At 41.1% G+C, this 65840-nt stretch overlaps 1 protein-coding gene across 1 annotated transcript; it reads left to right on the forward strand.

Moving 5' to 3' along the window:
• The first annotated feature begins 24524 nt into the window (after positions 1 to 24524).
• LOC134623303 (NLR family CARD domain-containing protein 3-like) lies at positions 24525 to 54980 on the forward strand. The gene is made up of 12 exons (XM_065469833.1): positions 24525 to 25233; positions 42364 to 42369; positions 42549 to 42672; positions 43253 to 43266; positions 44124 to 44200; positions 44330 to 44540; positions 44697 to 46491; positions 50121 to 50294; positions 50480 to 50653; positions 51830 to 52003; positions 54203 to 54249; positions 54424 to 54980. The coding sequence occupies exons 1-12, from the start codon at positions 24525 to 24527 to the stop codon at positions 54978 to 54980; spliced, it is 4062 nt and encodes a 1353-aa protein (XP_065325905.1).
• The last annotated feature ends 10860 nt before the right edge of the window (positions 54981 to 65840 follow it).

The following is a 65840-nucleotide window of genomic DNA, read 5'->3' on the forward strand; positions in this document are numbered from 1 at the left end:
GCCAGTAAAGTGAACGCAGCAACACTGAAGGAAACCTAAGCGGTGTTAACGGAATTTTGTGACTTGTTGTGTAAACGTAGCCTGGGTTTTGTTTTTTGTTTTTTGTTTTTTTTGGGGGGTAAGACGTTGCCCACCGCAAACTTGAGAGAATTGTCATAATGGGAAATAAAATGTGTAAGTCTGCCTTAGAAGGGGATGCAAAATTTATGGAGAAATTTTCACCAGGCAGCACGCAGTATATAGGTTGTTGGCGTAAGAAATATGGATTTGAAGGGACATTAGTGGAAGTTCAGTGTAAAATGCTTGTAGAGAGAATAGCTGTAAGTGTAGCAGGTAAAACAGGGAAAGCGAAGCGGAGGAAGGAATTGCAGTTAGCAGTTGCTAAGTTGTGGCTGGAGCAGGCTCAGAAGAGGAGAGAAGCACAGAATGTTAAAAGAGCAATATTGCAAGCAGTAGTTGTGAAACCTGAGGATGAAACTACAGCTCAATCCACTGCAACTACTCTAGAACAACACCGTAGGAAAGCATTAGAAAGAGCAAGAATGTTGGCAGAAAGGCGAGCCAGAGAAGAGCGTGAGAGAGCAGAGGCAGAGGTGGAGGACAGACTAAAGGCTGAATATGGAGAGGCATTAGGAGCAGCGTTGAGTCCAATACAGACTAGGAAAGAGAGGAAAGAGAAAGCAAAGAAAGTGAACATAAATGTTACAACCACATATCCATCCCTGACACAACACAAAAAAACATATGGTATTCCAGCCCCAGAGTGTGAAGATAATGAAAGTTTTCCTTCTGACCCATTCCATGAGGTGAACACTTACCCTATGGTAGAGGTTGCTAACCCGCATTTTGGAGTGGATGCAGATAATAACCGCACTATTCATGTTTACCGGCCATGGACCGAGTCTGAATGTGCTGATGCTTGTAAGAGCCTTGGAGACCCATTGACTAATGTTGATGAGTTTATAGCTCGACATAGACAGCTTTGTTCCTCATACCGTTTAAATGGACAGGAAACTGAGACTACCTTTAGGAGATGTCTCACTTATAACTGGACCCGTGTCAGAGGACAGTACACGGGCAGAGGGCCAGGTGATAACACCCTGCCCTATGGAGATGCAGGTCTCGCTGTCCAAATTAATGGAGTGTACGATCGTCTCAGAAATACTTTTAGAACAACTGCAAACTACACAAAAATTTCACAATGCACACAGAAGGAAGGAGAAGACGTTCATGAGTATAGAGGTAGATTAGAGGAAGTGTTTAAGAGGCATAGTGGACTTGAAGAAGATGCAGACGTAGCAGGCCCCTATCAACAGCAGCTGAAACATGCCTTAATGAGTGGGTTCCATCCATCCATTGCAGATTTTATTAGAAAGCAAAATGTAAATCACACCACAGATGGAGTTACTCAATGTATGAATTGGGCAAAGCATGCACAGGATGTGATTAAAAGTAAAAAGAAAAAATTGCAGAATACAGTGAATGCTGCCACATTTTATGTTGATGAAGAGTCTCAGGTACTTTTTCAGGGGCAGACTAGACAAAGTAAAGGTAGAGGAGATAGAGGTAATTGGAGGGCTAGAGGAGAACGAAGGAGAAGGGATGAAAGGTGTTACAACTGTGGGAAAATAGGTCATTTCATTAGAGACTGCCTTGAGGACCTACGTGAGGAGTATAGACGACCAGGTCCACGTAACCCCTCATATAATAAATGACTAGTATCTGCTGCCACTGTCAATACACATGCATGTTTAAACATCCCATCAGACTGCCACAAACAACAATCAGTGCCCCAAACCATAGATTTGACTGAGGTTTTGTTGAATTTATCAGGGAAAGAAATAAAACCCTTTCGCACATTAACAGTGCAGGGAAAAACTATACAGTTTTTATGTGACTCAGGAGCAGATAAAACCGTCCTGAGGGACCATGTGTCAGGAATAGACCCCTCAAACGGTGTCATTTATGTAAAATCTGCAAACGGACAGTTAAATCAACATAGGATCTCTAAGCCAGTATGGATCAGAGATCCATCCACTGGAGAGACAGCTCAGGGTTCAGTAGTAATGTGTCCAACATGCCCTGTGAACCTTTTGGGTAGAGATATGATGGTAAAACTTGGAATCTCAATCATTCCCACGGCTGTTGGAATGATAACTGCAGGAAAAGGAGAAACTGCAGAAGCAATGGTTCACCAGGGCAGTAGCGATGTACATTACTATTGGATGCTTGACCTGTCAATTTCCAGGCCAGATCAGATAAACTGTAAAATGTTGACCACAGCTGAGGAGAGATTAGCTGAGGGCTATGATAGACAGGAGCCAGATGAGATGCACATCACACTTAGGTTTAAAACAACACCAGGACCTGATGATGCCTACACTGACAAAGTAATAAAACTGGGTCCTCAAAGAATTACTGTAAAAGCTGTATATACTGATGGTAAACAAATGGCAGGATGCAGTGTGATAATTTCTGAAGCAGCTCGACAACTCTTCAAAGGGAAGGTGCCACATGTTTCACTAACTAAGTGTAGCACAGCTGAGTGGGAAGATTTAGCATTTCTAGTGGAGCAGGGAGAGCACACAAATGTATGGCAGCCATGTGGAGGGGGATGGGAAACAAACATGCATAGCAGTATCTTCCGTAAGAAGCTGGGGTGGGTGACACATGCAACACCTCAGATACACTTAAAGGGAAATGAGAGTGAAACAGCAGAATGACATATGGTAGATCTAAATGATCACCCTGAGCTTAAACAGATTCCAGACATTTTGTGGTCAAAAGGAAAGACTGATGTAGGGTTAATGAAAACAGCAAACCCAGTAGAAATAAAGCCTAAAACCTCACATAGACCTAGAGTGAAACAGTATCCACTTAAATCAGATGCAGAAGTAGGGATTAAGCCTGTAATAGAAGATATGATTAAAGCAGGAATACTGGTAGAAGCCCCAAATGCAGCATGTAACACGCCCATTTTTCCAGTGAAAAAAGCAGATTCTCAATCGTGGCGCATGGTTCAAGACTTGAGGGCTGTAAATCAAGCTGTAGAAAGTATTGCACCATGTGTCCCAGACCCTCATACCTTGTTAAATCAGATAAGACCAGGTATGACATATTTCACAGTTGTGGATCTGAGTAATGCTTTCTTTTCCATACCAGTGCATGAGAATTCACAAGGTTGGTTTGGATTTACATACCAAGGTAAAAAATTATACCTACACTAGATTACCACAAGGTTTTTGTGACAGTCCAACCCTTTTCATGCAAGCAATAACTAATTGTTTGTCTGATTTCATAATACCATCCCATTCACAGATCCTAGTTTATGTGGATGATATTTTGATAGCGTCTGACTCAGAACAAAATTGTAAAACTACGTCTATAGCACTGTTGACACATTTGGCAAAAACAGGGAATAAAGCATCGCTTTCAAAGTTACAGTGGGTACAGGAAGAGGTGAAATTCCTAGGTCACCAGCTTAGTTCAGCAGGAAAAAGCATACACCCAGAAAGGAAGACAGCTATTTTAGCAGCTCCTAGGCCAGTGACAAAGAAACATATGATGCAATTTCTAGGACTGACTAATTATTGTCGTTCATGGGTACCAAATTTTGCTGAAGTAAGTCAACCACTGTTGGACATGATGTATGGTGAGTCCTTAGCTATGTCAGATAGTCTAACTTGGACTCCAGAGGGAGAGCAGGCATTCTGCACGTTGAAACAACTGTTGACGAGCGCGACTGTGTTAGGATTGCCTGATTATAATAAGCCATTTGTCCAAACAGTTGACTGCAAAGGCCATTTTATGACTTCAATGTTAGCACAAGACAGCGGGGGAAAAATGAAGCCAGTAGCTTACTATTCTAAAAGGTTAGATCCAGTTGCTTGTGCTTTGCCTCCATGTGTGAGATCAGTGTGTGCAGCGGCTCAAGCCGTTCAATGTTCTGGAGAAATAGTTTTATTTCACCCTTTGACACTGTTAGTTCCACATGAGGTGGATGTGTTACTACTGCAAACTAAAATGACATTTTTGTCACCTGCAAGACATTTGTCTTTGATGTCACTCTTACTATCACAACCACACATTACCATCAAGCGGTGCACAATTCTAAATCCGTCAACCCCTTTTGCCAACAGAGGAAGAGGGCACCCCTCATGAGTGTAGAGAACACGTTGAGAAGGAGTGTAAGCCGAGGGATGACTTAACGGATGTGCCACTTAGTGAGGGAAAGGTTTGGTTTGTTGATGGTTCAAGTTTTAAAACAGCAGAGGGACAGGCTAAAACAGGTTTTGCTGTAGTAGATAGTAAGAAAATTATCTGTGCAGGACAACTAACATGTTCTATGTCTGCTCAAGCAGCAGAGATAGTAGCTTTAACGGAAGCGTGTAAAGCTGCAGAGAAACAAGATGTGACAATATACACTGATAGTCAGTATGCATTCGCTACATTACATTTCTTTGCAGCACAGTGGGCAAGACGAGGTATGACAACCTCAACAGGGAAACCTGTAGAACACGCCAAACTCTTGCAAAATCTGCTGGACGCAGTGTTGTTACCCAGTAGAATTGCTGTTTGTAAATGTGCAGCACATACCCGAGGGAAAGATCCAGTTGCATTAGGGAATGCTTTCGCAGATAAGATCGCAAAAGAGGCAGCTTTAGGAGAACATGGTGTTCATATTTTAGCGGTGCAACACCAGCAGACGTTGCCTATTACACCAGATGTATTAGCAGACATGCAGGCACACTCACCTGCTGCAGAAAAACAGTTGTGGCTCACTAAAGGAGCGAGCTTGCAGGATGGTGTTTATTATCTGTGTGATAAACCAATACTGCCTAAGAATTTGTATAAGACTGCTGCTATTTTGAGTCATGGGCTTTGCCATGTCTCCACAGGGGGGATGATGGCAGCAGTAGAGCAACATTTTTATACTCTAGGATTTAATACCTTTTCAAAAAATTTTTGCAGGTCATGTATGATATGTTGCAAGCACAATTCTCAGGGTAATTTGAGACCTAAGAGAGGGAAATTCCCTAGACCCAGTCACCCATTTCAAGTTATTCACATGGACTTTATAGAACTGTCCAACTGTAACAGCTATAAATACTGTTTAGTGATAGTGTGCCCTTTTTCAAAGTGGGTAGAAATTGCACCAACTAGAAAAGCAGATGCCATTTCGGTTGCCAAAGTAATATGTAAGAATATTATCCCAGAACATGGGATTCCAGAGACCATTTATAGTGATAATGGTCCACATTTTGTAAATGAAGTGATTGGATTAATGGCACAACATTTAGGGATAACATTAAAACATCATTGTTCATATCACCCACAAAGTGCAGGGTTGGTAGAGAGAACTAATGGAACAGTAAAGCTAAGACTTAGGAAGTCAATGGAAGAGACAGGCAGGACATGGTTAGACTGTGTAGAATTAGTTAAAATGTACATGAGGATTACTCCAACAGAGAATGGTCTGACACCCTTTGAGATTATATATGGCAGACCATTTAGAGTTCCAGTTTTCTGTAGTGATGACAGAAAAGCAGAAGAGGAGAACACATTAGCAGATTGGATGCTTAAAATGTTTAAAAGTAAAGAAGTCATGAGAGCAAATGATCTGCCAGATGTTTCTGTTTCTCCGCAGGAACAGAGCCTGAAGCCTGGAGATTGGGTGCTGATAAAGGCCATAAAGAGGAAGTGCTGGTCCAGTCCACGGTGGGAAGGTCCTTATCAGGTGCTGCTGACGACGCCCACAGCAGTGAAGATCGCTGAAAGGAACACTTGGATACATCAAGCGCACTGCAAGAAGGTAACCCACTTCCTGGCCGACTCTGGGTGATGGTGAAAAGGCCAGCGGTACAAAGGGGGGAGTATATCTCTAGGACCTCTCGTCTCAATCCTGGTGAAGAAACCAACGGATCCTGAACCCAACTTAGAATGGCTGGGAATGTGCTGTTCGCCTTCTTGTGCCTGTGGACCCTGAGTGGGATGACAGGAGCGCATTGGGACAGAGCAAATCACACCCAGTACCCGCATGGGTTTTCAACCAACTACTGGTGGCAGTTTATGAACACAACCGCTCACATAAACAACAAGACCAATTGTTATGCTTGTGCACACATGCCACTGTCTACACATTCTTCTGGACTGTGGCCATATAGCATCACTGAGAGCGAGACAGTTTGTTTGCTTGCTTTAGCAACACATCCAGGAGTAAAACGTACTTGGAACACTGCCAACTTTTCAATTCCCCTGAACCTGAATGGGAAGATTGATTCACCAGTGGCTGGGAAGGTGAACTGCTCTGGTAAGACAGATCTGCTGACTTGGCCCCAAGTTCCTGATCCACTGCCGGACATCATACTGCTAAACAAACTGGAAGCAGGCCAGTTACCTATGTGTTTCAAGGGCAATGGGTCAGAACAAGTTGGGGATTTACCATGGCATCTATGCAACGTCACCTATTCTTTTTGCCCTCGTTTGAAAAGAATTAGCTGTCTGACGTGTTTGATGAATGCCAGGTGTGCAAATGATGAAATTCAACGAGCAGCAGACTGTGTATTTGACTCTTCGTACCAAATGACACTTACTGAAGGAAGACAGGGTGTGACCAAATGCTCAACAATCGCACCGACACCTAAAGGTACGAGGGTGTTAGCAGACTGGTATTTCTTATGTGGACATAAGGCTTACCCATCTTTACCAGCAAAATGGGGAGGTCTATGTGCACTCGTGAAATTGTCTGATCATGTTTTCTACATGGAGAGGATAGAACATTATCCAGGATCAAAGACAAAGAGAGACGTACAGAGTGCAAGCACAAGGCTCACAGATTTAAGTGAGGTCCCCTGGGAGTTTCGAATCTGGGGACCTGGAGCCAAGTTCTTACAAGGATTGTTCCCATGGACTGGGGTCGGGAAAGTTGGAACTCATGTAGAAATTAACAGATATGCACTACTGAGACACATAAATTGGACCCAGACCCTTGGAACAGCCTTAGCAGAGGAGCAAAAGGCCATAAGGACAATGGTTTTGCAAAACAGACTGACTTTGGACTTGATAACTGCATCGCAAGGAGGAGTATGCAAATTAATAGGAGAAACATGTTGTACGTTCATACCAGATGGATATACAAGTGGAGGAGACATTTATGAAGCACTGCAGAATTTAACCATATTGCAGAAATACATGATGAATCGCACACCAGGAGTAGATGCACCACAAGGCTGGATGGCGTGGTTACTGTCTGGTCCTTGGTGGCATCTCCTTTTAAAAGTACTAACTCCCGTTTTTGGACTATTGATACTGATTTGCTTATGTATAGGATGCATTTTACCGTGTATAAGATCATTGCTAACCAAAATGATTTCTGATACATTTGTTAATTATGTACTCTTACAACAATTTGACATGACTGAAATGACTGAAGTGACAGAAGCCTGTGTATGAATGACGCCTGCACTGAAAATGTTAAGCAAGAGGTGCATGGCTGAGAATATGCTACATAGGAATAATTTGAAACATAAAAATAACAAAACAGGAGGGAAATGTTAGCGTGAATAGTTAAACATTTGTCATTTTTATGTTTACTATTTGTCTATTGTTTTAACTCTGTGAAAGGAATTCTTTCTTTCCTCCCATCCCCAGATTCTCGAGGTTCTGGGTGCGAGGTTGAAGGGTTTTATCACAGGAACATCCTTTTGAAGGTCTGTTTGATGTTTGGTAGAGCTTCCTGCCCCTTGTATGGTTTCACTGTGTTACCTATGGTAAACCATACATTGGGTGTGGGGGAGACTACCCTCTTTATGACCAAGGATGTTCCCCCTGCTTTTAGGTTTTATGACCCTTTGATCAGCAGGAACACACACACACACACACACACACACACACACACACACACACACACACACTCTTGTATATACATTTACATTGAGGTGCCTTGTCTTTGTAACCAAAGGGGGTTGCAAGGGGAGGTGTTTTGTAAACTATTGTTTGAAGTTTGTCAATAAAAGCCAGCGAGAGGAGGCTATCATCGAGCGTCATTGTCGTGCTGGACACAGATGAGGCCTCCCTTGCGCAAGCGATCGATCGAACACTGTTTGCCTTGCTTTTCTTTCATGGGAATAAGTCCTGGAGACAGCGGGGTCTGAGTTAGACCCAACATACTCACTGAAAATTACTGGTAAAGGTCTGTTTTGATTTTGGTGAAAATCTCATGAGAATTGAAGTTGAAGTAATGATAATGTAAGGTTAAGTGACAGTACTGATTAAAGGAAAAGCAGTTGGACTGCTACGAGGATTTAAATGCAGTTGGACTGCTAACGAAAGAGAATTTAAAGTAGTTGGACTACTGAATTTAGGATTATAGGTAATTTGGAAACTGTGTATGGTAATACAGTCATAATTGAATATAAAGCTGGGCTTGGACATCAATGCAGTCGGTTTTGTGGTTTCATAGGATGTCTTTAAAATATAATGAAATTTCTGTAGAACGGAACTGTGGGATGTTCTAAGAAGTGCATTTGTCGGAAGGTGACGCTTCCAATCTGTCGGGGACGCTCGGCATTTTCCTCTGGGAGGGATAGTTCACTTGGCAAGTGTGGAGAACAACGACGCTCCTAAATAGCCAGTGGTTGGACCACTTTACCGTTTGGAACGGTTTATGCACTTTTTTGGGTAGCAAAGGTTGGACCTTGGGCGTTGGACGCTTTTAAATTGACTTAGGAACTTTAGCAATTAGACCAGACACAGGTTGGACCTGATACTGGGTTATTGACAATAAAAAACTTGGAGTTTATCCCTTGGAGGGTTAATTAAAATTTTGTCTAAATTCTGTAGGATATTTAGGGATTAGAGCAGATACAGTTTGGAACTGAGACTGTCATTGACGATCAAAAACTTGGAGTTTATCCCTTGGAGGGTTAACTTAAAAATTTGTCTAAATTCTGTAGGTTATGCACTTTAAGGCCTTGTAAATATTATTTCTTTTATCAGACGTCTCTGTGTTATAATTTCTACTTATAATTTCTATGTTTGTATATAGGCTCTGTCTGCCACGGGCACTGCAGCAGGCTGGTTATTTTGAGATTGTGTGTCTGTGTCTATGTAAATGAGATGCCTGTGACTTATTTAGAGTGACATTTCCTGTTTACTAATGAGTGGCTAATGACTGACTGCAGAGCCTGGGTTAAGGACGACTTATATTGGTGTTTTAAGGGAAGAATTGCTTTTATTTCTACTTTGTTGGCATTACGGTTGTTAAATACGATGACTACTTTATGATACATGTAGAATTGGAGTATGGGTTTTGCTTTACACGTCCTTGAACGACGTAATACTTGTTGAAAGTAATAGGACTTGTGTTTTATTGACTCTTTGTACTGACACCGTGTTTTTTGACTAACATTTTATAACAGTTTGTGTAAATACATATGTTGGATTAAGGGTATTGTGTAGTTGAATATACATGGACAGGGGATGTTTATGACGTAACCTGTCGATGTCACGCTGTGGTTTCAGATATTCATTACGGCTTTTTAGTAACTTCAGTAATAAGGTGATCAGAAGAAGCAGTATTAGATTTTGCATGTAGTAGTATTGTTATATTTCGGGCCCTGGAATTATACTGTAGGCAGGATAGAAATCTAAATCCCACTGACGCCGAACGGGACTTTCCGGACTTCTGTGCAAGTGCATTCAGGGATTTTGAAATTCAGTTCCAGTGGACGGGATAAATTGCTGTCTCATTTTGCATGTGTGTGATTGGCTTTCAAATGTAGTTTTGTAATGTAACCCGTACACTCCATGGAGGAAACAGACCATGGAGTTTTGGAAGAAGATAGCAGAGATATGACTGGCTTTACGTTTAGTCTTGTGTTGACTCCAATAACGGATGGTAAGACAGGGCTGGTTGAAACAGAGGTGCGTGTTTGCTGTGAAATAGGGGCCACTGACCATGACTCAAAACACAAAGGCTGTGAGATTAAAAATTACTGTGAGTAACGGTTTGACTTTTGACTAGGGAAATAATATGCTTACTTTTGGGTCTATGAAGATATTTGACTTTGAGTGATGTTATGAGAGGTTGAGTTTATTTTTCTGTTTAAAAACACATAAGTATATGGACTTAGTACACCCACTCAAGAAATTATTGTGTGACTGATGCTACAAAACTGACATAAAGAATGGTGATGTGTGTGGAGAAGTGTTAGTTGTCCTGATTTGTGAAAGAGCGCTATTAAAATGTGTGTGAGTGAAATGAAGGCATATTGTTTTTAGATAAAGATTTAGTAGAATTACTGATTATTTGTAGACTGTGAAATTAAAAGGAAGTCTCTGCAGAAGCTGTAGAAACAGGAAATACTGTGCTGCTGTGTGTGTGAGAGGAAGGTGTGTGAGTGACTGATGAGGTGAGGGGAGCACCCAGAGAAATAGACAGACCTTAAATTCTAAGAAGATTAAGCGAATGCATGTTTTAAGAAAAGTAATAAAGTAATAAAATTATATTAATTACAGGTTTTAGAAAAGAGACAGAGTGAGAGAAATAAATACATGAACTAACAATTACATTAATGAAGTGAAAACGCACGTACACAAACTGTTACAGGTGAAATTATTGTTGGAAAGTTTAATACACACATGAAATAAAGAAAGCAGTTTACACTCCTTTAATTTCCAGAACCAGTGTGTCCCGCAGAACTGATAACACCCTTGCCCAGTTGGCCCCCGTATCAGGCGAGCATGGAAGGCTGGACAGCCCATGACGGGTAAGATCCCACCTCGAAACCCTGGGACAACCTAAGGCAAGGCGCAGTCACGATTGCTTGTACCTAAGTCCCGGAGTGACCTTGGAGTCACTGGAGGAGACGGGACTTCAATGGGTAAAGCTGCTGGGTACAGGCGAAGGGGAAATGCCACTAACAATGACCAGTGATGAGCCAGAGAGAGAAAACGCACCCTGTCAAAAGGAGTCTGAAACACTGCAAAAGAAACATTTACGAGATCACAAAGATCACGAATAAACATTTATAAAAATCACACATACAAACAGAAAATGCACTAACCCTACAGAGATAAGCTCATGAAGAGTAATGCATAGATAGTGATTAAAACCTGCCTAAGAACACAAACATATGTAATTAAATGAGCTTGCTAATTTCATGAGTGTTAAACTAGTGTGAATGTTGAAGAAAATACACTTAAAACACACTTGGATAAAATAGAGTTGTGGAATAACTCAAACGAAGCTGTATGACAAGGGAGTGAGTTATGGAAAAAACAAAAACAAAAGAGAAGTGATTAAAGTAGTTTAAGAAGGGTGACTTAGGAGCGCTGTTGCACTGATTGATTAAAGCAAGGGATTAGTATAGAAAGAAAATGAAAATAATTGAATAATGTAATAAGGTTTAAACATGTATTTATCTTGTGACTGAGTATGAAAATTAGTTGGAGAGCTAATGTGAGTGATGACAGAGGAGCTTGCTGTGTGTGTGTGATTGAGGCCTTGAGGAAAGGAAGCAATGTAGACAGTTGAGAGGTGTAAAGTTGATTAAGAGGTTTATAAATTAGTGTTGACACATTGTTATAACGTGTTTATATGTTAGGTTGAATGTGAGTTTGGTAAAGTGCTTAAAGGGGGATATTGTGTACGAAACGGTGTAGCTTTTTACGTTTTGGGGGTGTTCTATGGGTGAAATTTAAGATTGTTGAAGATTTTTTGAGGTTGTTGTTTTATTTTAAAGAGGGAGTTTTAATAAACATGGACATGTTTAAGGGGTTTTGTAACAGTGCACTTATAAAGAAAAAACCTGTCAGGTGATTTTGTTTTGTACTTTGATGAGCTAATACTCAGCTCTCTTTTTTCTCATTTTTGTTCTAAGCAGGCCTGCAAAAGACAACAATGAATAACGGCGCCGACAATAGTCTCAGGAAAACAAAAAGTAAGGTGACCTTTTCCGAATTACAATGGGTCAGATTGTGGGTCCCTGTCTAAGAGGATTGCAGCGAGTCAATCCAGTCCAAAAGTATAAAGAACTATTTTCTTAAGAAACGAGTAAAAAGAAAATAAATGATTATATAAATAAACTGAGTTTGCTGAAGGTGGTAAATCTGATTATTTGTGCGGAAGTCAACCAACACCCGATGTTAATGCGTGTGAGTGAATGTGTGGGAATGGAGAGGTGAATGGACGACCAGGCAGACCATAGGTTGGACCGACTGGACACTGACAAAAGACTGGACTAAGGTTGGACACATGACTGATAACTGTTCTGTTTTAAGTTTTCTTTTATAACACAGGTTGGATCATAAGTGGAGAAAGTGAGTATAAAAGGTGATGTTCTAGTTAACATACAGGCTTTTGTTTATAGGACGTTTCAAGGATGCAGGCTGTGGATGGAGCCAAGAAGGGATTTTGACATGATGATTAATTTGATTTCATTCCTTAAACACAGGTTTGAAGGCCCGGAGCAACTATACCTAATATGATATGATTAACTTTTCTTTTAATTCCCTAACCTGAGTGAAGGATTTTGAGTTTGTAACACATGAGATGTGTCACAAAAAGGGGGGTCTTAATATATGCGATTAGCTACATGAAATGTGCTCTTTTAGGGTTACTAAGCAAATGTCTACGTGACCTTTACCTAACAACCTTTGTGATGATAAACTTGTTTACCGACTTGCTTTCTTGTAGAACATACAGGCTTAGGAAAGGGGAACCTCAGCTCTGAGTTTTGAGAATAACTCTGTTAAGTTGACAGGAAACACGTCGGAACAGCCATATAGGGCAAATGTGTTGGAGCTTGTAATTAAATGTGGGACTTGAAAAGAGGAACCAAATTTGGTACAGGACGTACTTGAGATGATCAGTGAGAGAAAGGAGAAGGTCAGGAATAGTTTAAAGTAAGATTGAGAAATTAAATGGGGTAAAAGGGGGTGTAGCTTCAGGGCAGTTCACAGCCCGGCGTAAACGCAAGGTGCTGTCACACAGCTTAAGTTATTTGTTTGATTTATTTTATGACAAAACAATAAGGAAACATTAAAAATATACAACACGTTGAGGAGATCTCTTTTGTTATATTTTAGTGTTTAACATGAAAGATGCCTCTCTGGAGCTTCTCTCCTGATGCTACCCCACCAAAAGACGCTTATCCATAGAGACCATGTCAGCTCCCAAACAGACAACAACAAACCAAGACTAGCAATAAACAATCTAAACATAAATAATAACAAATAAAGAACAATACAGAATTCAGATCTGAACCGAAGAACAAAATAGTGAAATGTGGATTATTAAATATTAGGTCTCTCTGTTAAAAGAAGTCTCTGTTAGCTGACGCCAAGCGGTCGCAGCAGATGGCTGCCCGTACCTGAGCATGGTTCTGCCGGAGGTTTCTTCCTGTTAAAAGGGAGTTTTTGCTTACCACTGTTGCCAAAGTGCTTGCTCAATAGGGGGTCACAAGATTGGTGGGTTTTTCTCTGTATATATGAAGCACCTTGAGGCAATTTTTGTTGTGATTTGGCGCTATATAAATAAAATTAAATGGGAATGTATTGAAGTAAACTTAAATGTCATAAACTAGGAATTAGTTCATTTCTCAGGGGAGAAATGAAAAAACAGGGACTGGTGTTAGGAATAAAAGCTATATTTTTAATATGAATCTGCTCATTATCTTGTTTTATGTACTTTAATAATGAAGGCTTGTAGAGCAAGGCCACCTTTTACTCACAAACAAGTGCTCAGCCAGACTGAAAAACAGGAAGTTTTAGTGCACAAGGCATATTAATAAATATAGACACAAAAAGAGGAACTCCCCATATAAACAACATTCAAAATGTGTGAAGTATAAAGTACCGAAATAACACTATATAAGTCACAGCTGATGATTCTAATGTTAGAGAGCTCTTGCAACTGGCGTCTGAGCTGTGCAGAGGTCGCTCTTAAGACAGGTACTTATGTAGGTTAACATAAGGTTGAGTCCAACAGAAGCAAGGCACCCTAAATGCGCACAGCATGCAGCAGGGGTTGCCAAAATAATATAGGAAACAGCACATGTAGGGAGAGAACACTCACTAAAAGTTCTGACTAACATAGTGTGGTGGCTTATGTGAACTTGCAGGCGTTCACTATGACATCATTAGCACAACAGAGACTGAGTAAAGTTTTAGATGCTGGAAATGTGACACTTACACATGAAGGAATCAATATGGCAGATGTAATGGGATTAGGAGGACCTAATTATTGTACTAAGAAAGCAGAACTTGAAGGGAAAGTCAGGGAAGATGAGAACATAGCAGGTTAATTGCATGCACGCTTACAAACACACATGATTTAAATATAGGCCAGGCCGAAGGCCTGGACTTTATGTAGCTTTTAAATTTACAGCTCCTAACTTGCAGGAATGGCGTGGAGTGTAATAAATGAATGGAAAACATGATTACAGACACAAACATGTTATGGATTTATTTTGTAGGGTAAAGGTGGAACACATGTTGCTTTGTTTCTGCTTGGCAACTACTGAGCCGGGTGAAATAAAATGTTGTAGATAATAGAAACTTGTCTAACTGGTATGAACAGTAACTTTTGCATGTTATGTATATGCTTGAAGCAAAAAGAGGCGTAAATGATCATAGAAAATTTTGAAGTGTGTTTTCTAGCGGACATTTAGGCTGACATAGGGATGGTGTATATTTTACCCGGGGTGTTTTTAATAGAACTAAAAGCGTTGCTCACACACATAAAGAGTATTGAGATTAAGTAAAGTTAATATAATGGATAGAGCCCAGAACACGATATTGTCAACCGACTTTGAATAATGACAGGAACCTTAGATGAACACAGTAGGTTAGTAAGGTGTAGCAGAGAGAGGCTGTTTGTTTTTTATCCCTTACAGGAGAAGATTTCCACTAGAGAGGGACCCAGAAAAGGAGCAGAGACCACTTAAGCATGAAGTGTTTTCAAGTGGGAGCTGGTGTTTTATTACTGGACCACCTAGAGGACATGAGGTGGTTGTCTGATTTGCTGAGTCAGAGGACGCCTAGAGAGGGTCAGAGCGAAGACAGTGGAGTTGGGAATGGTGGTTTCGGCGCCCATGATACCATTAATGGATCTAGAGGTGACAGAGTGGGTCGAAGAGTGACACAAGGAAATGGTGTGGTGATGTCTCTGGAGAGACATCAAGAGAGGGAATTGTAGAATTAAAGAAATTAGTTTACTGCTGAACTGTATATAACCACCATCCTTATCATTACATTAATTATCATTTCATCAAAGCATTTATTGAAGCTGTTGGCATTATGTTATAATTTGTATTACAGGGGTTATCATAATCAAATATTAACATGTTTATGACAGGTGCAGTTATAACCACTTTAAATCGTTGAGGTAAATCTATCATCTTAAAAGCTTATAGTTACAGGTGACACAAGGAGGACAAGTCCATGGAGACCTCAAAGGCCTGAGATCATCACCATATTTTGATGGATGCCAGAAAGGGGAACTTCTGTGTCTGCAGTTATCTCTTAAAATACATGAATGTTCTGTACATGCAAATTATGTGACTGTAAACGCAAGAGGGGGCGTTACAATACCCTGATGTTATAAAAGCAATCTAGAGTGTATTTTGGGTAGAGATGTACAACTGATGTTTTGCAGTTTACACCTCTCCACGCTGCGTGCATTCATTAAAATCAATTGTTTGACCGACCTCTTCTGGACTATCATTGTTTTACTCTCGTCCTCAATTTCGAACCCGTAACACTGGCCTGGCGCATCTCCTCGTATATGTGCGCTACATTCATGAAGGAACCATCAAGGAGGACATGCTGTTCTGTAAACCGCTGGAACAAAGGACAACTGCCGCAGATATTTTTCAAAAGCTGGACACATTCATGAATACATACGGACTCATGTGGGACAGATGTGTTGGCATCTGTACCGATGGCGCACGGGCCATGACTGGGAGACACGGAGGTGTGGTTTCGCGTGTGCAAGCAGTCGCGCCAGATGCCTCTTGGGTACACTGCAGCATCCACCGAGAGGCTCTTGCTGCAAAGGGAATACCTGTCCGTTTGAAACATGTTTTGGACACAAGTGTAAAAATGGTTAACTTTGTGAAAGCCAGGCCGCTGAACTCCCGCTTATTTGCTGCGTTGTGCAATGAGATGGGCAGCGAGCATGAGACTTTATTACTCCACACAGAGGTTCGCTGGCTATCTAGAGGGAAAGTGCTGACCCGTTTCTTTGAGCTGAGGGATGAACTTAAAGTTTTCTTCAGTAACCATCCCTTTGAGTTGTCTAAACATTTGCATGATGAAGAGCACCTTACGTGCCTGGCTTATCTGTGTGATATATTTTCTCGTCTGAACGAGCTCAATCTCGGATTACAAGGCGTTTCTGCAACTATATTCAATGTTCAAGATAAAGTTGAGGCCATGATAAAGAAGTTAAACCTTTGGAAGAACTGCATGAATGCAAACAACACTGAAGTCTTTCCCGTGCTGCATGATTTTCTGTGCTCAAATGATCTCACACTATCAAAAGTGTAAAGCGCGAATGTAACGTGCACCTTGAGGAGCTGGCGGTGCAGTTACGTCGATACTTCCCAGAGACTGACGGCTCAAATGATTGGCTACGTCACCCGTTCACCGCCGTGCCTACTTCGTTATCACCTTCTGACCAGGAGAGCCTAATTGAAATCGCCACAGATGGAGCTCTAAAAGTTGAACACGCTCAACAGACCCTGGCGGATTTCTGGATAGGACTGCGCACTGAACAGCCCGCGCTGGCTAAGCGCGCTGTCAAGACTCTGATGCCTTTCGCCACCACATACTTATGCGAAAGGGGATTTTCTGCTTTAACAAACATGAAAACAAAATACAGAGCAAGACTTTGTGTGGAAAACGATTTAAGACTCAGCCTTTCCCAAATTGAGCCAAACATTGAAGAGCTGTGTGCCTCTGCTCAAGCACATCCATCACATTAAATAAAGTTCTGTTTAATGAAAGTTCATATCTGGCCTTTATGCTCTCGACAAAACGGTGAATTCTAATAAATGTTTTGATACACTGCTAATTTTAAGTAGTAAAGTTCATTATTAAAATTCTGTCATTACTAAAATATATTAATAAATTCATTTGGTGGTGAGAAATAATCGTGCAGTACTTATTTGTATGCATGTGGTATTGCGATGTATTTTTAGACACTAATTAAGAGTTCGTTCGTAGCAGGGGGTATGCGGCTGAGGCTGACATGTCTCAAGGGGTACGTGGCTGGAAAAAGTTTGGGAAGCACTGCTCTAGATGAAGACCCCGCTCAACCTCTCGTTTGCATTCCAGAACCAAGGCAGCACCTTCCTGTAAAGCCGCAACCAGCTACATCTGATGGTTTGCATGCACAAAAACCTTCGGTACTCATTACTGCTAGTTCTAGTCACTTTGTTAGCACTAGAACACATGTGTATAAGCTTGAGGGTCCTTCTTTCCCAGACCTTACCAGTGAAGATGAAATCCAGTATAGGCTGTTACGAATGGCCCTTACTAACCTTCTTGACCCTCATGAGACAGAGCACTTCAAATATCATGTCCTTCTCGAACATCTGAAAGTAGACCAAGCTAAACGGTTAGCTATTTCCTTTTCCTATGCTCCTGACCCATACACTCAAGCCATCAAAGCCCTTGATGAGCGTTATGGGCAACCAAGACAGCTAGCATTGAAAGAGCTACGGAATATACTGGAGCTTCCTCCTATCAGAGCAGGTGATGGTCGGACTCTGGATAACTTTGCTCTTCGTGTGCAAGCTTTAGTTGGTTTGCTTAGCACTATGGGTAATCAAGGAAGGACAGAACTAAATTGTGGCTCCCATGTTGATCGCCTACTTGAAAAGTTGCCTGCAGAGCATTCCAGTCACTTCAAACGGCACATTTACAGGGAACAAGGAGATATGATGTATGACTTACCTTTGTTCTCGTCCTGGTTGCAAATGGAGTGCAAGTGTCAACCAAGAAAGGACAGTCCTGTTTCATTCTTTAACCAGCCATGACCTGCCTGTAAGTACACCTCTCCACTCACAACAATATTACATGGGACAAATGCATCCGATCCTGTACAGGCAACACAACCCAACATAATGACTAAGGCAAGATGTGCATATTGCTGCTCACCTGAACACCACATTAGCAAGTGCCCTGAGTTCATTAACAAGACAAAGGATGAGAGAATAAACTGGATAAAGAGAAACAAACGGTGTTGGCGTTGTGCTAGAACTCATCAGGCTGCAAAGTGTGATCTGAGGAAAGCATGTGCTACCTGCATGGGACGACATCTACAGATCCTGTGTGAGGTGAATCAGAGATCTAGAACTGAAGCTAATCCTGTAGTGAGGACACTGTACTTTGATAAACCTAGTGACTGTCCTAGTGTACTATTAAAAGTTGTGAAAGTGCTCCTGCGTAATGGCAAAAGAACTCTGGAAACATATGCAATACTTGATGTCGCCTTTAACGTACCATGCTTCTGACATCTGCAGCTCAGCATCTCCACATAACTGGGAAAGCTGAAAATTTATCACTCAGAACTGTCCATCAAGAAGTTGAAACCATTCAAGGTTCTTCTGTGAGTTTCAAGATATCTCCCATCGCACATCCAGAGAAAACTTACACAATTAATAATGCCTTCGCTACAAGTCACTTAGCACTTTCAGACCACACCTACGGAGATACAAGCATCTCCAGGGTATCCCATTACCCTTTATTAACAAAGCAGCTCCACTACTGCTCATAGGCTCTGACCATACCCACATTATTACGCCTATTGCACCAGTTAGACATGGACCATTTGGATCTCCTGCAGCAGTCAAAACCCACTTGGGATGGACACTCCAAGGTCCAATCACAGACTTCCAACGCCAGAGCAGTTCCACTTATGCCCAATGTTTGTTCACATCTTCCAGTTCAGGTTCAGGAGAACTGCTCCAGCACATCCTCGTGTCCACTGATGGCTCTGAATTCATTCAACCACTTCCTACTCTACCATCAGCAGTATCTACGTCATCACCTGCAGTGCCACTATCACCAGTTCCACCACCTGTGACTGCCATTCTGCCAGTGGTCAAGGCGCCGCCTGCTCCTTCATCACCTGGTCCTGCCCCTGTCAAGCCCTGTGCAATGCCCCCAGCGCCTGCAAAACTGCCCGACGGTCTGCAGGTCCGGGCCTGCACCTGCATCCCACGCGGTCGGCATTTGGACCTGCTTTGTCGCCACCGCTGGCTACATGGTCAGCCCCCTGAACTGTCTGGCCAGCGTTGTCGACCTCCAGGTCGACCCCCTGAACCTATATCAGACCTGTAGCATGTCTGATTCCTCTGCCCCCGCTGTGTGAAAAATAGCAACTCTAATCCTTTGAACATATTTCTCAGTAGAAATATGGGGGCGGCTGTTGTAAAGGCTCACCTTTCAGCACATTCACTTCACCAGATGCACCTTGTTTCTTTTCCTCACCTTTGATTGGGTGTGGTGATTGGCGTTAATTGCACTCACCTGTCACTCATTATATAAGGACTGCACTCACCAACCCCTCACTCTTTCTTCACTCCCACATGGGGCGGCAGCTGAGGTGAGTTTCTGTTTGCGTCTCCTGAGTTCATGTATTATTTTGAGTTACTTAAATCACACTTTATGTCCTTTTTAGAGATAGCAGTCCATGTGTGTCTTTCCTTTACCCATTATTCAATAAAACGACAAAACCTGCAAATGATTGATGACTGCTTATTCTCATTCTAATCGGATGAGCCCATGATGATGACTACTTAAATCCTGAGCCTTCCTTCCTCCAAAACAGGAGCCTCACTTCATCACTACTCCATAAAACTGAATGAAATTATCTCAATCGGACATTTAATGAAAACAGTTCAAAGTCAGGAGATCAAATGTTCAAATTGTAAATTTCTCTTATTTTGAAAAAGTTCTTTTTGAATTTTGATGTCAGTGACATGTTTAAAATATTTTGCTCAAGGCAAACAAAAGGCTGCATCCTCATTGGCCGACCTGCCCAGGAACCTTTAATGTAACCCGACACCACCAGATCCATGCTTGGATATTTACATCATTTCACTCATTTCATTCACACAACAACATCTTCAATAACAGAGTCTGAATGAAGTTCAGATGTCAATGCTGATCATTGATTGGACAGTTGGTTTCAGCTCTGCTCTCAGTCTTTACTCAACAGGTGAAGGTAGAAAGTGTGACTGGATCTATAGACTGGAAACTGAGAAAATCACTGAATATTTGCAGTGTAAAGATTTATGTTCCAAATGAAGTAAACAGTGTGGTTGTGTCGGAGCTGTGATCAGTGTGTTCAGCTACAACAAAGATTGATGTTTTCACACATCAGCTTGTGAACTTTACTCTGACTTAGACTCAGTCTGAGCAGTCAGGCAACATATTTGTAAATCAGCACATGAAGGTGTGGCCCTCTCATACTCTTCAGGTTTAGTCCCGCCTCCTTCCAGGAAGCAGCTCACCTGTGCGTCTGTGTTCAGTGTCCAAGTGTGGAGTGGAGCTTGTTGTTCGTGTATCTGTTTGAAGAAACTGTAAGTTTGCTTTGTTTCGTCCTTTAACAGTTTATCTTTAGTAACTTTACTGTTTGTTTCTGCTCTGTAATATTTGGACCAGATGTTCAGCTCTTATTTCAGGACAAACTTTGGATCACTCTTGTGCTTGAAGATAAATCCACATGATTATAGATTATTGATTGACTGGAATCCACACTGGTTAACTCTGCACTGAAACATTTGTTACTGTGATAAACAGTTTAAATGAATCTGTTTGAAACTTTAGACACTGATCATCACTGATGGGACGTTGTTCTTCCTTTAACTGGAAACAAACAGATAAAATCAGTCTGTTCTTAGAAGTCGACTTTCAGGTTTTACTGAAGTGACATTAAAAAACAGAAAGTGAATCATCTCCAGCTCTGTTCAGTTTACTGCTAACAAAGTTAATGAAAATGAAATCTAGAAGTTTACAAACACCATGAACATTTACTGCATTTTTTTAAATGAACTTTATAATATCTGCATGTGGAGGCTGGCTTATTGTGCAGGAGAGTATTTGGATGTGTTTTTGCGTTGTGTCGCTGTCATGTTTACTTTGTGTTTTGTGTTTTATTCAGTGGATTTGAGTTTTCTTCTTCTGGTGTTTGAAGTTTTTAGTCATTAATCGTTGGTCAGAGTGTGGTCTCTTGTGGTTTCCTGTTTGTTGCCCTGTTTTATAGTCTTTGGATTTTTTGATAAACACTTTGCATTTTGTTCCTTTTGAACAGTTTTCAGTCTGAATGAATGTGTGCTGTAAGTTATTTGAGCCAGTTGTCCTGGATTTGGCCTCAAACCTCTGCCACTGTCACTCAGTGGTACATTTTCATGAAATAAATAGTTGAACAGATACATGTTAAAATTATGTCAGTTGTATTAAAATAAACACAAATAACTGTTGATAGATGGTTTTTGGTGGTTTTGTGTCCCTTTGTGAATTTTATTTCTTAGATAAGACCAGAGGCCCACTGACTCTTTACACCTCCAGTCTGGTCTCAGTAGTCAGTTCATTATTCTGTAAAAGACTGTTGTTGTTTTAGAGCAGGTACTCATATAAAGGTTAACATCGTCACACAGGATGCAATCAGAAACTGAAGTAATGAAAAATAAACATCACTCAGTACTGACTATCTGATATCAGAGTCCTTATACATCAGACACTTTGTGAACTCAGTCTGTTGGAAATGTTCAGGAGTGAAGATCAGAACCACAGATCGGGTGGTTGTGTTCAAAATGATCAGGTTCTTCTAATCACGCCTGTTCATGCTTTTCTTTGACAAGGACTCAGGTTTATTCATGAAAAACAGATAAATAGATTTAAAAAATGAAGGAGCTCAGTGGAACACAGTTTTAATAACCTGCTTAATATGAAGACACTCATACTGGGACTCTGAGACATGGGGGGAAGTGTTCAGTTAAGCATTCCTGTGCTGATAGCTGATGATTGAGATGCCACAGAAACTGATGGAGCTGATAGAGCAGAACAGGACGTGAGACATCTAACATCACACAAAACATTTTAATTCCTCATGAATATGATGGAAGCCAGTGAGGGAACTAATGCTGACTTAAATGAACAGCTCAGGATCCACGTCTACTCTTCTTTTCTATTGTAAACAATATTATGGGGATTGTATATAAATATTGTAGGGATCTTTCTAATGTTTTATACCTTAAAGGTTTTTGAAACATCTCTTTATGCCTGTGTCTGTGAAAGAACTGATGTCTGCACATGGATGATTTTTCTATCAGTAAAGACTATTAATTCTGATGATATTATAGCTACTCTTCATCGGTCTGTCTGTCAGCTTTATATTTAGCTACCTCCACTCCCAACCGGTTAATGTTGCTAAAGGCAATATTTCCAACCAATGATGGTGAAATAGAAATCACAGCCAAAACTCTGTCTCCTCCTCTCTGGTGTGTTCAAAGGTGCTCGTCAATCATCTGTAATCCTTCTGTGCCTTTTAAAATTTAAAAAAACAAAACAAAAAAACCCATGGATTTAACAATAGAGAAAAACTTTTGTTTCTTGTATTCAAATTCATTTGACTGAATATCCGCTGAAGTGGGGTGGATGAGATGGCGTCCTCAAGCACCAGATTCTATTTTAAACCAACAATCAGAAGAACGTTGGATTAGAGACAGGGAGGGGAAATGAACTGGCTTCCAGACAGAGGATGAACTGGATTAGAATAAAGACAGAAAATAAATTATTATTTTGAACTTATAATCGCATAAATTTATGCCAATCACTAAATTGACAAAAAGTATACACTAAAATATAAACCTCAGTTACAAAAGAAAAATCAAACAATAACCGAAGTCCGTATTTTCACAAAAAAAGCAAAGCTTTTTTGCTCAGCTAGAGCGCGTGAGAACAGGAAAATATTATTGCAATATTATGCAGCTCTTACATAAAACGCTAAATATTATGAGTCACCAACAGAAGCATCTCTTCTTTTAAGCCCAAATATGTACTTACTCCAGTGAGTAACTAAGTAACATTCTGCATTACTTTTAAGAAAAGGAACCAGTAATGTGTAATATTTTATTTTCGTTTTGAATAACCACCCTGACACAGCATGTGAACTTTACTCTGACTTAGACTCAATCTGAGCAGTCAGACAACATTTTTCTGGCGTGAACACGAACACACACACACACACAGATGAAGTCATAAGCTGCAGTTTAATAATTCAGATCTGACAGACTATGAGATCTTTTATTTATTATTCATTGCTGTAGAACAGCAGTGCGGACAGAGCCTCTTCTTGGTAGAGCCCATACTTGTTACTGACTTGTGCTATGGGCTTAAGTCGGCCTTCACTGTTGTTTGCCTTCCACACTGAGTTCCTGATGAAGGCTTTTAGGTTCCTGTTGATCTTATACGGTTTTAGGTGTTCCAAGTTCCACGTGTGTGAGGCATCGAGTCAGGCCTTCTTGTAATAAATCCAGTTAGTGCACAGGTTGGTCAGTCTGGCCTTGCAATGAATACAAGTGAATATCTCTGTATTTTTATTTCAGTGGGATTCACTGTACATAGAAGTAATCTTATAGTTGAATATTATTTCAGCACAATTGCTTTGATTTTTAAAAAAAAAAAAAAAAAAAAAAAAAAAGCTTGATAAAAGTTTAAAGTCAGGACTTTGAGTTTATTCAGTTTCCACAGTCGGTTATTAGTAGTTCAGCAGCTCTGAGAGCTTTTTTGTTTCAACAATTTTCTGAATTGTCATCCTGATCACCAGCTTCATGTGTTCCTGTCGGGTGTTCATGGGTCTCAATAAAGTTTTTTTTAGACAAGACAGACTTCCCATGGTCAGTCAGTGGTCAATTTAAATGGAAAGTGAAAAGGAGATCTGTGTGCCGAATTCAGGTGCAACAGAGAAAAATAAAAACAGATGGCTGTTTTCAGAGTTTAAACAGTTTGCATCCCTTTGATGGCCATGAAAAGAGATTCTTGCATTGATACCAAACTCACTTGATTTTCACAATGAGATCAGAGTATTTTTCAGGTAACTATATGATTATCAATTAACACTAGAAGTCCCAGGCTTTTCTAACCCTCTGTCAGCCAAGTGGAAGCTAACTTGGCTAGTCTGTTAGCATCAATTCATATGTAAATTGGGTCGTTACCTGAGAATTGTGGAGGGGAGTGGGGGTGTGTGAATGATTGCTGATTTCTAACTGCCAACTGCCTCTTTGTATGTGTGTGGGGAGGGGGAACTGCTAAAAGCTGTGAACTTCGTTTTGTGTTCGTCTTGATGCATTCTCAATCATCCAGGAAAATAAACCTGCGAAAGGTGCGAGTTCAGGTGGCCGAGTATCCAGCGGCGCAGGCGAAGCTGGTTCGGAGGTCGGCCGCGTGGCAGGTGCACCCGGCGCGGCCGGCACAGTCGTGAACCCCAGCTCACAGGCGGCTGGGCAGACATGCAGCGTGTACCGGCCTCTGATGGTGGTGAGGCCGGTCTGGCGAGCACGGTGATCTCAAGCGTGGCGCACGCCTCGGTCGCCAGCTCCAATCGAGCAGGCACCCCTGGCACGGGGACCTCCGGCTCCTTGCGCGGCCCCTCCGTCACCGCCGTCGCTCCCCGCTGGAGCAGCCCATCGCGCGACTCCTCCGTCACTACTACTACCTCCGCCGCCACTCCCGGCTCGAGCAGCCCCTCGCGCGGCTCCTCCGTCACCACCGCCGCCACCCCTCCCGCGGCTCCTCTTCCTCCAGCCGGCGCAGACCCTCGCGCGCCTCGTCCGCCGCCTCCGGTTGGAGCGGCTCCTCCACCACTCCCGGCAGGAGCAGCCCTTCACCCAGCTGTTCCCTCTCCTCCGGCAGGCACAGATCCCCGCGCGCCTCGTCTGCCACCTCCGGCTGCTGAGGTGCCTCACGCGGCTCCTCCACCGCTTCACTGTCCTCGGGACACACCTGTGGGAGTGGCGCCCAGGCCCAGAGCAGCGCCGCCAGCTCCCCAATCCTTTCCAGGTGGAGCTCGGACTGGACCCGCAGCTCTTCCTGCTGGCGACGCACCTCCGCCGCCTACTCCCGCTGGGCCGCCGCCATTTCGGCCACCCTCTGGGCCAGCTCCTCCCTTCCCTGGCTCCAGTACGGACCCGCCGTGCCGCCTCCTGGGTTTCGGCACCAGTGTGGTGTGAATAAGACACGGCGGGTCCATGGGTCAGTGTTTTGAGGCATTTTATTGATTTCACATCACACCACAACACACCCAAACCCCTGAGTCCGTGTTTTTAACTAGGCGGGCGTGATTATTATTTTCACGTCGCTAACCTGGTCTCACGTCGCTAACCTGGTCACAGAGGGAGTACCAGCAATGTAGCATCATGATGCTAACGGAGTCGTGGCTAACACCGCTAACTCCGGACACGAGTGTGACACTACCGGGATTCCAGCTGCTTCGAGCGGACAGGACAAGAGACAGCGGTAAGAGGAAAGGAGGGGGACTGGCAGTGTTTGTGAATGACAGATGGTGTAACCCTGGGCACATCACTGTAAAAGAACAACTCTGCAGCAGAGACATTGAGCTGTTAGCCGTTAGCATGCGTCCGTACTACCTGCCCCGGGAATTCTCGCATGTTATCGCGATAACAGCGTATGTCCCCCCCTCGGCCAACGCGGATGCAGCCTGTGACACTCTCCACTCAGTGGTCAGCAGACTGCAAACACAATCTCCGAGAGCCCTCCTCATAATATCAGGGGACTTTAATCATGCCTCACTGGACTCCACACTGCCCACCTTCACCCAGTATGTGACCTGCCCAACCAGAGACAATAAAACACTGGACTTACTGTATGCCAATGCTGAAGAGGCATACAGTTCATCACCTCTCCCTCCCCTGGGCAGATCTGATCACAACCTGGTGCACCTTGTCCCTGTGTATGAGCTCTTAGTGCGCAGGGAGCCACCAGCCACCCGCACAGTACAGAGATGGTCGCAGGAGAGCGAGGAGGCTCTTAAGGATTGTTTTGAGTCGACCGTGTGGGAGGTGATCTGTGACGACCACGGAGAGGACATCGACAGCCTTACTACATGCATTACGGACTATATTAATTTCTGTGTGGATAACACCGTACCTACCAGGACTGTACGGTGTTTCTCCAACAACAAACCTTGGATTACCCCGGAAATTAAAGCTGTCCTCAAGCAGAAGAGGAGGGCCTTCAAATCCAAAGACAAAGAGGAGTTGAAAAGGGTGCAGAGAGAGTTGAGGGGACTGATAAGGAATGGGAAGGATAGCTACAGGCAGAAGATGGAGAACCAGCTTCAGCAAAATAACGTTGGTGAAGTCTGGAGAGGCCTCAGAACCATCTCGGGCCACAAACATCAGAACTCTCTGCCTGGGAGGGATGTGAGGTGGGCAAATGAACTGAATCATTTCTTCAACAGATTTGATTCAGCCATGAGGCAGTCTCCAACATCGGCTGCAGACTCAACCACCCCCACTGCTGCTGTTCCACCTCTGACACCTCAGACACTTCACACCTCCTCTATTCACCCTGCTCACTCCTCCCCACCCCCAACAACAGCATCCAATACACAATCAACACAAGGCTCCAGACTGTCTCTCTCAACCACCCAGGTTAGGAGGGAACTGAGGAGGATTAATGGCAAGAAGGCAGCGGGTCCAGATGGCATCAGCTCGAGGGTCGTCAGGTCCTGCGCGGACCAACTGTGTGGTGTGATGGAGCACCTCTTCAACCTGAGCCTGAGGCTGGGAAGAGTCCCACAGCTCTGGAAAACCTCCTGTGTTGTACCAGTGCCAAAGACTTCACGCCCCAAGGACCTCAACAGCTACAGGCCGGTGGCTCTGACATCCCACCTGATGAAGACCCTGGAGCGGCTGGTCCTGGCTCAGCTTCGGCGCCTTGTGAGCTCATCACTGGACCCACTTCAGTTTGCCTACCAGCCTGGCATTGGAGGGGATGATGCCGTCATTCACCTCCTACATCGCTCCCTCGCTCACCTGGAGACCGCTGGGAGCACTGTGAGAATCATGTTCTTTGATTTCTCCAGTGCCTTCAACACTATTCTTCCCTCGGTTCTGAAGGACAAGCTGGAGAACTCTGGAGTGGACCATCACCTCACTACCTGGATTTTGGACTACCTCACCGACCGACCACAGTATGTTGAGGACTCAGGGCTGTGTGTCGGACAGGGTCGTCTGCAGTACGGGGGCCCCACAGGGAACGGTTCTGGCTCCGTTCCTCTTCACCATCTACACTGAAGACTTCTCCCACAACTCCACCCAGTGCTTCCTGCAGAAGTTTCTCTGATGACTCTGCTATAGTCGGCCTCATCACTGATGGAGACGACAAGGAGTACAGAGGACTGATTCAGGACTTTGTGGACTGGTGCCAGCTGAACTACCTCCAGATCAATGCCAGTAAAACCAAGGAGCTGGTGGTAGACTTCCGCAGGCACAAACATCCTCCACTGCAACCACTGAACATCCAAGGTATGGACATTGAGACTGTGGACAGCTACAGGTACCTTGGTGTTCATCTGAACAACAAACTGGACTGGACTCATAACTCAGACGCCCTCTACAGGAAAGGGCAGAGCAGGGCTGTACCTGCTGCGGAGACTCAGGTCGTTTGGAGTGGAGGGCCCACTCCTGAAGACCTTCTATGACTCTGTGGTGGCCTCAGCCATCTTTTATGGTGTGGTCTGCTGGGGTGGCAGCATCTCTGCTGGGGACAGGAAGAGACTGAACAGGCTGATCCGAAGGGCCAGCTCTGTTCTAGGATGCCCTCTGGACCCAGTGGAGGTTTTGAGTGACAGGAGAATGGTGGCTAAGCTGTCATCCTGCTGGACAACATCTCCCACCCCATGCATGAGACTGTGACAGCACTGAGCAGCTCCTTCAGTGGGAGACTGCGGCACCCACGGTGTGGGACGGAGAGATTTCGCAGGTCTTTCCTCCCCACTGCTGTCAGACTCCACAACAAAGACTTTAAACTGATCATACACACACATCCACAAATGTGCAATAACACAAATGTGCAATAATCTTTCTGGCACCGTTGTATTTTTCTCTCTGTTGTATATAGCATTTGTATTCTATTTTTATGCTATTGTATATTTTATTCTATTTTATTCTACTGTATATAGTATTCTATTTTTATTCTATTCTGTACAGTTGTGTACTGTATTTATTCTTATTTTATTTTATTCTAATTGTCCTTCATAACTTTTGCACTGTCCACTTCCTGCTGTGACAAAAACAAATTTCCCACGTGTGGGACTAATAAAGGTCATCTTATCTTATCTTATCTTAAGGATGCCGTGCAGGTGCGTCCGCCCTCCCTGCACGGCACCACAGACCACGCCCCACCACAAACCAAAACTGCTCAATGAAAAATGAAATGAGACAAGTTGAATTCTACTTTAAATCTGACCAAGGTTAACATTCAGAAACTCTCCTAAAAACCTGCCTCCTCCTTTCTGTCCTACTTCAGGTGGAGTCCTGCCTCCTTCAGAAATACCTCACTTGTGTCTCTGTTTAGTGTCCAGGGTGGAGTGGGAGCTTGTCGTTTGTGTCTCTGTGTGGAGAAACTGTAAGTTTGTTTTGTTTCCTCTTTTAACCGTTTGTCTTTAGTAACTTGAGCTTAAGATCTGTGGACTCAGTAGTCTCCTAAAGGAAATGTTCTGGTATTTCTTTGTGACGCACTTTGTGATCTTTATCTTGAAAAGTATTATAAATAAAATTTTACTTACTAACTTTAGTACCAGATTCTGAAGTGAGATATTCTTATTTATGTAACATAAAATAAATCTGATGTATAATCATAAAATGTAAAATCAAAGAAACTCCTGACTTCTCTTAGGCTTTTTTGAGCTATATTTATAACCTGTTGTTGATTTTGACTCTTCACAAACATCATACGTGCTGCAAACCGAAACTGTGCTGGATTCAGTTTCTAGTTTTTCTAGTTTAAACATGTGAAGAATGCTTTCTTGGCTGAAAACACCGAAGAAGAATATATATGATACCTATTTTGGGGGGGGTGAGGGGTCGGGGGGGGGGTGAGGGGTCGGGGAGGGGGGTTTTGCCTGTGGGCATTGCCCCCCACACCCCCTTTGCCGAGCTTAAAAACTGACATCTTGTGCACGTACGAGCACGCGCGCATGCACTCTCATGTACGCGCTTTCACTCTTCCGAAAAGGGACACTTCCTGTGGTCCCACTGCGCATGCTCTGTCTGCTCCTAGCAGGGTGTTTTTTTTAATTAAAGGTTCATCAACCGCTGTAGGCATTTCGGGCTTTTCACGGTAAATTTACACAAACAGGAATGACTTTGTCTTTTATTCCATAGAAAGACTTTTGTTGTCAGAAAATCAAGCTGAAACGTCAGTGTGTTTTATAAGCAGATTTTCTACAGTTAGTAGTTAGTTAGTTGGCTGTTTCAGACTTTAAGACGCTGTTTATCTCAAGAAATGGTGAATAAGGATGTGGAGAGAGACCAAACTTTTATCCCTTTCATTAAATAACTGCATCCCCCCCCCCCCAAAAAAAACCTTTCACCTAAGAACAGCGCCGTTAGTTCGCATTCATTTTCAGTTAAAATTTAAAATAATTAAAACAAAAATAGGCGAGGGCTTTCCCAGACATTCTTTAAAACACAGATGTGCAACGCATTATTTAATTAGTGTTTATCAGCCGATGCGTTTTAGTTTTCAGTGTGAATATATACAAACAGGAGTTACTTTTGCAATAGTGTTTTACACACTCTAACCGAAATGGTAGATTTTGTGTGTTTTTTAACAACTGCACTTTGGGGAGGGGGGTAGTTAAGGTGAATTTGAGGTCTGTGCTTTGGGGTGGGGGAAGAGGCATAAAGGTTTATAAAAGCCAGCAAACTCTATCCTTGAGCCTGACACCCGCACGTTAGTTTGTGTATTCGACCGTAAATTTTTAGAGAAAATACGCATTGAATTTTGATGCCATTTTTAAAACATAGATGTGCAATACATTATTTTAATGTCGTTTATCAAACGCTGTGTGCGTTTTGGTTTTCACTGTGAATGAGTTACTTTTGTAAATGCAGGATCACATTTTTTTTAATGGTGCTTTTGAGACACTGATCTGAAAGATAAATGCTTTCGGTAGAAGCAGCTTTGCTGGATTTGTTTTTTAACTTGGTGAAACATAGTGCGAAACTTGTAATTTAGTATTTTTACAGGTTTTAACTGCGTTGTCTTTCTGTCTTTCTGGAAAATGTTGGTAAACTTGTGACATGAGAGCATGCACCGTACTCTTCAGACCTGTCAGCTTTGCTCGTTTCATAGATCCTCTGTTGATAAAACTGATAAAACTCTAGACGTAAAATTTTAAGGCTACATATTATTTATCTCGCACTAAGTCTGCTTGGCATATACTATGTATAAAGGCTCTTTCCAAAAAAGTGTAGAGGCGACTTTAGCGTGATTAATTTATTACAATGTCAGTTTTCCCTCCTTTGTCTAGCTGGTGCAAGTTTTTTGTTTATTTGTGAAACTGAGTGTGGTTGTGGACAATTCCGACTGTGCTGTTTGATTTGTGTTTCGTGCTGGATCACTTTCTTTAATTGTTACTTCTCTGCGAGCAGTGAAGAACCAAACTAGTACTTCAAAGTTTAGAATCAGTTTTGCCCCAGTGGCCAGTGCGAAGTTGTGCTGCAGATCCCAGTATGAAAGCTGAGGGTCCAGCCAGCCGGCAGAAAGGCCAGTTGATGCCTCGATGGGCATTGGAACCGGTTTTGCCCGCACAGAGCGTTTCTGACATACTGGCGTTGCTTATGCATAAGAGAAAAGCAACAATACAGCGTGTTCTCTGCTCCAGGACATCCTTTCACACGGTATGTATGTATGTCTGTCTGTCAGCGCTAATTATTCAAACCCTGTTTAAAAGGCGACTCATTTGTTGTCCAAAAACATTTCCTCTAAATTTGCAAAGTTACTGATTTAAAAATATATATTTTCGATTTTAGCTGGATGTCACACTCTAGACTCTTGAGCATATTTATATAGCAAAATTCACAATGGTATAACCATGTTAAATAAAAGATGCCCAAGTGTCCACCAATGCACTCTAATGCATGCCATTAATTACCTCTATAGCTGAAAAGAGTCTGTATCCATAATTTGTGGATCTGCTGATTTGTTTTTAATGTGGCACTTTTTTTTCCACGAAATGCAGATGATGAAATCCTCTTTATTTGAGAAAGTGTCCCTAAGCTATTGTTGTTCATACTTACTGAGTTCCCTAACCACTTCTTTGCTATGTCAGCAAACTTTCTGAACAGGAAAGGCATCGTAGATTTAAAGACACATCTTCATTGAAGCAAAGGCAAAAAATTGGAATGAATTTTATGTTCATATTAAAGAGTGAAAATCCAAAATCTGCTGCAATCTTTTGTATTAATGATCTCTCTCTCTCTCTCCCTGTGTGTGTGTGTGTGTGTGTGTGTGTCTAATTAAACTGTTCCTGTGAATAGCAGTAAAAATATATGCTATGCCTTCTAAAGCAAGTATAATGTAAACAGAACTAGTCTTTGCACAGAAGCCGTGGAGCTTCATAATTGACTTCAGTGTGTGAAGAGGACTCTCCATTTAATAATAGATGTAATAAAATGTAATGGCCAACGGTATCAAACGCTACACTTCAGTCTAGCAGGAAAGATTTCAACATTTCAATATGAATGAAGGCTGAAAACTGATTAGATTAATGTCCGATGATCTTTTCTGTGCTTTTTCAAGTTTGTAACACCGAACATACTAAAGGATGATTTATGGTTCACAGGAACAGTTTAATTAGACACGCGTTTAGCATTTTTCTTTATATTTTTGTTTCCATCACTGACATGTTCAATATGATTACTATCAAAGGAGAAAATAAACCCTGTGTAGTTTAAAAAAAAAACAAAAAAACCAAAAAAACAACAACTTTAATTTAATCAAACTGAAATGTTGCTGAACTCTGACGGACATGTCTTTTAATCTTGTCAACATAATTCGTAATCATCTAAATCTGCCATTTATCATCTTTTAAAATGTTCCCTCTGCTTCTGTTGCACATCTCCGCTGACACTCTCTTCTTCACCTCTCCTGTGCAACTGGTCCAAAACCCTGCATGCCTCCTTAAACTGGTGTGTTTAAATCTCTTTACCTCTGTTGTGAACTTTACACAAAGTTTGTGGTAACAAAATGAAACTGATGAAGATCTCCTTTGAAAAACACACACACTCACGAGACAAAATAAAACCAGACTTCTCAAAGTAAAAGCAGAGCCCTCACAGTTGGTAGTACAAAACACAGTGACAACGTGCGTATTAGATACCCTCACTCCAAAAGCATAAAAATATATATATATATATATATATATATATATATATATATATATATATATATATATATATATATATATATATATATATATATATATATATATATATATATATATATATATATATATATATATATATATATATATATAAAATGAATCTCCAAGAATATCATCCTAAAAAAATGGCACTGAGGGGGTGTTACAGTGGAAAAAAAAAAAGCAGCTAAATTTTCATCAGAAAATGCTGAATTTGAGTAAAAACAATGCTCTGCAGTTTGATGGTGTTGTTACAGACAATGCGGATGTTTAAAGCATTTGGACGCACATTTGAAATGCTGTAAGTCTCCTTATCAGCTGGAAATATTAAAGTCATAAAATGACTTTTGAGAGTGGATAAAAACTATTGAACAACAGCAATGTTGAGCCTGTTCCAAAATTTGAATGTACATGTGTTGAAGGTGCGGCTCTTGTTGAATTATTAAACATATTTTTCTTCAATCTTTCGAGCCATAAAAACACAACAACTTTTAATTTTCTTCTGCTTGAGTATCAGCCTCAGGTAGTTCTACTTATCATTGCTGAGTCAGTTGTCTGTTTGTGCTACCTTTTTCAAGGAACAGTCGATTATTGGTGAGGGTGACTTTATGTGTTTGGTTACTTACTTAAGTGGATGTACTGTGGAAAGTTTAACCTTACATACATAGGTCTGACAGTACAGGTTCTGAGGTAACTGTTTACAAAATGTTGTATCCTAACCAAAAGTTCTTTGCCATGTTACATTGAGAAACATTATCCTTAACATATTTGACCCGCATAAAGTACTATGGCCGTCACACTGTCATTTAGAATTGTTTAAATAACTCGTGTCTTAAGTCCTTCCATCAGACAGAAAATAAAAAAGCTGCATGATTCACTTTTACATCACAAAATGTTAGAAATATAAGTCGTTCATAACAACCTGAAAGGTTGGGAGTTGAAAATGCAAACCAATGGAAGCTGAAGTAGAAGACTATAATGTCACAGAGCACACGGTGTCTATTATTGTGTAGACATGTATAAATAAGAGCTTAATAAAGACGCTTCATTTCTTAAGAAATATGCATGTGGAGTGATCTTTATCAAAAGTAGAAGTCACATCTGTGGCTAAACCATTGTACACCACAACTTTAAAAATCTATAGTGTGTGAGGCTGTGCAAATAAAGGGGGGCTTGTCCTTCATGAACCTGCTGTTGTGTTGCTTTTTGAGTGTTTGAACCCAGTGTGTGACAAACCATCTGTTGGGGGTTGTGGATTTGACACCTCAGCATTGTGAAAGTGGGGAAACACGCTTCTGGCTGAGCATAAGATTTCTGCTTACAACGTAGAATCTCAGTTCTAAATGAAATTCAAAATGTTTTTTGTAAGTGTGGCTAATGTATACTTTGACTTTTAAAAGCATACACACACACACAAGAACAACAACACAGAGAAAAAGAAGACGGGGTAGTTTACTACGCATCATAAAAACACAATCATTCATCTTCCAACTGTATCTTTCTGTTCTGACTTCAGAGTCCTTGTTTGTTTACTGAGCCGTACTTTGGGAGTCATACTGTTGTGATACTGGGAGAAAAGGGTAAGGTTTGATAGAATAAACCATTACACACAAAACTTCAAAAACCTAAAGAGTGTGTGAGACTGCTAGCTGTGTTGTCCAGCGATAAACTTATCTACAATGTGTTAGGAAAGATTGACTTGTACTGCTGTCCCATTAAGCAACGGTTTAACAAATTTCACTGCAAACTATAAAAGGAATCTGGGTTTAAATAGAACATAGTAGTGGTGGATTAAGTGTAGGAAACACTAGCATAAGGTGTCTATGAAACAAATCTCCTTCAACATTCACAATGACCAAAGTGAGGACTACAAGCATTTCTCTCAGTCAACTGATTGTGTTTAGGGAAAAAGCAGCTAAATACACTGAGACTGCTCCACATTGTTAGTGAGCTGTGGGTTTCATCAAACTTGGAGTGAACAAAAGCAGAAAAACAGTAAAAAGATTCGGACATTAAAATTCTGGTTTATTTCATGAATACAATGAAACATTTTAGTCCACAAAGCAAAGTAGCATACATGATAAATGGATACACATAACACAGACAGTGAGGAGTAAAACTCATTGTCATACCAGACGTTATATTCTGTAAACTTAAAATAAACCCCAGAAATTAGAGTTTAGTGTTTTAAGTCTTCTATTAAAAAAAACATGAGTCAACACTTCTTTCTCCTGGCAGCATTGCTGAAGTGACACTTTAACGACGCTTAAATTCACAGTCGTTATGATGATAAAACATGTTCTCTGATTAACAAATGTCTGCACTGTCACTTGTCATGAAAATCTCCAGAGCCAGGGTTCAAGCTTCCTCTTCAATCACCACTGATCATTATTAGAGCCCACAAAAGATTTTTCACATTATCCCATAAACATCATGCGTTTATAGAAATCATTGTGACAGAAAGATTTAGATTCTTGTTTCACAATGTGCATGAACTTAAAATCTTTAGTTTCATACTTATAAAGTATAGAAAAGATTACATTTGTTCCAATGTATGAAATACACTTCTTGTAAAACAAAAAAAAAAAAGTTGATTCGAAATGCATTAAAAAAAAGCTCCTGCCATCACCTTTCTCCTGTACACACACACACACACACACACACAGGGAGAGAGAGAGAGAGAGAGAGAGATCATTAATACAAAAGATTGCAGCAGATTTTGGATTTTCACTCTTTAATATGAACATAAAATTCATTCCAATTTTTTGCCTTTGCTTCAATGAAGATGTGTCTTTAAATCTACGATACCTTTCCTGTTCAGAAAGTTTGCTGACATAGCAAAGAAGTGGTTAGGGAACTCAGTAAGTATGAACAACAATAGCTTAGGGACACTTTCTCAAATAAAGAGGATTTCATCATCTGCATTTCGTGGAGAAAAAAAAGTGCCACATTAAAAACAAATCAGCAGATCCACAAATTATGGATACAGACTCTTTTCAGCTATACACTGTAAAATCTAATTAGTTCCCAGAACTCAAAAAAATTATGGAAACTCGTTGCCTCAAAAAAATTGAGTAAAGCTTAGCTAAAAATGACTAAGTTAGGACAACTTATTTATTTTGAGTACTCTGTACAAGCTCATTTGTTCCCAGAACTCAAAAAAATTGGATCAAGTTTACGTAAGATGACCAAGTTAGGGCAACTTACTCATTTTGAGTACACTGTACAGCCTTGTTAGTTCCCAGAACTCAAAAGAATTATGGAAACTCGTTGCCTCAAAAAAACTAAGTAAAGCTTACTTAAGATGACTGTTAGGACAACTTATACATTGCAAGTCTGCAGTATTAAGAATAACTTGATATTTCTGACTTTCTGACAATACTAATTGTTTACCTACTGACAAACATTTCAAGTTCAACTAAATGAAAAAATTTGTGGTAACCTGAATATGATTAAAAATAATTAACAACACTTTTTGTAATGATGTTAAAATCAGCCCAACTTTTATTTTCAAACACAACAAAGTATAACAGCCAACATACTGGACACTGTTCTGCTGAACAACAAACAATTATATTGCCATCACTGTTATAATCTTACAATGAAACAAAGTCTCAGATGTAATTATTCTGAAAATAAGTTTAGGCCTACCACAAGTTTGTTTTGTACTTACTTATATAATCAAAATAAAATATTTGTTGTTCTGTCACAACTGCAGTCTCTAATTTAAACAACACATTTGTTTTTCATTCCAACACAGGAGCTGGAATGTTGTAATATTTTAAGGATGCTTGTTTCCAGTCCAGGCATTACTGCCTGAATGACTGTCATGGATCGAGGTGATCCAAATGTAGGTGCAGAAGAAAGTCTTTAACTTCCCTTAAGTACAGTGGCAGTGGATGTGGGTTGGAGATGCAATGAGCTTGAACCTGCAGGCGACCATCTTCACTGACCACACCATCTGTGACGGAGGACTCATCTCTCCTGTTGTCCTGCAAGCAAACAATCATATTTTTGGAACATGAACTTAATTGCTTTCTTAAAACATTTTTTTCTGCATTTGGTATAAAACAGACTCCAATTTAGAAAATCTCAGGCTCCCTCCCCACCGGAGAGGTGACATTCAATGTCCCAATTGTCAGTCTGGATAGCCCTGACCACCACCCAACATACAATAATGTCATGAAAGCATCATTTTAAAAAGGGCTATGCAAACATGGGCAATAACTTTCATTCTAATGATGTGCAAAATGATTTGGGCACAAAACAAATTTTGCTGTTCGAAAACTTGCAGACTTCACTATATACAGTGTAGACCCTCTAAACTAAGTTTGAAGAAATGCAGACCAAACTGTTGTTGTTTGTTTACTTACACAGCATGTCTTGTAGAATTAACTGGAGTCACAGCAACAGCATAGTGCAGTCACATCTCAAGTCTAATAACAGAAGACAGGAAAAGATCAGTAAAGAAACAACTTCCCCAAACCAAAGCACAAACAAAACAATAAGTAAAACAGGCTGATCTAAAGTATGATTAAAGTTCAGCCTGATTAATATAAATGTCACTGACAGTTGCTAATATATTGGAAAACCAAAACACTTACCACTGAGTTGATGTCTTTCTGTCCAACAACAGGAGTGCTGGTCCCGAGCCTCAAAGACAGTAAGAAGCAAGCAGAGGGAGAAAAAACAGAACATATTTCAGAAACTGATTTGATCCTTAATGGCTGTGCAATCACTGTAACATAGAGTTTGCTTATTTTGTTAAATAAAGGCTAGATTTGGCATTAATAGATGCCACAGATGTTCAAAAGCTGCCACAAAGCATAAAAAAAATGGACGTCTCCGAAAACCTCGGAGCATTTTTGCAAATATGTGATGTCTTGATAAATCGATCAGATATTTGAACTTTACACAGCGACATTCTCGCCTGAAAATATCTTAAAAGTTTATTTTGTGACCCAGAAAAAGTAATAAGTTTTTTAGCCGCGCTCCTCCGCCATTGCCGCGCTTAAGTACGCACAGGCTCCGACAACCGGCTGACAAATGCATCCTCCTTTTCCCCAGACTACCCTTTCTGGATCACAAAATAACCTTTTAAGATATTTTCAGGGGAGAATGTAGCTGTGTAATGCTCAAATATCTACTTAATTTATCAAAATATCACATATTTGCAAAAGTGCTTCCACGTTTTCGGAGAGCTCTGTTATCCACCCCCCACACCTATCCCACCCCTAACGGCTGCACCTCCCAAAGAATTTTGTCTGGGCTCTTATCTCACTTATTTATTTCAAACAATCAACAGACAATTTCACCGACATAGTTTTATGTAAGGTTTTTAAGGCTGTGGTGTTAATTTTTAAGTAACATGAGCCCAGCGGCAGCAGCAACGCTAGGCTAACACTAACTAGCTAGCAAGATTTTAAACCTGGTGCTAAACTAAGAGAAGCCACAAAATCAGTTTGAATAAGAGTAAACATTTACTCACCAAGTATCAGGTAAAGATCCACAGCAATGACAACAATAGTCTCCTCCGGGTTTCCTCAACATATTCCATAACAAATGCTGGCACCGTGAACATGCGGACTGATCCGTGAGGGAGGAGGACGGTAGTCACGTGGCATTTTCAAAACACATCTTTCATCCTTCCGCCCAGAGAAGCAAAACTTCCAGCTTACTTAGTTTTTCTAAGTTAGGACAACTCAAATTAATCGAGTTTATCAGCGTTTTTGCATAAAAAGTACTGGTAACTTATTTAAATTGAGTTCTAATAACAAATTGATAAAAATTGAGTTCAGCCTATTTAATATTTTTAATTAAACACAATATTACATTTTACAGTGTAGAGGTAATTAATGGCATGCATTAGAGTGCATTGGTGGACACTTGGGCATCTTTTATTTAACATGGTTATACCATTGTGAATTTTGCTATATAAATATGCTCAAGAGTCTAGAGTGTGACATCCAGCTAAAATCGAAAATATATATTTTTAAATCAGTAACTTTGCAAATTTAGAGGAAATGTTTTTGGACAACAAATGAGTCGCCTTTTAAACAGGGTTTGAATAATTAGCGCTGACAGACAGACATACATACATACCGTGTGAAAGGATGTCCTGGAGCAGAGAAGCACGCTGTATTGTTGCTTTTCTCTTATGCATAAGCAACGTCAGCATGTCAGAAACGCTCTGTGCGGGCAAAACCGGTTCCAACACCCGTCGAGGCATCAACTGGCCTTTCTGCCGGCTGGCTGGACCCTCAGCTTTCATACTGGGATCTGCAGCACAACTTCGCACTGGCAACTGGGGCAAAACTGATTCTAAACTTTGAAGTACTAGTTTGGTTCTTCACTGCTCGCAGAGAAGTAACAATTAAAGAAAGTGATCCAGCACGAAACACAAATCAAACAGCACAGTCGGAATTGTCCACAACCACGCTCAGTTTCACAAATAAACAAAAAACTTGCACCAGCTAGACAAAGGAGGGAAAACTGACATTGTAATAAATTAATCACGCTAAAGTCGCCTCTACACTTTTTTGGAAAGAGCCTTTATACATAGTATATGCCAAGCAGACTTAGTGCGAGATAAATAATATGTAGCCTTAAAATTTTACGTCTAGAGTTTTATCAGTTTTATCAACAGAGGATCTATGAAACGAGCAAAGCTGACAGGTCTGAAGAGTACGGTGCATGCTCTCATGTCACAAGTTTACCAACATTTTCCAGAAAGACAGAAAGACAACGCAGTTAAAACCTGTAAAAATACTAAATTACAAGTTTCGCACTATGTTTCACCAAGTTAAAAAACAAATCCAGCAAAGCTGCTTCTACCGAAAGCATTTATCTTTCAGATCAGTGTCTCAAAAGCACCATTAAAAAAAATGTGATCCTGCATTTACAAAAGTAACTCATTCACAGTGAAAACCAAAACGCACACAGCGTTTGATAAACGACATTAAAATAATGTATTGCACATCTATGTTTTAAAAATGGCATCAAAATTCAATGCGTATTTTCTCTAAAAATTTACGGTCGAATACACAAACTAACGTGCGGGTGTCAGGCTCAAGGATAGAGTTTGCTGGCTTTTATAAACCTTTATGCCTCTTCCCCCACCCCAAAGCACAGACCTCAAATTCACCTTAACTATCCCCCTCCCCAAAGTGCAGTTGTTAAAAAACACACAAAATCTACCATTTCGGTTAGAGTGTGTAAAACACTATTGCAAAAGTAACTCCTGTTTGTATATATTCACACTGAAAACTAAAACGCATCGGCTGATAAACACTAATTAAATAATGCGTTGCACATCTGTGTTTTAAAGAATGTCTGGGAAAGCCCTCGCCTATTTTTGTTTTAATTATTTTAAATTTTAACTGAAAATGAATGCGAACTAACGGCGCTGTTCTTAGGTGAAAGGTTTTTTTTGGGGGGGGGGGGATGCAGTTATTTAATGAAAGGGATAAAAGTTTGGTCTCTCTCCACATCCTTATTCACCATTTCTTGAGATAAACAGCGTCTTAAAGTCTGAAACAGCCAACTAACTAACTACTAACTGTAGAAAATCTGCTTATAAAACACACTGACGTTTCAGCTTGATTTTCTGACAACAAAAGTCTTTCTATGGAATAAAAGACAAAGTCATTCCTGTTTGTGTAAATTTACCGTGAAAAGTCCGAAATGCCTACAGCGGTTGATGAACCTTTAATTAAAAAACACCCTGCTAGGAGGAGACAGAGCATGCGCAGTGGGACCACAGGAAGTGTCCCTCTTCGGAAGAGTGAAAGCGCGTACATGAGAGTGCATGCGCGCGTGCTCGTACGTGCACAAGATGTCAGTTTTTAAGCTCGGCAAAGGGGGTGTGCGGGGCAATGCCCACAGGCAAAACCCCCCTCCCCTGATCCCCTGACCCCCCCCCCAAATAGGTATCATATATATTCTTCTCACCGATCATCAGGTTTGTTTCTCATGAACATGATGTGAGACAGGAGAGATCTTCTCGTGTTCTGTTTGCACTGATTCGGGTCACTAACCAGTTTCCTAGAAATCCTGCTGGGATCTTTGTTCTGTCAGTTATGTGTGCTTTGAAAAAGAAAATGAAAAAAAATATATTTCCAGTAACAAAAGAGAAAGTATGTGCCTTTTTGTTTTTCAGTTCTTCTGCAGTTCATTCACTGCTTTCACACAAATGATATATTGTGTTAAATGAAAGAAAGCATAGAAAGGATTATTTTGATGTTTAAATCATATAAAGATACTCCTCTAGTCCAAAAATAAAATAAGAAGTCAGAAATCAGTGGAAGAGATTCATTTGTACGTTTTTAATGTCACAACTTATCTGAGTTAAGAAGAAAAGTCACAGTTTGTTTCTTTGGGATATTTAAAACAACTGCAGTTGACCAAATTATTGCACAGGCTAAACATTAGATGCACTCAAATATACAGTAAATTCCTAAACCTCCTTTATACTACATTCATAGACCTCACAGGTCTATGAATGTAGTATAAAAGATCAGTTTGTACACAGACAGTAAAAAGCTGCATTTACATGAAGGAAAAGTTTTGAGTGGAGCTCTTCATTTATGTCATTTCAGGATTGTGTAAATGTGACGCAACTCATAATAACTAATATTAACTAAAACGTTGATAACTAAAAACATTTGTAGACAGTTACATATCAGTTAAAACTAGTATGCAGCTCCAGGTCTACATCCCCATTATTCTTTGGCAAGATATTCACCCCAACTTGTTCTCCAGTCATCTCCAAGCATCCGTCAGAGTGTGAAGGTTTGGTAGAAAGTGCTTGCATAGAAAAAGTGCTCATGTGAATTTGTGAATGAGGCAAGTTGTACTGAGGCAAGCGCTTTGAGTTGTCAGGTCGAGTAAAAAAGCTCCATATAAGAATGAGTTGAGGCAGAAGAAATGCTCTAAATAAACAAAATTATTGATGAGAGTGTTTTCAACATATGTTTTAACAAAGTGATATAAAATAATCATGATCACTTGTACTCCAATATTTCTATATAATAATACAAAATAACAGTTATTGATTTCTTACTTTAAGCCAAACTGCAGATGTCAGTCTTTGTCTATCTCAGTGTGAAACTGAGAAAATTAAACACTTTAGAACAAACAGATATTTGTTAAAATGTGTGTAAATTTTACTTTATACAAACTAAAATATTACTGTCATACTTCAGGGATCATGAGCAAACAATTAATTTGGACATTTTTTGCGGGGGTCACTTTCCTATAATGAGCTCGTCCTTTTTCTCCTTTTGGCCGGTCACTTACGAGGTCTCCACAGGGGATCATCGGCCTTCTTCACAACAAGCATCCTCCTCCTCCTGTAATACTGACCGTCTCTCCATGAATCTTCTCTGAGGTCTTCCTCTCCACCTGCTGCATCCCAGCTCTATCTTCATCATCTTTTGTTCAGTATATCCACTCTCTCCCCTCTGCAGATGACAGAGCGTTACTGGATCGAAGAAGATTCTTATTACCAGTAAATCGGTGTGTGCAAACTCAGCAGGAATATTTAGTGTGAAGCTTTTAACTCTAATGATTTTAATCATGGATTAGCTGAAATGTTTGAAAATGCTGTTCACACGTGTTGAACTGACTGAATATTAATGAACTGAAGTTTCCAGTCACAGTCAATCAGTATGTGTCAGTGAATGCATCATTTGTGTGCTTCATGGCTCCATATAGTGGACTGATAGTAGAAGTACAGCAGCTGATTGCAGCTTCTTCTGCCTCACACTTCTGTCTGACTGCATTCAGCTGACACTGAGAGGAAGCAGGAAAGAAGAAGCTGGTCTTTGGACAGCACACATGATGGAAAGGAGGTTTTCAGTTGATGTGCATATGAATGATTTGTGTTTCCTCTGCAGGTGAAGGTAAAAAGTGTGTGTGAGCTGATGTGGATGTGAATTCAGCAGCATGGATCAGTGTGAGGACAGAGAGGAGGGAGTCCCTCCCTCTAAAACTACTCTGTGTGGGGAACATGAGAGCCAGACCAAAGCTCAGAGGTGAGATGACCATCTCTAACTGTCCATGACTCTTCTCCATGTCACAGCTCAGCACTCACATCACTGCTCCATCATTATTCACAGGAACCAACCTGAACCTTCACCCAGCTCTGTGTCCTTAAAGAGTGACCAGTCAAAACGTGCCCCCATTGAATTTAAACACCAGCAGCTGTCTGCTGCATATAGGTGAGCTGTTACTAACATGAAGTATTTGAGAGGTGTCTTGATGCATGCTCAAATAGTGAGTCTATTTTGATTTACTTTCTTGGATTATTGACCATGCATCAAGACATTTTAACCAACTTTGGCAAGTACTGGCTTAAGCTAGTATGACTATGAGCAAACAGCACATAAGATGGCTGATTACCTGAATCACATGTTGTTCAGCCTCAGATGCAGACAAAACAGGATTACTCCTAAAAGTCTGCGAATGAGCTCTTCAGTTACTTGGAGCAGCAAAAATCCTTTAGATGGCACAGGACTAGCTCCTCATTGAATGAGTGACACAAACAAATTTTATCATTGATGTGCTAAAATCTTAAAAGGAGGGGATCCGACAGAGACTTACAATGCTTCTACATGAGAATACTCCTCAAAAGCTGTTTGAATTCACTGAGAAGATTCAACTAGCACAGCATGAAAAGTCTAAGACCAGGCAACAAAGAAAGTTTGACTTACTTGTTGTGCAACAGAAAGAGTGGTAAAGAGGGCTTTGTTACCTTGGAATACCACCAAGACATTTGTTCACCAGGGAGGATATGAAAAGTGGCAGTGCCAAAATTTGGCACAAGACTGTAAGTGAGTGTGAATTTACATGGAGTTCTAAAAAAAGTGATAAATTTAACTCTGTCTCTGAAGCTGGATTTAAACAAAAAATAAATGCTTAATGTTTTAGAACATGTTTAGTGCCATCTTTCCCTAATTTGAGATCCCATAGTTGGTCAGTTGCCTGCTGCTATTAGACTTGCATTACATTGTTTCCTGACTAGTTACAGAATCGACAACAATAAAACTAAAAATCAAGTTCAATGCTGAGTTGCCCCTGGTTGCAATGATGAGTTTATGTTCAAAACAAGGATATACTCTCCACTTTCACTTGTTTTTCACTTGTTTTGTCAGTAGTTGGCTAACATTATGTTTTGCAAATCTATTGGCAGCAACCTACCTACCTTCTGTAACAGCAAAAGATGGCACTAAATACTTCTAAATCCAGCATCTCGAACAGTGTTAAATCTAGGACAGTATTTAGAGCAGGGCTCTGACAAAAAAAAAAGTAGAGACAGGAAGCCCTGAGCAATTAAACATGAAAGAAATGAACTCCACAAAGAAAAATAAGCTTAATCACGGGCAAAAGAAACTCAACAGGCACACAGGAATCACACAGGATCTTATTCCAGATATCAGCTGGATACACTATAAGCTCTTATTTGCTTTGCTCTTAGAATATAAGCCAGCAGATTGGCTACTTTTTTTCCCCGGACTGGATGAACAGCTAAATATTGTTTAAGAATTAAATTATATTAATGAGATAAACTAGTCACTAGCATCTGTGTCTTTTCCTTTCCTTGTCTCTCTGGAGACAGATTTCATGTGAACTAACTCTTCATGGTTCCTCCACAGAGTGGATCAGGAGAGCTCAGAGGTTCCCAGTGGTCAGTCTGCCCAGCATCATCAAAGAAACCTGGACTCCATATTTATGGTCTGTACATGTACAACAACTACTTTTACATCTATTCTGTTCAGTCATCTCCATGCTGCTCTTTGTAAATCAGTGTTTGGCTCCATGATTTCAGTTTGATTGGGTCATTCGTGAAATATTCTGTTCCAGCTGCTGGAGGACAACATCATCAGCTTTGTGAAGAATGAGCTGAAGAAGATCCAGAAGGTTCTGAGTCCAGGTTACCCAGAATGCTTAGAGAGTCAGAGGGAGGATGAGGATGATGAGCAGAGGAGGAGCAGCAGAGAGGCATTTGTGAAAATCACCCTGGACTTCATGAGAAGAATGAAGCTTGACGAGCTGGCTGACCATCTGCAGAGCAGTAAGAAGATTTCACTGAAGATTTAAGTTGCTGGTGTTCAATAGAAAATTTACTAATTTCTAAATACATAGACCAACACATAAGAATGACGATATATGGAATTTAAATTGTCTTACCTTATGTTTTACCTTTTTTTGTTGTTGTTTTTTCTTTGAGAACTTCAAGCTGCCATTTGTCCTCACAAACTTAAATCTACATTAAAGAAGAAGTTCCAGTGTGTGTTTGAGGGGATCGCTAAAGCAGGAAACCCAACCCTTCTGAATGAGATCTACACAGAGCTCTACATCACAGAGGGAGGGACTGCAGAGGTCAATGATGAACATGAGGTCAGACAGATTGAAACAGTATCCAGGGAACGAGACAGACCAGAAACATTAATCAGACAAGAAGACATCTTTAAAGCCTCACCTGGAAGACATGAACCAATCAGAACAGTGCTGACAAAGGGAGTGGCTGGCATTGGGAAAACAGTCTTAACACAGAAATACATTCTCGACTGGGCTGAAGACAAAGCCAACCAGGACATCCAGTTCATGTTTCCATTCACTTTCAGAGAGCTGAATGTGCTGAAAGAGAAAAAGTTCAGCTTGGTGGAACTTGTTCATCACTTCTTTACTGAAACCAAAGAAGCAGGAATCTGCAGGTTTGAAGACTTCCAGGTTGTGTTCATCTTTGATGGTCTGGATGAGTGTCGACTTCCTCTGGACTTCCACAAAACTACAATCATAACTGACCCCAGAGAGCCCACCTCAGTGGATGTGCTGCTGATAAACCTCATCAGGGGGAAACTGCTTCCCTCTGCTCACCTCTGGATAACCACACGACCTGCAGCAGCCAATCAGATCCCACCTGACTGTGTTCACAGGGTGACAGAGGTCAGAGGGTTCACTGACCCACAGAAGGAGGAGTACTTCAGGAAGAGATTCAGAGATTCAGAGCAGGCCAGCATGATCCTTTCCCATGTCAAGACATCACGAAGCCTCCACATCATGTGCCACATCCCAGTCTTCTGCTGGATCACTGCTACAGTTCTGGAGAATGTGCTAAAAACCAGAGAGGGGGGACGACTGCCCAAGAACCTGACTGAGATGTACATCCACTTCCTGGTGGTTCAGGCCAAAGTGAAGAAGGTCAAATTTGATGGAGGAGCCCAAACAGATTCACACTGGAGTCCAGAGAGCAGGATTATGATTGAGTCTCTGGGAAAATTGGCTTTTGATCATCTGCAGAAAGGAAACCTGATCTTCTATGAATCAGACCTGACAGAGTGTGGCATCGATATTAGAGCAGCCACAGTGTTCGCAGGAGTGTTCACACAGATCTTTAAAGAGGAGAGAGGACTGTACCAGGACAAGGTGTTCTGCTTCATCCATCTGAGTGTTCAGGAGTTTCTGGCTGCTCTTCATGTCCATCTGACCTTCATCAACTCTGGACGCAATCTGTTGGAAGAAAAACAAACGACCTCCCAGAAGTCTGAAATAACAGAATATTCAGCAACTCACTTCTACCAGAGTGCTGTGGACAAGGCCTTACAGAGTCCAAACGGACACCTGGACCTGTTCCTCCGCTTCCTCCTGGGTTTTTCACTGCAGACCAGTCAGAGTCTCCTACAAGGTCTGCAGACATGTAGAGGAAGTAGTTCACAGACCAATGAGGAAACAGTCCAGTACATCAAGAAGAAGCTCAGTGAGAATCAGTCTGGAGAGAAAAGCATCAATCTGTTCCACTGTCTGAATGAACTGAATGATCGTTCTCTAGTGGAGGAGGTCCAACAGTACATGCGCTCAGGAAGTCTCTCCATACGTAATCATTCCCCTGCTCAGTGGTCAGCTCTGCTCTTAATCTTAGTCTCATCAAAAAAAGATGTAGATATGGTTGACCAGACGAAATTCTCTTTAGAGGAGGCTTTTCTGAGACTGATGCCAGAAGTCAATGCCTCTAATAAATCTTTGTAAGTAAATATGTGCTGATCCCTTTATTTAGTAAATGTTTATTCTAGTTAACATAAAGCAGGTGTGCACAGTTTGAAAAAACTGTAATGGTGCAGGGGTTTGAAAAATATATAAAACATTTACATTGTCATCAGTACTCAATCCAACTGTTAATGCATATGATTAAAGTAATGTCCAGACCCACCCTGCACTGAATACATAAGTGCTAAACATCAACTCTTCAAAAATAAATACAAAACAGAAAAAATAATCATACATTTTGTTCATACCAAAACCACTTTGGAATAAACCAGTGTTCTGTTACTGCACTGTTCTCTCTTCAGTTCTACCTCATTTCCTAAATACTGCTCTGCTACAATCGGCCTTGCTTGTACAATCACCCAAATTTCACCAGCTGCTGGTGAACTGAATCATTTTCCTCATGTTGCTTGTGGTTCCTGTTGCCAGTTCTAAGAAAAAATCTCACTGTCTTTATTTTCTACAGCGTTGTCTCATTTCCCTCACCCTTGTTTCCTCTACACTGGTTAGTCCTGTCCTCCCTTTGAGTCTTTGTTGTGGTTTTTTATTCAGTTTGATATTTAATTTCTGAAAATGACTTCTATCAGTCAGTGAACTGCTTGTTTTTTTTTTTAGTCCGTATGTCCTCTGCATGCTGCACTTTGGGTCAGTCCTGTTCTACAAAAGGTGCGATTCTTGACAGATTGTGACAGAATGCCATGACCAGTATGGACCTGTGAAAAGGTACCATTAACACTGTGGAAAATAAGGCACTACACTAGGGATGCACCGATACCACTTTTTTGGAAAACGAGTACGAGTACTTGCATTTCAGTACTCGCCGATACCGATACCGAGTACTTAATAAAAACATGATTTAAATTTACAGGTAACAGCTTTAGTCATATAATTTAACAAAAAACAAACAACAAGGGACTAGTTTGGAATTAAGAACATTTATTTAAATGGTAAATGGTCTGTATTTATATAGCGCCTTTTTACTAGTCCCTAAGGACTCCAAAGCGCTTTACATATCCAGTCATTCACCCATTCACACACTGGTGATGGCAAGCTACATTGTAGCCACAGTCACCCTGGGGCGCACTGACAGAGGCGAGGCTGCCGAACACTGGCGCCACCGGGCCCTCTGACCACCACCAGTAGGCAACGGGTGAAGTGTCTTGCCCAAGGACACAATGACCGAGACTGTCCGAGCCGGGGCTCGAACCGGCAACCTTCCGATTACAAGGTGAACTCCCAACTCTTGAGCCACGATCGCTTTTAAAATGAAAAGCATGTTGTATGCAACATATTACAGAATAAAGAATGTCCTCGAGGCGGGAGTAGGCTAAGGCGGAATGTTTAAAATGCCCAACTATTTTCCGCCCCACTGCTATAGCATCAGCTATGCTCCTCTGTGCTAATAAGCCCTCGTGAACAGCCAGTTGGAGCGTGTGCGCGACACACGGCAGACTTGGGAGCCCTGCGTCATTCATGGCTTTAATCATGTTTTTGGCATTGTTACGAAGCACAACATGTACTGATGTTTTATGTATACCCCATGTCTGGAGCATTTCCTCAAACACATGCGCTATAGCCTGCTGGTGTGCGAGCTGCGGAATTGTTTGGCATGTAATATGGCGTGAAACTCGTCTATCCACTGGGAGGTTAGGCTGATTAGCGACACGGAGCTAACACTGCTTGTCCAAATATCCGTGGTGAAACTAAACGCAGAAGAGGCTTGCAGTAGGCTGTGGATATGTTTTTTCACGGACTCATGTAGTTTAGGCAGCTCCGTGTCAGTTATGTAATGGCGGCTTGGGACATCATATCTGGGCTCCAGAACATGGAGGAGACGCAGGAATCCAACATTTTCTACCTCTGAGAGTGGCTGGTCACTCATGTACCCGATAATTGCCTGTGTTATTTTCACAGCACGTGGATTGTCTCTGGACATTTTCTCTCGTCTTGCAAGTTTGCTGCAGCGTGGGTTGTGTTGGTTTAGAAGCGTGGGTAAACTCTTTGTACTCCTTGTCGTGTTGGAATTTTAGGTGCTTGATTCAATTGCTTGTGTTAAATGCGCTACCTTTTGAGCCTCCTTTGGACAATTTCGCTGAGCACAATTTGCAGTCCGCCTTTATTTTGTCGTCTTCATTCACTTTGAAATAGTTCCACATGGCTGACATGTCTCGCCTGGCCTTCTCCCCCGCTCTGAGTTGTAGCCGGGGCCTGGGGGCAGGCACTCGGCGCCTGTGATTAACCCCTTACATGCCGCTCAAACATAGACATTTCTCAGACCGTGGTATCGGGGGACTTTTAACGAGTACGAGTACTTTAGAAAATGTGGTATCGAGGCCGTTACCACATACCGGTATCGGTGCATCCCTACACTAGACTGCTGAATTTATCTTGCTCCTCTGTGGATGACCCTCATGTAAGGATTTTGGGGATATTGGCTTCTGCAGGAATAATTGCCAAGAAGTCTTTACTGCTACAACCTCCCAGCCTTGTCCCAATTACCTAAACTTGGAGCCTTGAGTAGAGGTCACACTCTCTGGCTATGTCCACACTAACCCGAATAGATCTGAAAACGGCGTTTTCATCTGAAAACGCTCTGCGTCCACACTAGCGCTTTAAGTCGTTTTCACATAGTTGCGCATCCACATTGAAACTGATAAAAGCACTTACGTTCCAGTCCTGCGCATGCGCAAAATCGAGTGAGAGTTACAAAATTGGAAGAATCTGGAGCTATCTGGAGCATGTACAAACTGATATTAATCTGACATTTATCTTTTTTAGGGCTGTCAAAATTGAGCGCACTCAAAACAACCGCTGTAACAAATGCCCTCCACTATCTTTGTTTATTTGGTCACATGACTGCATCACATGACTAAAATACGTCATTGTTTTAGAAAGTCTGCATTTTCGTGTTTCTCACTGCAACAGGGCAGCTCCGTTTTGAAATGTATGCGTTTTCGAGAGCGTTTTCCAAATGCTACGGTTTTCTATGACGAAAGCGTGGACAGGAGGCCAAAGCGGAGAGAAAAAAATGCGTTTCCACTCTTGTCAACAACTCGGCCAGCAAGTGTCAAAAACTGTGGCAGAGCACTACAAAGGAAGCCTTACTGTAAGGCTAAAAAAAACCTAATTCTCATACAAATACATTTTACTTGCTGCTTTACTTTTGTTTTTTCTTGAAAACAATAATTTTCCTCTTAAGTTGATATTTTGGCTAATTTTCTTTACGTAAGCATTTTAATCGGGACACTGTTTATATAAATTGGTTTAGTTTAATCACAAACTGCATTACTTTTTCAGACTGAGTCTCTGTAACCTGTCAGAGACAAACTGTGAAGCTCTGTCCTCAGTTCTCAGCTCCCAGACCTCCGGTCTCAGAGAGCTGGGCCTGAGTAACAGCAACCTGCAGGATTCAGGAGTGGAGCCTCTGTCTGATGGACTGAAGAGCCCACAGTGTAAAACTCTCAGGTCAGATCAAGTGAAAAATATATATATATTATGAACAGTCAAAATGACTTAAAGATCAAGGAAAAAGAATAAAATTTATATTGCCAAATGTCGTAGTCCTTTAGTCCTGATTACTCTTTAGCAATTTTGTTTGTTTGTTTTTCAGAGTGATGGGCTGTAACCTCTCAAAGAGCAGCTGTGAAGCTTTGTCCTCGGTTCTTAAATCTCAGTCCTCTAGTTTGGGAGAGCTGGACCTGAGTAACTCCAATCTGCTGGATTCAGGAGTGAAGCGTCTTTGTGATGGACTAAAGAGTCCAAACTGTAAACTAAATACTCTTAGGTCAGACTGAGCTATATGTTTTTTTTCATCTGATGACAGAATTAATAAGTTAAATGTTTTAGTCAATAAAGGAATGATGGGGTCCAGAAAAATAAACAGAATTAAATATTGCTAAAATAATAATACAGCATTTCACTTTAACAAAAAGGTCATTTTTTCATGTTTGTTAATCTGTTATCTTTCAGACTGAGTCACTGTAACCTCTTAGAGAGAGATTGTGAAGCTCTGTCCTCAGTTCTCAGCTCCCAGTCCTGCAGTCTGAAAGAGCTGGACCTGAGTAACTCTGACCTGAAGGATTCAGGAGTGAAGCTTCTGTCTGTTGGAGTAAAGACTGCAAACTTTAAACTGGAAACTCTCAGGTCAGCTTTCAACCTTTTGCACTGATTATAATTTAAAATCTATATCCAATTGTTCTATAAAAAAGTGAATCTTTAAAGAATTTTATTAGACTTTAAAATTATTGTTCGAGATTTTTCATAATCACATTTCTTTAGTGATGTATTCAAAGAAAATTACGTAGCACTAGTAAAATTAGAGATTTAGGGTCATTTGTCCATATTATATTCTTATTATGAAAAAATGCAAATCAGATGTCTAGAGTTTTATTATTTTCATTAATGTGGAAAAATCTATTTATTAATGCCACATCGCCACATTTAGATGTAAAACTTTAAGAAACTAAACATCTTAACTCTCTATTCCCAATAAAGTTCTCAAAAATCAGGATGATTATAATAAAATTCTAACAGAAATCTGATGAGCAGCATAAACTCTTAAATATAGCTTTAAAAACACTGGAGAATGTTGGTTATGAGTTTGTTAAAATTTGGATGTAAATTGTCATCTTTTTTCAGGAGATAAGATTCACAATGTCCTTGAATGTGGACTTTAAAAATGTGAGCGTGCACAGTTCCTGAATCAGAAAAGCTGGGTTAACCGAGAAATTAGTTATCTCTGACTGGGATTTTAGGATTTGTTAAACCAGCTAACACAAAGAAAGACTGGCTATGTTTAACTTGCTATGGAAGCAGCTCCCAGTTTAAGTTCTGGAGATAGACACCCTCTAAGATCAGAATCAAACTTCACTTTGTGATGAAGCTTAGCTCAATCTGGATTAGTTGACACTGAATCATCCCTTAGTTATGCTACTTTAGGGTCAGGCTTTTAGTAGAGTTCCCATGATGCTCTGCTTTCTTCTCCATTCCCCTATTTTCACCCGTGATGCTTTTATGTGCCCCTGGTGCATGTGCTTATCTCTCTCCTTAGTTTGTGTTTTGTTTATTGGGGTTTTTTTGTTTTTGTTTTTTGTTGGGTTTTTTTTTTTTTTTGTCTCTCTGAGCTCATCTCTTCTTTTTGCCCTCACTCTGCCACCAGTCATGGCAGATGATCCTTTTGGAGACCATTTTCATTGGAAATATCTTTGTGTATAAAAAAAGCAAAATTAAATACTACACAAACATACTGAATAATTTTATTGTATCTGAAATACAGAAAATCATTGTTCACAGATGGATTGTTGTTTTGTGTGTCTGCAGTCTGTCAGGCTGTCTGATCACAGAGGAAGGTTTTACTTCTCTGGCCTCAGCTCTGAGCTCCAACCCCTCCCATCTGAGAGAACTAGACCTGAGCTACAATCATCCAGGAGACTCAGGAATTAAGCTGCTGTCGGCTGGACTGAAGGATCCAGGCTGGAGACTGGACATTCTCAGGTACGGAGAGAATGGGCGTTTATCAATATGCGTACTTGTGCGTACTTGCGTTCTCGTGTACTCGTGATACGTCATCAGTCGGAGACCAAGTACTGTTCCAATTCGAAGTACGCATCAAGCCGAGAACGCGAAAAAGTCCCGGATGTGTTCTCGATCCGCCCGTTTTATCGAGCATGCATCGCTGTGGACTTGGGACAGCTATATATCCCAGAATGCATTTCGTCCAAAACTCAACAGCGGACTCCCGGCACATTCCCCCCCACGTCTCACTACTCAGGTTAAAGAAACCCCAGCAGCTGTCTATAGTATTGAGTGTCCACTAGAATAGAAATAAAAGCGTTCCAACATCTCACCTGCTTGTTTTTATTAAGGTATGTACACGTATGTACATGTACACTATTTTTATTAATAGGGGTTTCACTACTGAGGTTAAAAATGATATATAAGTCACTTAGATCACTTCTAAATGTTAATGTTTGGTTTATTTCAGTGTTTTATTTGTTCCTGAGTAAACTGGTTTGGCTGTGATTAAAGTTAAGCTTCATAACATGTTACTTACAGTTAAATTAAGAGGGGACGGCAGTGAAAACTCCGGACCTGTGACATCATCACGTACGCAGGTGTTCCAATTGTACAAATCGCGAGTCCGTGCTCGCGTTCTCGGCGGGTACGTACTCACGTGCGTTCTCGGCCAGTACGTACTCACCGAGAACGCGAGTACGTACTCGCATGCTTGGGCATTGATAAACGGCCAATGTCTGATAGAGGAGGAAGAGCTGGAAACATTTCCTGTGTCCTTCACTCACTTCCTGTTTGTTTCATTCACATGTCATATGAAACAATCCATAAAGGATAGGAGGTCTCCAGGGATACCTACATGTCTCAGTATATTTAACAGTGCAGATTACGGAAATATTTATCCCAGAACACAACAACCGCTGGAACCAGGGGGAACTGTTGGCCTAGCTTTATCAAAAGAATAAAATCATTATTCTATTTTTAGAGCTGTGGTAGAAACTGACAACTACAGGGAGATGTTCTCTGTAGACTTAAAGAAAAGCAGCCCTGCAGAAAGGGATGTATGTATTTCTAGTGCTTTTCATAGAGGTCATAAAGGTAACAATGTGATTTTAAAAGCCAATACACAATATACAATAATGGAACTGGAAACAGTCCAATGTCTTTACACATAGTGAATCATCAAGGTAAGTAAATCCCCAAAATATGATTCCACTGATCAATGGCCATGAGTACCATTCACAGAGAGTTGGGGAATGGCTGCAATCACAGCATTGTAAGATGGCGAAAGATGTACCCTTAGGCCCCCTCCTCGATTCAGAGATGGTCTTTCCCTTTTCAGGTAAATGGCCTCCTTGACTCCACGCTCAAACCAGCATTCTTCCCTGTCCAGGATGTGTACATCCTCATGAAAACAATCCAATAGAAAAAATAATTTGGAGAAGAGCCCAGTGAAAGGTGTAGAGGCAGGAAGGAAGTGAAAAAAGTGAAGCATGGTGGGATCAAGAATGTAACACAGCAGTAAATGACAGAAACAGTATTAAGAGGTCTTAAAGGAAGCACAATATAACAAAGCTCATCACATTGAAATGTTAAATCTGAAATATCCTGGAGAAGAAGATGGTTCAAAGCAGCTCTTAAATTCATGAGCAACGCTTCCTGTGGGAAGGATCATGATGGAGCATTTCGAGGGTGAAGGACTGAATATTCCGCTGCTCTTCTTCAATAGAATATGGCAGGACATGAACTATTTAAAAACAACTACATGGTTCACTGGTTGTGTGACACAAGCAGACATTTTTCTGTGTGCATGTGGAGAAATGAGTTGTGGAATCACAACATGAATAGTTTTCAGGTGGCATTAAAACACATGAAAACAATGCTGCACTCACTTGGAGGGCAGCAAAGGCGGGAGTGTCCTTTCCAGCTAAGCAGAAGAGGAATATAAAGATAATGAAGGTCACAGTTTGAATCGGTCATATTTCCTTCAACACAGTGGTGTACTGACAGATCCAGGATCAGTCCGAATCATCAGCAGTTTGATCCACGTATGGATTGAAGTGTATTTGTAAAAATGTTGGCCTGTTCCTTTGTCCGTGTCTAAAAGTATGTGTATGAGAGCCATGTAATGTCCATGTGTGCATGCTGACTGTGCTGATCTGAGCCCCCTCCTCTTTTCAGGGTGGAGCCTGCTGGAGAACGATGGTTGAGACCAGGTCTGAGGAAGTGTAAGTGTGTTTTTAAGTGGTTCATGAAAACAAAGCAGCACACATTCAACCATCGTCAAACTGTCACATCACTCATTCACATCTCTGATGTCAGGAGTCATCATCAAAGTGTCAATCAATGAACAGATGATGGATCAATAACTGCAGCTGGATTGTGTTTGTTCTCTCCATCAGATTCCTGTCAACTCACAATCGACACAAACACAGTCAACAGACACCTGAAACTGTCTGACAACAACAGGAAGATGATACATGTGGAGGAGGTTCAGTCATATCCTGATCATCCAGACAGATTTAATTATTTTTATCAGCTGATGTGTAGTACTGGTCTGACTGGTCGCTGTTACTGGGAGGTCGAGTGGAGAGAAACGGTTGAGATATCAGTGAGTTACAGAAGAATCAGAAGAAAAGGAGACAGTTATGACTGTGTGTATGGATGGAACGATCATTCCTGGGCTCTTGTCTGCTCTGAGGATGGTCCTCATTATGTCATGTACAATAACAAAGTGACGTTCATCTCCTTCTTCTCCTCTTCCTCCATCTCCTCCTTCTCCTCCTCCTCTGTCTCTAACAAAGTAGCAGTGTATGTGGACTGTCCTGCTGGCACTCTGTCCTTCTACAGAGTCTCCTCTGACACTCTGATCCACCTCCACACCTTCAACACCACATTCACTGAAACTCTTTATCCTGGGTTTGGGTTCAATCCTGGTTGCTCAGTGTCCCTGTGCTGAGTTGAGTGTAAAGAGTGTCCTCCTGTTAGAGAAACACTCTGACTGTTGAACAGTTCAGTCTGTACATGTCTGTCTCTTTCACTCACAAACTCGTTTTCAAATTCATGGATTCAATCAGTTGATGTTTTTAAACTGTTCTAAATGATTCCTTGTCAACTTCTTCCTATTGAGTCCTTTACCAAACAAATGTTAACATGTAGATATTTGACTAAGATGAATCATTTCTTCTGAATGCAGTGAATGTGAACTTTGATTTTTAGGAAATGAACATTTTTCCTCTCATCATATTGTAATCTTAAAATATTTCAAACAATCCAATGTATTTGAAATGTCAGATATAAAATCCAGCACTTCGCTCTAACACTGCAGGCCTACTTGTTGTTCCTAGAGTATTTAAAAGTAGAATGGGAGGCAGAGCCTTCAGTTTTCAGGCCCCTCTTCTGTGGAAGCAGCTTCCAGTTTGGATTCGGGAGACAGACACTATCTCTACTTTCAAGATTAGGCTTAAAACTTTCCTTTTTGCTAAAGCATATAGTTAGGGCTGGACCAGCTGACCCTGAATCCTCCCTTAGTTATGCTGCAATAGGTGTAGACTGCTGGGTACTGAGTGTAATAATAATGTGTAAGTCCCCGTAGGGAAATTACTCCTCTGCATTTAACCCATTCACCCAGTGAAGCAGTGGGCAGCCACCAATGCAGCGCCCGGGGAGCAGCGTGTAGGGACGGTACCTTGCTTAAGGGTACCTCAGGGTAGCCGTTCAGTGGAGTCGAACCCCCGACCTTCCGACTATGAGGCAACCACTCTACCTACTGAGCTATCCCTGCCTGTGTTTCTTCTTCATTCACCATCTGTGTGTATACAACTCTCTGCCTTTAATTATTAGTTACTGTATTATTGTCTTTACCTTACAATATAAGATGTAAATATATAGCACCTTTAGCTGACTGCTGTGCTATATGAATAAAATTGAACTGAAGGCAACACTGTAACGTGTGTGTCTGTGTTTATCTGTGTGTGTCCTGGAACTACCTGCAGTACTGTAAGAGAAATCTGAAAGCTATTGGACCAGTTCTAGGGTGGCAGGAGTTTTGGAGCAAAGCACAGTGAAAAGACCAGAACTGGAAACCTTTAAATGAAAAGCCGGCATCTTTAATAAAACACAAACAGAGAAACAAAACCAAATCAGTGACAGTTGAGTAGGTCACGCTTTAGCTTCCATAGATCAAGATCATTTTAGTTAGCCCAGCTTTGTTCTAAATGACACGCCGAGGTTATTCTTTAAGCTTTAGTTCTTGATTTACGAATAAGATTTAAACTAAAACCTTCAGCTTCACAAACCACTTATTTAAGACAAACTGAGAGTCTCAGACCGGTCTGTCCTGCAGGGCTAATAAAGCCAACTTAGTGCTATGAGCTCATTGAATTTATGCCCACTACTGATCACGATGAGCAGTTTCTGTCTTTCCTTGCATGAGTTCTAAATTGTTCTCAGTTTGGTGCATTGGTGCTTAAACACAGATTTCCTATAGAGAAATCTAATTTGGCTCAAAACAAGAAAATATCATTAGCATATAACATTAGTCAAGGGCCGGGTCCTTCGAAGACCGAGAAGGCCGGAAGTGCGAGGCTGTGAAATGGGACGGTCTAGCCTTCAGATTTGCGTCACCGCTGTCTCGGTGGAGTTTAATAAACTCGGCCGTCTGCTCCTTGCTATCTAAAATATAACAGGACACTGGCGTAAATTCTCGACCGTCTCACACTTCTGTTTAATCAGTTTTCTGTTTGACGTTTATTCAGCTGTGTGAAAATCCCGGAGGAACCCACCCGATGGATTAATAAAGTTTTATTTAATCTAACAATCTAATAACTTTAATCTCAGCCAAACCGATTTACTCCGAAACAAATAAAACACCGAAAAAAGGCAAACAATTACATATTTAAGTTATCCGAGTGACTTATATATCATGTTTAACCTGAGTAGCGAAAGAGCGGGGGTCTAAAAACGATGAAGCCGGGAGTCTGCTGCGCTCGCCGGCTGGAGTGACCATTGAACCCCCCAGCTTGCTATCGAGCGGGTGGGTAACAGACGTCTCTGAAAACGTCGGCACACTTTTGCAAATATATGATGTCTTGATAAACCAAGCAGATATTTGTAATTTACACAGCTACTTTCTTGCCTGAAAATATGTTAAAAGTTTATGTTGTGACCCAGAAAAATTAATAAGATTAATTTTAAAACTTAGTAGCGGCCGCCATTGTTGGCAGGCTGAAATTTGGCTGGGCCGCACTATGAATTCTGGGATATGGTGGGCCACGAAGGACACACCCGACTCATCCTTCAAATTCGGGGAAATGAAGGACGCATTTGTCAGCCGCATTTGAAGGAGTCGACGAATTGGGACAGCCTTCGTCGCCTGGCTGTGACGTAATCGGCCTTCAAATGCGGCCTCAGGAGGATGCAGCCGACGTTTTGGGACACAGCTAGTGAGTGAGTGATTCGTTTATGCTATGATTCAGCACCTGAAGGGAGGGGGTGAGTAGCTCAAATGTGCTGATAGCATGTTAGCATGCTGTTAGCAATGCTACTGTGAACTGAGGAGCTATTGTCTTGATGTGAGCTTCTACTCAGGGTTTTTTCTTCCAGTTCAGAGCAGAAATGTTTTTGTTAAGATATTGGATGTTGTGTTTTTCTCCACAATTTTAATTATAAGCTAGATATATTTCTACTAATGAAATTAGTTTGCTAACAGCAACAGGGATGAGTCAGTGAGTCAGTTGGGCTTGTAAATCATGATTCACGAGTCAGTAAAGTGATTCTCGAGTATCAGTGTCTGTTTCAGCACACATGCATATGGGGAGAGAGGGAAGTCTGAGCCCCGTCCAATGGCTGGAAAGCGAAGAAAAAAAAAACCTGCCCGACTTTATATTTACAACACAAAAATCACAATAAAGACACAAAATAAACCGTTTGTGACTCTGAGGGAAAAAAAAGAAAATGGCGACAGTTTTTCCTCTTGTCGCTAGCTTCAATGTGACAAAAATGCAAATTCAGTTCATCAAGCAAAGGAACTCTGTGTTTAGTTATTCACATGAAGTGAAAATACACATCACAATCTGTGTTTGCTCTTTCTACTTTTACCCATCAAAGAGCAAAGCTTCAATTACCAAGTGTGCACATCACAAGCAAACTTTTTCTAAACTCAAACAAAACATAATGAAATTAACCAAAACTCTCGGTTTGTTTTCCCCAAACTTCAACAGTCAAAAGTTTTTTCTTTGAGTAAGAAGACCATTGTGTTTTCCAAATCCCTGATTCTTCTCTCCGGTGATGCTAGCTGTGTTTTCACAAAGCTAACTCGCTCTTACTGGAAGAAGTGGGAAAGGTTCCGTTAAAGGAGCATTCCCACAAACCACTCGTTCAATCTAAACCCGTAGTCTAGTTTTAACAAGAGTTTTTACACACGTTTGATCAGTTGTTTACAGCATGAATGTGACTCATGATGACTTTCTATTTAATCATATTTATTCTTAAAGTTCCACACAGCGTGAAACAGTGTGGAGCATCCCATCCTTTTCTCGTGTTTCCTTCTCATAGTTCCTCTCTTCTGAACTTGGTGTCCCAGATGATCATCTCTGTGTGATCCTACATGTGAAGCTCATGGGAGCAGCCGGTAATGTTTCAACTGCTTTCACTTCATCTTTTCGTTTTTTCACTTCTGCACTCACCTCAACCCAGAGGTCGCCTCACACTTTCTCCTTATCATCTTTTTCATGGACAGGGTGGTAAAAATTCCCTCATGATGTAATTTTATCTCCATTTCAAAGTCAAAGTCAAAGTAAACTTTATTGCCATCTCTGCTATATAATTACAGTATATAGAGAGATGAGACGACGAGGCTCCAGCTCCATTTAGTGCAAAAAAACAGTAATAAATATAAGAAGAGTAAGAAATAAATATACACTTTAAGACTAGGGTAAGGTAAAGGGAATAAATATACATTTAAGGTAAAAAGGATCAATAACAGTTCTAAATTTACAATTTAGGGTTGAAATCATATTTTTAATGAAAGCCGTTTAACAGCATTATCATTTGAAAATAAGTGATGTACAAACAGAGTGAGTATTTCTGAGGCCACAGAGAGAAAAGAGGAGCACAAACACTGACTGTGAGCTCACCAACACACACATTTACACTTGGTTTGTCTTCACAGAGAAAAACACACTTCCTGCTTCTGATGTTTCACAATAGAGGCCTCAATAAGAAACAGAAAAGCTGTAAAAACATTTGATTGTATTGGTAAAATATCTGAATGTGTCTAGTATTAAAATATGTGTGTATAACCATAATGAGTGTCTAACTTGTATAAGGAGTATTTAGTAAATGTGAATATAACATTTCCATGGTGACGAAGCACCTTCATAACATAAAAAAAAAAAAAACCCACACAGTTATACCTGAAGTTAAGTCGCTGAGCATCTAGTCCTGCTTCACTGACAGGCTTTTAGGATCACTGCCCTCCAGTGGTCACTGTCAGTAACTACAACTCTCCACATACAATAAGACTGACGTTAGGACACATTCACTGCAGTGTTTCACCACTACTGTTAGTCAGTGTGATAATGATGCTTTATATGTGAACACAGACAATATTAAACTAATAGAAACACTGACACTGTTAGCAGAGATATACTGACTCAGTGACAGCGTTCTGCCCTCAGGTGGTCACAGTGAGGAACTGCAGTGACAGGTGGCGTCCTTAATGAAGAGCGTTTCCAATCAATACATATATCCCAACAGAGAGCAATAAGAATCATTAGTAACACCGGCTTCAATCAAGCGTCTGACTGACTCTTCATCAAATTAAAAACTCTTCAGTTTAATGAGCTGCTCGAGCATCAAACAGTCCAAATTATGTAGAGAGCAAGACGACATCCATGAGGCCAAATATTCAGAATGAGTTTCAAGTCCAATAAAAACATGACGCACTGAAAGGAAACTCCATGTTCAATGAAGTGGCTGTGAGAACCAATAGTAAATATCACAGCATTACACTGCTGCTTGTGTGTGGACTTCTCCCAGGCACTCTATGCTGTCTCCTTCCAGTCCATCCCTGAACCTGCAGGACCCACTCAGGGGAACCTTTGGGTGATGGAGGCAGGTCACATGACCGAGAAGATGAATCAGCTGTTGTAGAAGATGGAGAAATAGAGAGCGGATGCTGCTCATCCTTTGAACCTGAGATCAAACATGTTGTGTTGTTCATGTGCTATCAGCGTGACGCAAAGAAACCATGGAAACAGCAATGCTGGGCAGCATCTCCATGGAGACACACAGTCACAGTTTATCTTCTCTCCACCAGATGGCGACAAATCAGCTTCAACGGAGCACCAAACTCCTTCACAGTTAACGTTCACTACATGTTTGTTATATTAGAGCACTGCAGAGCTTCATCAGTAATCTGTATTTAAACATCATCACTAGAGTTTGTCCAGTTAGATCAATGAACTAACTAGTTGTAAATGGATTCTTTTATGTTCACTATAAAATTTTAAAATGGGCTCATCTCATTGAGGAAGACTCCGAGGAAGGAGAGAAGCATAAGGACGAGGAGACAAGGTACTGATGAAAGGAAGCAGGACTAAAGGAGGAGGTGAGTGGAAGAAAAAGCAAGGACACAAGGAAATAAGTAAAGGAAGGAGACAACAAAGGAAAAAAGAGGAGGTGAGAAAGAGGGATAGCGAGATAGAAGCTTGATGGACAGAGAAGACATTGAAGGACTAAAGTAAAGAGGACAAAGTATAGGTGTAAGGAGGAAGGAAGGAGGTGGCTCCTTTCCATGAAACCATGGCAAGGGTGTTCAGACGTTCTTGTCCTGCATCTCACACCAACGTCTGCTTCTCTTTAAGGTGGAGAAACACCTCTGAGCTTCACCCTTCTCGTTTCCAGTCTGTTGCTTGCTGCCTCGAGCCTCCATTTAAATGGAGAAACATTTGTCGTGGTAGAAAATCATCCTTCCATGTTTGTATTTATTTCACACAACAACATCTTCAATAACAGAGTCTGAATGAAGGTCAGGTGTTGATGCTGCTTGTTGATTGAATGGTTAGTTTCAACTCTGCTCTCAGTCTTTACTACACAAGTGAAGGTAGAAAGTGTGACTGGATCTGTAGACTGGAAACAGAGAAAGATGCTGAACATTTGAAGCTTTGCAGTAGAAATGTTCATATTACAAATAAGGCAAACAGTGTGTCAGAGCTGATTTGTCAGCAATGTGTTCACACTGGCAGCTAAAACAAGATTTCATATCCTTCCAGGAAGCAGCTCACCTGTGTGTCCGTGTTATGAGCTTAGAAGAAAAAAAGCATCTGGACTTGACATACTTGAAATATGTGGATTGCACAACCCTGGACATTACATTTCTTTCATTACCATTTATTACTCGTACAGCTGCTCTTATTGTTCTATATTTCTTCATATATTCTTATATATTTTCTATATTGTGTATTTTAACTTTAATTTTTATATTTTATGTTATTCTTTCCTAGTTAAATTTACCCTTCATTTTAATTTTCATATTTATTTTCCTATCCTATTCATAGTCTTTTATTTTAGGTCACGAGCAGTTGTCTAAGCATTTCACTGCATATCGTACTGTGTATGTGACAAATAAAATTTGAATTTGAAATTGACCTGGATGACTGAGAACCTTCACAACATTATTATATACTGAATATCTGATACCAGAGTCCTTATATATCAGACACTGAGTAAACTCAGTCTGTTCTAAGTCAACTGGAGATGTTCAGGTGTAAAGATCTAAACCACTTTAACAAGGGTCAGATGGTTGTGTCCAGAAGATCAGGTCTGACTCTGTCTCAGACCCTGTGGTGCTGCAGAGGTGAGGACCTGCACAACAGAAGGCAGCGTGATCCACACTGTTCATGCCTTTATTTAATAACGACTCAGATTTATTCATCAGAAACAGAAGAATAGCTTTAAAAACAGAAGGAATACAACAGAATACAGTTTTAATAACTTGGTCAATAGTCCGACACATTTCAACATCCGGGTTCCAGCCCTAAACCTAACCTTATCCCTGAGCCTAACCATAACCTTATTCCTAACCTTAACCAGCACTTCAATGACGTGAAATAGTGTTTTCCCAAGCGATTTTAAGGAAAAGAGCAAAGATGTGTAGATTGAGTCCAAACGGTTCTCATGTGTCCTCAGTTTTCCGATGTCGTCACCAGGGGCGATTTTAGCCCATTTTGAGCACCCCCAAAAATGGATCAAAGCACCCCCAAAGATTTCTTACTTTTTTTGACAATATTTGCTGTTTGTGTGACACACTACTAAAAATATAAAAAGCATACAGTACTTGGTTGAGACGGAACATTTTAACAACAAAAGTATAGATAAACCCCCCCTCATAAAATGGTTTGTTCCAGCTCGCCCCCACTCTGGCTCTAGGGTCGTTGCTGCCAGAGCGATGGTAGCTGAGACGCAGCGGAGCGGAGGTGGAGTGCCTGGATTAAAACAGGACATATTAGCAGCATTTAACCTTCAGTTACTCTTTATGTAGTTAGTTAGGAGTCATGTTTCTTTTTAGCTGAAAAACCTTACACCCAGGTAACCTGCAGTGTTTGAAATGGATACTAACTAGCTAACTGACTGAATGCCCATTAACCTTATAACTCCTGTTTTGTGTGTGTACAGAGAGACAGCCAGGTTTATAATGGATATAAGGAAGTTTTCTCAAAAACAGGAGCCACATTCAGGTAAAAGTGTAAGAACAAATGATCCATCAATAAAGGATAATGTTGGATCAGTGTTTCAATATTTTATATCTTTTATTAGATGTACATGTGGTTTAGTTGTTTGCCTTTTGGTTGAAAGTACACTGAGAGAGGACTTTTCGTTAGTGATCTTAATATTTTTCATATTAATGTAATTTTTCATCTAATTGAATACAATCTATTTGTGTCAGTCCAAAGAGGGAGAGAGGAAAGAGGGGAGAGAAAGAACAAGCTCAGGAAGAACCAGGTAAGAAAACAGACAGGGAACAGTGACAGGCAAAACAGAAACTGTTAAACTGACAAAGAGAAAAAACCTGATTTTACTCATACAGTCTGGAAGTTGTGTCCTCCCTATATTAAAGCTGCTATCCAGAATCTGCAAAACAAACTGGGTTGAAACATTTTTGACCCTTTTTAACAACATTCCAACATAACATTATCATTGATTGGGGAGATTAAAATTAATGATATATTTTTATGTAGTTCAGCCACAACTCTACTAAAACCTCAGCCAGTAATAGGTAGGCCAACTTTTGGACTGTGCAGTTGTCTGTATGACTGCCGCATACAGACTTATGCGGCAGAGAAACACTTATCAGTGTTTCTCAAACTTTTTACAGTGTGCACCACCTGAGAAAAATGTCAAGCTCTCCCAAGTACCACTATGAAAGCATGAAACACATAAATCTTACAACACAAAATTAGTATTATTAAATTAGTATCTGCAGTAAAGATTTTTTTCATACATTGTATACATTCTACCACAGGCAAAGTTGCCTCCATTTTTATAGTTTTTTTAATATTTTGTAATAATTTATTTTTAAGGTTTTTTTTTTTTTTTTTTTTTTTTATGTATCTGTATTATATCATACATACACATTAAAAGTGAATCTCTGTCTAAAACATGCACTCAGTTTACTTCTTACTCACTATGAGCATCATTTAAATAACCTTTATCAGATTTGATGGTTTTGTTACAGACTTCTCAAAAAAGTGTTTTGCTTTTCTTTCACAAATGTGGGGGTTGTGTTAAAACGTACAAAACGGTGATGTCATGTTTTGTGACGAGGACCCAGGCAGAGAGAGACTTAATGAATTTAAGAATCTTATGATTTAATAAAGAAATTTGCAGACTTGCACAGAGATGATAGAATTATGATGACTGATAACGGAGACGAAGACAACAGACGATGAGGACAGGGAGGAACAGGGGTTTAAATGCACCAAGGAGACACTCAGAGGGAACTCTGGACAACTGGAGACATTTAAGGATGCAGGGACTGACAGAGACGGGGAAGAAGTCTCATCGTGACAAGTAAAGTTTATCTTGCCTGGCTGGGCAGCTCTCTGGGTGCTCAGCACCCCCAAAGCTCTGATCCTAGAATCGCCCCTGGTCGTCACGTAGGAACGCGTTGGGTGCCCGAAAACGTAATATGTTGACGATTTGTCACCTAGCATAAAATGTTACGCTTTGGGAGTGAGAACGTGTTGGGTAGGCAGGAGCCTCGCGGAGTGATACGTACTGTGCTTCAACAAAATATTAACATATTGTGTGTGTATAACCTCTTTTTAAGTTTTGTGGATATTATACATGGTTATGCTGAGGATAGGTCGGCCAATTTCCACTGGAAATGCCTTTTGGTTAAACTGTCAGCAAGGAATTTGCATTTGCATGGTTAAATTTTTATATAACTTTAATGCACATAAAAAACAGCTGCTTGTTTAAGTGAAAATACATTGATTTTTTATTCATTTTTTTGCACGAATAAAGTTATGGAGTTGTAAAGTATTTTGTCTAGTGTCAATTATATCATTATCGCAAATTTTCAAATGTATATTGTGATAAATATTTTTGGTCATATTGCCCTGCTCTACTGCCATACTCCGCTTACCTTGCTTGAAGTTAAGGAGGCAGAGTGCCGCAGCCTCGGCTCCAGAGCCTCTGTTAAACACAGTCTTAAATTTAGCCACAAACGCCTCAAAAGAAATCCCAGGGTCGGAATTTAATACCACCTGGGCCCATTTCAAAGCACGATCTCTTAGCATCTGTACAAAAAAAAGCAATCTTCGCCCCGTCGTTGTTATGAAAGCGCCGCTGTTCGCGGAAAATCAATGAGCATTGGGCCAGAAAACCAGAGCACTTCTCTGACTCACCCATAAAAGGTCCAGGCGAAGGCAGGGGCCCGTCAGAAGATGAAGTGGTTGCCGATGGGGGGCTTGCCGCGGCTGGCTGGGGATTCCCCGGCTGCACGCCCCCTGGTGTGGTCAAACAGGAAACAGCTTGGGTTAGTGCGGCAATCTCACCTCGCAGCTGGTGTAACATTTGTTCGTGGCGGGTCAGCGCCGCTTCTTGGGCAGCCAGTGCTTGTCCGACGGTATTCTGGTCTGCTGAGTCCATGTTGTGGCTGGATCGTTCTGTCAGGGCTAGCGAAGCAGACTCAGGTGCAGACCACAAGTTCCTTCAAACCAAACGTGAATTTATTTACAGTGTTCTCCTCAGTGAAATATATACACAACGGTGTCGGGGGGAAAGGGGTCGGGGTTCCAGGGCCAGGGAGCGAAAGGGGCAGGAGTCCAGGGAGGGAGGATTTCCACATGGGTCTCGCAAACACAAACAGCTCCTCTTCACCTCACTACCACTCTTGCTCACGCTAGTCACAGTGCACAGGGAACGGGTCCGGGGGAAATCTATACACAGACAGAGAAACAGTTAGTCTCCAAGTTCAGGCGTACTCACGAACAAAACTTTGCAGAGTGCAAGACGACTGACGCTGATGGCTCAACGATCCAGCGACGAGTAGAGCAGATCCGTCATCTTAAGTAGGACTCGTAATCAGCGGCAGGTGTGCTGATTATCCCAGGTGCGTGGGCCAGGGGCGGGAGCCCATACTGAGCTCCGCCCCGGCAGGAGAAAGAGAGAGAGCAGAGGCGAGAGAGGAGAATAAACAAACAAAACATGGCGCCTGACATGACGTCAGCTGGCGAGGTGTGGGGACCATGACAGTTATAGCTCAAAAATTATTCTTTTTTTTTTCTTTTTTTTTTTACTCTGCTGCAATTGA

This window comes from Pelmatolapia mariae, unplaced genomic scaffold, assembly GCF_036321145.2.
Source record: "Pelmatolapia mariae isolate MD_Pm_ZW unplaced genomic scaffold, Pm_UMD_F_2 NODE_ptg000547l+_length_65840_cov_1, whole genome shotgun sequence".
Lineage (NCBI taxonomy): Eukaryota > Metazoa > Chordata > Actinopteri > Cichliformes > Cichlidae > Pelmatolapia > Pelmatolapia mariae.

What these genes read in the sequence shown, in the direction of transcription:
- LOC134623303 (XM_065469833.1), top strand. Translation starts at nt 24,525, where the DNA reads ATGCAGCGTGTACCGGCCTCTGATGGTGGTGAGGCCGGTCTGGCGAGC. An exon ending in TGTAAACTAAATACTCTTAG is followed by an intron (nt 50,295 to 50,479) that starts GTCAGACTGAGC and finishes GTTATCTTTCAG; the next exon opens with ACTGAGTCACTGTAACCTCT. An exon ending in TGGAGACTGGACATTCTCAG is followed by an intron (nt 52,004 to 54,202) that starts GTACGGAGAGAA and finishes TCCTCTTTTCAG; the next exon opens with GGTGGAGCCTGCTGGAGAAC.